This window comes from Phyllobates terribilis, unplaced genomic scaffold, assembly GCF_046119375.1.
Source record: "Phyllobates terribilis strain yellow unplaced genomic scaffold, ASM4611937v1 Scaffold_3__8_contigs__length_932513732, whole genome shotgun sequence".
Classification (NCBI taxonomy): domain Eukaryota; kingdom Metazoa; phylum Chordata; class Amphibia; order Anura; family Dendrobatidae; genus Phyllobates; species Phyllobates terribilis.
In genome coordinates, this window is record NW_027362763.1 from 6,360,444 (window position 1) to 6,432,532 (window position 72,089).

Below are 72,089 nucleotides of genomic sequence, written 5' to 3' on the forward strand. Positions count from 1 at the left end.
TGCCTCATAACAACCATGTGCGGATTATATCTGCCTCATAACGACCATGTGCGGATTATATCTGCCTCATAACGACCATGTGGGAATTATATCTGCCTCATAACGACCATGTGCGGATTATATCTGCCTCATAACGACCATGTGTGGATTATATCTGCCTCATAACAACCATGTGCGGATTATATCTGCCTCATAACAACCATGTGTGGATTATATCTGCCTCATAATGACCATGTGTGGATTATATCTGCCTCATAATGACCATGTGTGGATTATATCTGCTTCATAACGACCATGTTCGGATTATATCTGCTTCATAACGACCATGTGCGGAATATATATGCCTCATAACCACCATGTGCGGATTATATCTGCCTCATAACGACCATGTGTGGATTATATCAGCCTCATAACAACCATGTGCGGATTATATCTGCCTCATAACAACCATGTGTGGATTATATCTGCTTCATAACGACCATGTTCGGATTATTTCTGCTTCATAACGACCATGTGCGGAATATATATGCGTCATAACCACCATGTGCGGATTATATCTGGCTCATAACAACCATTTGCGGATTATATCTGCCTCATAACGACCATGTGTAGATTATATCTGCCTCATTACGACCATGTGTAGATTATATCTGCCTCATTACGACCATGTGTAGATTATATCTGCCTCATTACGACCATGTGTGGATTATATCTGCCTCATAATGACAATGTGTGGATTATATCTGCTTCATAACGACCATGTTCGGATTATATCTGCTTCATAACGACCATGTGCGGAATATATATGCCTCATAACCACCATGTGCGGATTATATCTGCCTCATAACGACCATGTGTGGAATATATCAGCCTCATAACAACCATGTGTGGATTATATCTGCCTCATAACAACCATGTGTGGATTATATCTGCCTCATAACGACCATGTGCGGATTATATCTGCCTCATAACGATCATGTGTGGATTATATCTGCCTCATAACGACCATGTGTGGATTATATCTGCCTCATAACGACCATGTTCGGATTATATCTGCCACATAACGACCATGTGCGGATTATATCTGCCTCATAACGACCATGTGCGGATTATATCTGCATCATAACGACAATGTGCGGATTATATCTGCCTCATAACGACCATGTGTGGATTATATCTGCCTCATAACGACCATGTGTGGATTATATCTGCCTCACAACGACCATGTGTGGATTATATCTGCCTCATAACGACCATGTGCGGATTATATCTGCCTCATAACGACAATGTGCGGATTATATCTGCCTCATAACGATCATGTGTGGATTATATCTGCCTCATAACAACCATGTGCGGATTATATCTGCCTCATAATGACCATGTGCGGATTATATCTGCCTCATAACAACCATGTGCGGATTATATCTGCCTCATAACGACCATGTGTGGATTACATCTGCCTCATAATGACCATGTGTGGAATATATCTGCTTCATAACGACTATGTGCGGATTATATCTGCCTCATAATGACCATGTGTGGATTATATCTGCTTCATAATGACCATGTTCGGATTATATCTGCCTCATAACGACCAAGTGCGGATTATTTCTGCCTCATAACGACCATGTGTAAATTATATCTGCCTCATAATTACCATGTGCGGATTATATCTGCCTCATAACGACCATGTGCGGATTATTTCTGCCCCATAACCACCATGTGTGGATTATATGTGCCTCATAATTACCATGTGTGGATTATATCTGCCTCATAACGACAATGTGTGGATTATATCTGCCTCATAACGACCATGTGCGGATTTTATCTGCCTCATAACGACCATGTGCGGATTATATCTGCCCCATAACCACCATGTGTGGATTATATCTGCCTCATAACGACCATGTGTGGATTATATCTGCCTCATAACGACCATGTGCGGATTATATCTGCCTCATAAGACCATGTGCGGATTATATCTACCTCATAACTACCATGTGCGGATTATATCTGCCTCATAACAACCATGTGCGGATTATATCTGCATCATAACGACCATGTGCGGATTATATCTGCCTCATAACGACCATGTGCGGATTATATCTGCCTCATAACGACCATGTGCCGATTATATCTGCATCATAACGACAATGTTCGGATTATATCTGCCTCATAACGACCATATGTGGATTATATCTGCCTCATAACGACCATGTGTGGATTATATCTGCCTCACAACGACCATGTGTGGATTATATCTGCCTCATAACAACCATGTGGGAATTATATCTGCCTCATAACGACCATGTGCGGATTATATCTGCCTCATAATTACCATGTGCGGATTATATCTGCCTCATAATTACCATGTGCGGATTATATCTGCCTCATAATTACCATGTGCGGATTATATCTGCCTCATAATGACCATGTGCGGATTATATCTGCCTCATAACGACCATGTGTGGTTTATATCTGCCTCATAATGACCATGTGCGGATTATATCTGCCTCATAACGACCATGTGTGGATTATATCTGCCTCATAACGACCATGTGCGGATTATATCTGCCTCATAATGACCATGTGCGGATTATATCTGCCTCACAACGACCATGTGTGGATTATATCTGCCTCATAACAACCATGTGGGAATTATATCTGCCTCATAACGACCATGTGCGGATTATATCTGCCTCATAATTACCATGTGCGGATTATATCTGCCTCATAACGACCATGTGCGGATTATATCTGCCTCATAACGACCATGTGTGGATTATATCTGCCTCATAATGACCATGTGTGGATTATATCTGCCTCATAACGACCATGTATAGATTATATCTGCCTCATAAGAACATGTGAGGATTATATCTGCCTCATAACGACCATGTGTGGATTATATCTGCCTCATAACGACCATGTGCGGATTATATCTGCCTCATAACGATCATGTGTGGATTATATCTGCCTCATAACGATCATGTGTGGATTATATCTGCCTCATAATGACCATGTGCGGATTATATCTGCCTCATAACGACCATGTGCAGATTATATCTGCCTCATAACGATCATGTGTGGATTATATCTGCCTCATAATGACCATGTGCGGATTATATCTGCCTCATAACGACCATGTGCAGATTATATCTGCCTCATAACGATCATGTGTGGATTATATCTGCCTCATAATTACCATGTGCGGATTATATCTGCCTCATAACGACCATGTGTGGTTTATATCTGCCTCATAACGACCATGTGCGGATTATATCTGCCTCATAACGATCATGTGTGGATTATATCTGCCTCATAATGACCATGTGTGGATTATATCTGCCTCATAACGACCATGTGTGGATTATATCTGCCTCATAATGACCAGGTGTGGATTATATCTGCCTCATAACGACCATGTGTGGATTATATCTGCCTCATAACGACCATGTGTGGATTATATCTGCATCATAATGACCAGGTGTGGATTATATCTGCCTCATAACGATCATGTGTGGATTATATCTGCCTCATAACGATCATGTGTGGATTATATCTGCCTCATAATGACCATGTGCGGATTATATCTGCCTCATAACGACCATGTGCGGATTATATCTGCCTCATAACGATCATGTGTGGATTATATCTGCCTCATAATGACCATGTGTGGTTTATATCTGCCTCATAACGACCATGTGTGGATTATATCTGCCTCATAACGACCATGTGTGGATTATATCTGCCTCATAAAACCATGTGCGGATTATATCTGCCTCATAACGACCATGTGTGGATTATATCTGCCTCATAAAACCATGTGTAGATTATATCTGCCTCATAACGTTCATGTGTGGATTATATCTGCCTCATAACCACCATGTGCGGATTATATCTGCCTCAGAACGACCATGTGCGGATTATATCTCCCTCATAACCACCATGTGTGGATTATATCTGCCTCATAATGACCATGTGCGGATTATATCTGCCTCATAACGACCATGTGCGGATTATATCTGCCTCAGAACGACCATGTGCGGATTATATCTGCCTCATAACCACCATGTGTGGATTATATCTGCCTCATAATGACCATGTGCGGATTATATCTGCCTCATAACGACCATATGCGGATTATATCTGCCTCATAACGACCATGTGCGAATTATATCTGCCTCATAACGATCATGTGTGGATTATATCTGCTTCATAACGACCATGTGTGGATTATATCTGCCTCATAACGATCATGTGTGGATTATATCTGCTTCATAATGACCATGTGCGGATTATATCTGCCTCATAACCACCATGTGCAGATTATATCTGCCTCAAAACGACTATGTGTGGATTATATCTGCCTCATAACGATCATGTGTGGATTATATCTGCTTCATAATGAACATGTGCGGATTATATCTGCCTCATAACGACTATGTGTGGATTATATCTGCCTCATAACGACCATGTGCGGATTATATCTGCCTCATAACGACCATGTGCAGATTATATCTGCCTCATAACGACTATGTGCGGATTATATCTGCCTCATAACGACCATGTGCGGATTATATCTGCCTCATAACGACCATGTGCGGATTATATCTGCCTCATAACGACCATGTATGGATAATATCTGCCTCATAACGACCATGTGCGGATTATATCTGCCTCATAACGACCATGTGTGGATTATATCTGCCTCATAACGACCATGTGGGATTATATCTGCCTCATAACGACTATGTGCGGATTATATCTGCCTCATAACGACCATGTGTGGATTATATCTGCCTCATAACGATCATGTGTGGATTATATCTGCCTCATAACGACCATGTGTGGATTATATCTGCCTCAGAACGACCATGTGCGAATTATATCTGCCTCATAACGATCATGTGTCGATTATATCTGCCTCATAACGACCATGTGTGGATTATATCTGCCTCTTAACGACCATGTGCGGATTATATCTGCCTCATAACGACCATGTGTGGATTATATCTGCCTCATAACGATCATGTGTGGATTATATCTGCCTCATAACGATCAAGTGTGGATTATATCTGCCTCATAATGACCATGTGCGGATTATATCTGCCTCATAACGACCATGTGCGGATTATATCTGCCTCATAACGATCATGTGTGGATTATATCTGCCTCATAATGACCATGTGTGGTTTATATCTGCCTCATAACGACCATGTGTGGATTATATCTGCCTCATAAAACCATGTGTAGATTATATCTGCCTCATAACGTTCATGTGTGGATTATATCTGCCTCATAACCACCATGTGCGGATTATATCTGCCTCAGAACGACCATGTGCGGATTATATCTGCCTCATAACCACCATGTGTGGATTATATCTGCCTCATAATGACCATGTGCGGATTATATCTGCCTCATAACGACCATGTGCGGATTATATCTGCCTCATAACGACCATGTGCGGATTATATCTGCCTCATAACGATCATGTGTGGATTATATCTGCTTCATAACGACCATGTGTGGATTATATCTGCCTCATAACGATCATGTGTGGATTATATCTGCTTCATAATGACCATGTGCGGATTATATCTGCCTCATAACCACCATGTGCAGATTATATCTGCCTCATAACGACTATGTGTGGATTATATCTGCCTCATAACGACCATGTGCGGATTATATCTGCCTCATAACGACCATGTGCAGATTATATCTGCCTCATAACGACTATGTGCGGATTATATCTGCCTCATAACGACCATGTGCGGATTATATCTGCCTCATAACGACCATGTGCGGATTATATCTGCCTCATAACGACCATGTATGGATAATATCTGCCTCATAACGACCATGTGCGGATTATATCTGCCTCATAACGACCATGTGTGGATTATATCTGCCTCATAACGACCATGTGGGATTATATCTGCCTCATAACGACTATGTGCGGATTATATCTGCCTCATAACGACCATGTGTGGATTATATCTGCCTGATAACGACCATGTGTGGATTATATCTGCCTCATAACGATCATGTGTGGATTATATCTGCCTCATAACGATCATGTGTGGATTATATCTGCCTCATAATGACCATGTGCGGATTATATCTGCCTCATAACGACCATGTGCGGATTATATCTGCCTCATAACGATCATGTGTGGATTATATCTGCCTCATAATGACCATGTGTGGTTTATATCTGCCTCATAACGACCATGTGTGGATTATATCTGCCTCATAATGACCATGTGTGGATTATATCTGCCTCATAACGACCATGTGCGAATTATATCTGCCTCATAACGACCATGTGCAGATTATATCTGCCTCATAACGACCATGTGTGGATTATATCTGCCTCATAACGACCATGTGCGAATTATATCTGCCTCATAACGACTATGTGCGGATTATATCTGCCTCATAACGACCATGTGTGGATTATATCTGCCTCATAACGATCATGTGCAGATTATATCTGCCTCATAACGACTATGTGCGGATTATATCTGCCTCATAACGACCATATGTGGATTATATCTGCCTCATAACCACCATGTGCAGATTGTATCTGCCTCATAACGACTATGTGCGGATTATATCTGCCTCATAACGACCATGTGCGGATTATATCTGCCTCATAACGACTATGTGCGGATTATATCTGCCTCATAACGACCATGTGCAGATTATATCTGCCTCATAACGACCATGTGTGGATTATATCTGCCTCATAACGACCATGTGCAGATTATATCTGCCTCATAACGACTATGTGCGGATTATATCTGCCTCATAACGACCATGTGTGGATTATATCTGCCTCATAACGATCATGTGTGGATTATATCTGCCTCATAACGACCATGTGTGGATTATATCTGCCTCATAACGACCATGTGCGAATTATATCTGCCTCATAACGATCATGTGTCGATTATATCTGCCTCATAACGACCATGTGTGGATTATATCTGCCTCATAACGACCATGTGCGGATTATATCTGCCTCATAACGACCATGTGTGGATTATATCTGCCTCATAACGACCATGTGCGAATTAAATCTGCCTCATAACGATCATGTGTGGATTATATCTGCCTCATAACCACCATGTGCGGATTATATCTGCCTCATAACGACCATGTGCGGATTATATCTGCCTCATAATGACCATGTGCGAATTATATCTACCTCATAACGACCATGTGTGGATTATATCTGCCTCATAACGAGCATGTGCGGATTATATCTGCCTCATAACAACCATGTGCAGATTATATCAGCCTCATAACGACCATGTGCGGATTATATCTGCCTCATAACGACCATGTGCGGATTATATCTGCCTCATAACGACCATGTGTGGATTATATCTGCCTCATAACCACCATGTGCGGATTATATCTGCTTCATAACGACCATGTGCGGATTATATCTGCCTCAAAACGACCATGTGCGGATTATATCTGCCTCATAACGACCTTATCTGCTTCATAACGACCACGTGCGGATTATATCTGCCTCATAGCGACCATGTGCGGATTATATCTGCCTCATAACGACCTTGTGCAGATTATATCTGCCTCATAACGACCATGTGTAGATTATATCTGCCTCATAACGACCATGTTCGGATTATATCTGCCTCATAGCGACCATGTGCGGATTATATCTGCCTCATAACGACCTTGTGCAGATTATATCTGCCTCATAACGACCTTGTGCAGATTATATCTGCCTCATAACGACCATGTTCGGATTATATCTGCTTCATAACGACCATGTGCGGATTATATCTGCCTCATAACCAGCATGTGTGGATTATATCTGCCTCATAACCACCATGTGCTGATTATATATGCCTCAAAACCACCATGTGTGGATTATATCTGCCTCATAACTACCATGTGCGGATTATATCTGCCTCATAATGACCATGTGCGGATTATATCTGCCTCATAACTACCATGTGTGGATTATATCTGCCTCATAACGATCATGTGTGGATTATATCTGCCTCATAACGACCATGTGCGGATTATATCTGCCTCATAACGACCATGTATGGATAATATTTGCCTCATAACGACCATATGCGGATTATATCTGCCTCATAACGACCATGTGTGGATTATATCTGCCTCATAACGACCATGTGGGATTATATCTGCCTCATAACGACTATGTGCGGATTATATCTGCCTCATAATGACCATGTGTGGATTATATCTGCCTCATAACGACCATGTGTGGATTATATCTGCCTCATAACGATCATGTGTGGATTATATCTGCCTCATAACGATCATGTGTGGATTATATCTGCCTCATAATGACCATGTGCGGATTATATCTGCCTCATAACGACCATGTGCGGATTATATCTGCCTCATAACGATCATGTGTGGATTATATCTGCCTCATAATGACCATGTGTGGTTTATATCTGCCTCATAACGACCATGTGTGGATTATATCTGCCTCATAATGACCATGTGTGGTTTATATCTGCCTCATAACGACCATGTGTGGATTATATCTGCCTCATAACGATCATGTGTGGATTATATCTGCCTCATAATGACCATGTGCGGATTATATCTGCCTCATAACGACCATGTGCGGATTATATCTGCCTCATAACGATCATGTGTGGATTATATCTGCCTCATAATGACCATGTGTGGTTTATATCTGCCTCATAACGACCATGTGTGGATTATATCTGCCTCATAATGACCATGTGCGGATTATATCTGCCTCATAAAACCATGTGCGGATTATATCTGCCTCATAACGACCATGTGTGGATTATATCTGCCTCATAAAACCATGTGTGGATTATATCTGCCTCATAACGATCATGTGTGGATTATATCTGCCTCATAAAACCATGTGTGGATTATATCTGCCTAATAACGATCATGTGCGGATTATATCTGCCTCATAACCACCATGTGCGGATTATATCTGCCTCATAACGACCATGTATGGATTATATCTGCCTCATAAAACCATGTGTGGATTAAATCTGCCTAATAACGATCATGTGCGGATTATATCTGCCTCATAACCACCATGTGTGGATTATATCTGCCTCATAACGACCATATGTGGATTATATCAGCCTCAGAACGACCATGTGCGGATTTTATCTGCCTCATAACGACCATGTGTGGATTATATCTGCCTCATAACGACCATGTGTGGATTATATCTGCCTCATAAAACCATGTGTGGATTATATCTGCCTCATAACGACCATGTGTGGATTATATCTGCCTCATAACGACCATGTGTGGATTATATCTGCCTCATAAAACCATGTGTGGATTATATCTGCCTCATATCGATCATGTGCGGATTATATCTGCCTCATAACCACCATGTGCGGATTATATCTGCCTCAGAACGACCATGTGCGGATTATATCTGCCTCATAACGACCATGTGTGGATTATATCTGCCTCATAACCACCATGTGTGGATTATATCTGCCTCATAATGACCATGTGCGGATTATATCTGCCTCATAAAGACCATGTGCGGATTATATCTGCCTCATAACGACCATGTGCGGATTATATCTGCCTCATAACGATCATGTGTGGATTATATCTGCTTCATAATGACCATGTGTGGATTATATCTGCCTCATAACCACCATGTGCAGATTATATCTGCCTCATAACGACTATGTGTGGATTATATCTGCCTCATAACGATCATGTGTGGATTATATCTGCTTCATAATGAACATGTGCGGATTATATCTGCCTCATAACCACCATGTGCAGATTATATCTGCCTCATAACGACTATGTGTGGATTATATCTGCCTCATAACGACCATGTGTGGATTATATCTGCCTCATAACGACCATGTGCGAATTATATCTGCCTCATAACGACCATGTGCGAATTATATCTGCCTCATAACGACCATGTGCAGATTATATCTGCCTCATAACGACCATGTGTGGATTATATCTGCCTCATAACGACCATGTGCGAATTATATCTGCCTCATAACGATCATGTGTGGATTATATCTGCCTCATAACGACCATGTGCAGATTATATCTGCCTCATAACGACTATGTGCGGATTATATCTGCCTCATAACGACCATGTGTGGATTATATCTGCCTCATAACGACCATGTGCGGATTATATCTGCCTCATAACGACCATGTGTGGATTATATCTGCCTCATAACGACCATGTGCGAATTATATCTGCCTCATAACGATCATGTGTGGATTATATCTGCCTCATAACCACCATGTGCGGATTATATCTGCCTCATAACGACCATGTGCGGATTATATCTGCCTCATAATGACCATGTGCGAATTGTATCTGCCTCATAACGACCATGTGTGGATTATATCTGCCTCATAACGACCATGTGCAGATTATATCTGCCTCATAACGACCATGTGTGGATTATATCTGCCTCATAACGACCATGTGCGAATTATATCTGCCTCATAACGACCATGTGTGGATTATATCTGCCTCATAACGACCATGTGCGAATTATATCTGCCTCATAACGATCATGTGTGGATTATATCTGCCTCATAACCACCATGTGCGGATTATATCTGCCTCATAACGACCATGTGCGGATTATATCTGCCTCATAATAACCATGTGCGAATTGTATCTGCCTCATAACGACCATGTGTGGATTATATCTGCCTCATAACGACCATGTGCAGATTATATCTGCCTCATAACGACCATGTGTGGATTATATCTGCCTCATAACGACCATGTGCGAATTATATCTGCCTCATAACGATCATGTGTGGATTATATCTGCCTCATAACCACCATGTGCGGATTATATCTGCCTCATAACGACCATGTGCGAATTGTATCTGCCTCATAACGACCATGTGTGGATTATATCTGCCTCATAACGACCATGTGCAGATTATATCTGCCTCATAATGACCATGTGCGAATTGTATCTGCCTCATAACGACCATGTGCGGATTATATCTGCCTCATAACAACCATGTGCAGATTATATCAGCCTCATAACGACCATGTGCGGATTATATCTGCCTCATAACGATCATGTGTGGTTTATATCTGCCTCATAACCACCATGTGCGGATTATATCTGCTTCATAACGACCATGTGCGGATTATATCTGCCTCATAACGACCATGTGCAGATTATATCTGCTTCATAACGACCACGTGCGGATTATATCTGCCTCATAGCGACCATGTGCGGATTATATCTGCCTCATAACGACCTTGTTCAGATTATATCTGCCTCATAACGACCATGTTCGGATTATATCTGCTTCATAACGACCATGTGCGGATTATATCTGCCTCATAACCACCATGTGCGGATTATATCTGCCTCATAACGACCATGTGTGGATTATATCTGCCTCATAACTACCATGTGCGGATTATATCTGCCTCATAACGATCATGTGCGGATTATATCTGCCTCAAAACCACCATGTGTGGATTATATCTGCCTCATAACTACCATGTGCGGATTATATCTGCCTCATAACGACCATGTGTGGATTATATCTGCCTCATAACGACCATGTGCGGATTATATCTGCCTCATAACGACCATGTGCGGATTATATCTGCCTCATAACGACCATGTATGGATAATATCTGCCTCATAACGACCATGTGCGGATTATATCTGCCTCATAACGACCATGTGTGGATTATATCTGCCTCATAACGACCATGTGGGATTATATCTGCCTCATAACGACTATGTGCGGATTATATCTGCCTCATAATGACCATGTGTGAATTATATCTGCCTCATAACGACCATGTGTGGATTATATCTGCCTCATAACGATCATGTGTGGATTATATCTGCCTCATAACGATCATGTGTGGATTATATCTGCCTCATAATGACCATGTGCGGATTATATCTGCCTCATAACGACCATGTGCGGATTATATCTGCCTCATAACGATCATGTGTGGATTATATCTGCCTCATAACGACCATGTGTGGATTATATCTGCCTCATAAAACCATGTGCGGATTATATCTGCCTCATAACGACCATGTGTGGATTATATCTGCCTCATAACGATCATGTGTGGATTATATCTGCCTCATAAAACCATGTGTGGATTATATCTGCCTCATAACGATCATGTGTGGATTATATCTGCCTCATAACCACCATGTGCGGATTATATCTGCCTCAGAACGACCATGTGTGGATTATATCTGCCTCATAACCACCATGTGTGGATTATATCTGCCTCATAGTGACCATGTGCGGATTATATCTGCCTCATAACGACCATGTGCGGATTATATCTGCCTCATAACAACCATGTGCGAATTATATCTGCCTCATAACGATCATGTGTGGATTATATCTGCTTCATAATGACCATGTGCGGATTATATCTGCCTCATAACGACCATGTGTGGATTATATCTGCCTCATAACGACTATGTGTGGATTATATCTGCCTCATAACGATCATGTGTGGATTATATCTGCTTCATAATGAACATGTGCGGATTATATCTGCCTCATAACCACCATGTGCAGATTATATCTGCCTCATAACGACTATGTGTGGATTATATCTGCCTCATAACGACCATGTGCGGATTATATCTGCCTCATAACGACCATGTGCGAATTATATCTGCCTCATAACGACCATGTGCAGATTATATCTGCCTCATAACGACCATGTGTGGATTATATCTGCCTCATAACGACCATGTGCGGATTATATCTGCTTCATAACGACCATGTGTGGATTATATCTGCCTCATAACGACCATGTGTGGATTATATCTGCCTCATAACGACCATGTGCGGATTATATCTGCCTCATAACGACCATGTGCGGATTATATCTGCCTCATAACGACCATGTGTGGATTATATCTGCCTCATAACGACCATGTGTGGATTATATCTGCCTCATAACGACCATGTGCGGATTATATCTGCCTCATAACGACCATGTGTGGATTATATCTGTCTCATAACCACCATGTGCGGATTATATCTGCCTCATAACGACCATGTGCGGATTATATCTGCCTCATAACGACCATGTGTGGATTATATCTGCCTCATAACGACCATGTGTGGATTATATCTGCCTCATAACGACCATGTGTGGATTATATCTGTCTCATAACCACCATGTGCGGATTATATCTGCCTCATAACGACCATGTGTGGATTATATCTGCCTCATAACGATCATGTGTGGATTATATCTGCCTCATAACCACCATGTGCGGATTATATCTGCCTCATAACGACCATGTGCGGATTATATCTGCCTCATAATGACCATGTGCGAATTATATCTGCCTCATAACGACCATGTGTGGATTATATCTGCCTCATAACGACCATGTGCGGATTATATCTGCCTCATAACAACCATGTGCAGATTATATCTGCCTCATAATGACCATGTGCGGATTATATCTGCCTCATAACGATCATGTGTGGATTATATCTGCCTCATAACGACCATGTGTGGATTATATCTGCCTCATAACCACCATGTGTGGATTATATCTGCTTCATAACGACCATGTGCGGATTATATCTGCCTCATAACGACCATGTGCGGATTATATCTGCCTCATAACGACCTTATCTGCTTCATAACGACCACGTGCGGATTATATCTGCCTCATAGCGACCATGTGGGGATTATATCTGCCTCATAACGACCTTGTGCAGATTATATCTGCCTCATAACGACCATGTTCGGATTATATCTGCTTCATAACGACCATGTGCGGATTATATCTGCCTCATAACCACCATGTGCTGATTATATCTGCCTCATAACTACCATGTGCGGATTATATCTGCCTCATAACGACCATGTGCGGATTATATCTGCCTCATAACGACCATGTGCGGATTATATCTGCCTCATAACGACTATGTGCGGATTATATCTGCCTCATAACGACCATGTGCGGACTATATCTGCCTCATAACTACCATGTGCGGATTATATCTGCCTCATAACGACCATGTATGGATAATATCTGCCTCATAACGACCATGTGCGGATTATATCTGCCTCATAACGACCATGTGTGGATTATATCTGCCTCATAACGACTATGTGCGGATTATATCTGCCTCATAACGACCATGTGCGGATTATATCTACCTCATAACGACCATGTGTGGATTATATCTGCCTCATAACGACCATGTGTAGATTATATCTGCCTCATAACAACCATGTGCGGATTATATCTACCTCATAACCACCATGTGTGGATTATATCTGCCTCATAACGACCATGTGTAGATTATATCTGCCTCATAACGACCATGTGTAGATTATATCTACCTCATAACCACCATGTGTGGATTATATCTGCCTCATAACGACCACGTGCGGACTATATCTGCCTCATAACGACCATGTGTGGATTATATCTGCCTCATAACGACCATGTGTGGATTATATCTGCTTCATAACGACCATGTACGGATTATATCTGCTTCATAACGACCATGTGTGGATTATATCTGCCTCATAACGACCATGTGTGGATTATATCTGCCTCATAACGACCATGTGTGGATTATATCTGCTTCATAACGACCATGTGTGGATTATATCTGCCTCATAACGACCATGTGTGGATTATATCTGCTTCATAACGACCATGTGTGGATTATATCTGCCTCATAACGACCATGTGTGGATTATATCTGCCTCATAACGACCATGTGTGGATTATATCTGCTTCATAACGACCATGTACGGATTATATCTGCCTCATAACGACCATGTGTGGATTATATCTGCCTCATAACGACCATGTGTGGATTATATCTGCCTCATAACGACCATGTGTGGATTATATCTGTCTCATAACCACCATGTGCGGATTATATCTGCCTCATAACGACCATGTGTGGATTATATCTGCCTCATAACGATCATGTGTGGATTATATCTGCCTCATAACCACCATGTGCGGATTATATCTGCCTCATAACGACCATGTGCGGATTATATCTGCCTCATAACGACAATGTGTGGATTATACAGTGCCTACAAGTAGTATTCAACCCCCTGCAGATTTAGCTGGTTGACACTTGCGGAATTAACTTGGCATTGTGACATTTGTACTGTAGATCAGCCTGGAAGTGGGAAATGCTCTGCAGCAAATTTTTTATTTTTTTTTTTAAAACGTTAAAAGTTAATTCAGAGTGTCATTTATTATTCAACCCCTCAAATCACAAGAATTCTGTTTGGTCCCCCTAAAGTATTAAGAAGTAGTTCAGGCACCAAGAATAATGAGCTTCACATGTGTGGATTAAAGATCTCTTTTGCCAGCCTTTTCTGACTATTTAAGACCCTCCCCAAACTTGTGAACAGCACTCAGACATGGTCAACATGGGAAAGACAAAGGAGCATTCCAAGGCCATCAGAGACAAGATTGTGGAGGGTCACAAGGCTGGCAAGGGGTACAAAACCCTTTCCAAGGAGTTGGGCCTACCTGTCTCCACTGTTGGGAGCATCATCCATAAGTGGAAGGCTTATGGAACTACTGTTAGCCTTCCACGGCCTGGACAGCCTTTGAAAGTGTCCTCCCGTGCCGAGGCCAGGCTTGTCCGAAGAGTCAAGGCTAACCCAAGGACAACAAGGAAGGAGCTCCGGGAAGATCTCATGGCAGTGGGGACATTGGTTTCAGTCAATACCATAAGTAACGTACTCCACCGCAATGGTCTCCGTTCCAGACGAGCCCGTAAGGTACCTTTACTTTCAAAGCGTCATGTCAAGGCTCGTCTACAGTTTGCTCATGATCACTTGGAGGACTCTGAGACAGACTGGTTCAAGGTTCTATGGTCTGATGAGACCAAGATCGAGATCTTTGGTGCCAACCACACACGTGACGTTTGGAGACTGGATGGCACTGCATACGACCCCAAGAATACCATCCCTACAGTCAAGCATGGTGGTGGCAGCATCATGCTGTGGGGCTGTTTCTCAGCCAAGGGGCCTGGCCATCTGGTCCGCATCCATGGGAAGATGGATAGCACGGCATACCTGGAGATTTTGGCCAAGAACCTCCGCTCCTCCATCAAGGATCTTAAGATGGGTCGTAATTTCATCTTCCAACAAGACAACGACCCAAAGCACACAGCCAAGAAAACCAAGGCCTGGTTCAAGAGGGAAAAAGTCAAGGTGTTGGAGTGGCCTAGTCAGTCTCCTGACCTTAAACCAATTGAAAACTTGTGGAAGGAGCTCAAGAATAAAGTCCACATGAGACACCCAAAGAACCTAGATAACTTGGAGAAGATCTGCATGGAGGAGTGGGCCAAGATAACTCCACAGACCTGTGCCGGCCTGATCAGGTCTTATAAAAGACGATTATTAGCTGTAATTGCAAACAAGGGTTATTCCACAAAATATTAAACATAGGGGTTGTATAATAATTGACCCACACTTTTATGTTTAAAATTTAATAAAATTCAACTGAGCAACATAACTTTTTGGTTTGTAAGATTTATGCTTCTGTTCATAAAACCTACTCTCGTTTGCAGTTTGAAGGCTCTAACTTATTTGCATCTTATCAAACCAGCTAAATCTGCAGGGGGTTGAATACTACTTGTAGGCACTGTATCTGCCTAATAACGACCATGTGTGGATTATATCTGCCTCATAACGACCATGTACGGATTATATCTGCCTCATAACGACCATGTGCGGATTATATCTGCCTCATAACGAACATGTGTGGATTATATCGGCCTCATAACGACCATGTACGGATTATATCTGCCTCATAACGACCATGTGCGGATTATATCTGCCTCATAACGAACATGTGTGGATTATATCGGCCTCATAACGACCATGTACGGATTATATCTGCCTCATAACGACCATGTGTGGATTATATCTGCCTCATAACGACCATGTACGGATTATATCTGCCTCATAACGACCATGTGTGGATTATATCTGCCTCATAACGACCATGTGCGGATTATATCTGCCTCATAACGAACATGTACGGATTATATCTGCCTCATAACGACCATGTGCGGATTATATCTGCCTCATAACGAACATGTGTGGATTATATCGGCCTCATAACGACCATGTGCGGATTATATCTGCCTCATAAAACCATGTGCGGATTATATCTGCCTCATAACGACCATGTGCGGATTATATCTGCTTCATAATGACCATGTGCGGATTATATCTGCCCCATAACGACCATGTGTGGATTATATCTGCTTCATAACGACCATGTGTGGATTATATCTGCCTCATAACCACCATGTGTGGATTATATCTACCTCATAACGACCAAGTGCGGATTATATCTGCTTCATAACGACCATGTGTGGATTATATCTGCCCCATAACGACCATGTGTGGATTATATCTGCTTCATAACGACCATGTGTGGATTATATCTGCCCCATAACGACCATGTGCGGATTATATCTGCCTCATAACTACCATGTGCGGTTTATATCTGCCTCATAATGACCATGTGTGGATTATATCTGCCTCATAACGACCATGTGTGGATTATATCTGCCTCATAACGACCATGTGTGGATTATATCTGCCTCATAAAACCATGTGCGGATTATATCTGCCTCATAACGACCATGTGCGGATTATATCTGCCTCATAAAACCATGTGCGGATTATATCTGCCTCACAACGACCATGTGCGGATTATATCTGCCTCATAACGACTATGTGTGGATTATATCTACCTCATAAAACCATGTGCGGATTATATCTGCCTCATAACGACCATGTGCGGATTATATCTGCCTCACAACGACCATGTGCGGATTATATCTGCCTCATAACGACCATGTGTGGATTATATCTGCCTCATAACGACAATGTGCGGATTATATCTGCCTCATAATGACCATGTGTGGATTATATCAGCCTCATAATGACCATGTGTAGATTATATCTGCCTCATAACGACCATGTGTGGATTATATCTGCCTCACAACGACCATGTGTGGATTATATCTGCCTCATAACGACCATGTGGGAATTATATCTGCCTCATAACGATCATGTGCGGATTATATCTGCCTCATAACGACCATGTGCGGATTATATCTGCCTCATAACGACCATGTGCGGATTATATCGGCCTTATAACGACCATGTGTGGATTATATCTGCCTCATAACGACCATGTGCGGATTATATCTGCCTCATAACGACCATGTGCGGATTATATCTGCCTCATAACGACAATGTGTGGATTATATCTGCCTCATAACGACCATGTGTGGATTATATCTGCCTCATAACGACCATGTGCGGATTATATCTGCTTCATAACGACCATGTACGGATTATATCTGCCTCATAATCACCATGTGTGGATTATATCTGCCTCATAACGACCATGTGCGGATTATATCTGCCTCATAACTACCATGTGCGGATTATATCTGCCTCATAACGACCATGTGCGGATTATATCTGCCTCATAAAACCATGTGCGGATTATATCTGCCTCATAACGACCATGTGCGGATTATATCTGCCTCACAACGACCATGTGCGGATTATATCTGCCTCATAACGACCATGTGCGGATTATATCTGCCTCACAACGACCATGTGCGGATTATATCTGCCTCATAACGACCATGTGTTGATTATATCTGCCTCATAACGACAATGTGCGGATTATATCTGCCTCATAATGACCATGTGTGGATTATATCTGCCTCATAATGACCATGTGTAGATTATATCTGCCTCATAACGACCATGTGTGGATTATATCTGCCTCACAACGACCATGTGTGGATTATATCTGCCTCATAACGACCATGTGGGAATTATATCTGCCTCATAACGATCATGTGCGGATTATATCTGCCTCATAACGACCATGTGCGGATTATATCTGCCTCATAACGACCATGTGCGGAATATATCGGCCTTATAACGACCATGTGTGGATTATATCTGCCTCATAACGACCATGTGCGGATTATATCTGCCTCATAACGACCATGTGCGGATTATATCTGTCTCATAACGACAATGTGTGGATTATATCTGCCTCATAACGACCATGTGTGGATTATATCTGCCTCATAACGACCATGTGCGGATTATATCTGCTTCATAACGACCATGTACGGATTATATCTGCCTCATAATCACCATGTGTGGATTATATCTGCCTCATAACGACCATGTGCGGATTATATCTGCCTCATAATCACCATGTGCGGATTATATCTGCCTCATAACGACCATGTACGGATTATATCTGCCTCATAATCACCATGTGCGGATTATATCTGCCTCATAACTACCATGTGCGGATTATATCTGCTTCATAACGACCATGTGGGGATTATATCTGCCTCATAACGACCATGTGCGGATTATATCTGCCTCATAACGACCATGTGTGGATTATATCTGCCTCATAACGACCATGTGCGGATTATATCTGCCTCATAACTACCATGTGTGGATTATATCTGCCTCATAACGACCATGTGTGGATTATATCTGCCTCATAACGACCATGTGTGGATTATATCTGCCTCATAACGACCATGTGCGAATTATATCTGCCTCATAACGACCATGTGTGGATTATATCTGCCTCATAACGACCATGTGCGGAATATATCTGCCTCATAACGACCATGTGCGGATTATATCTGCCTCATAAAACCATGTGCAGATTATATCAGCCTCATAACGACCATGTGCGGATTATATCTGCCTCATAATGACCATGTGTGGATTATATCTGCCTCACAACCACCATGTTCAGATTATATCTGCCTCATAACGACCATGTGCGGATTATATCTGCTTCATAACGACCATGTGCGGATTATATCTGCCTCATAACGACAATGTGCGGATTATATCTGCCTCATAACGACCATGTTCGGATTATATCTGCTTCATATCGACCATGTGCGGATTATATCTGCCTCATAACCACCATGTGTGGATTATATCTGCCTCATAACCACCATGTGCGGAATATATCTGCCTCATGATTACCATGTGCGGATTATATCTGCCTTATAACTACCATGTGCGGATTATATCTGCCTCATAACGACCATGTGCGGATTATATCTGCCTCATAAGACCATGTGCGGATTATATCTGCCTCATAACGACCATGTGTGGATTATATCTGCCTCATAACGACCATGTACGGATTATATCTGCCTCATAACGACCATGTGCGGATTATATCTGCCTCATAACGACCATGTGTGGATTATATCTGCCTCATAACGACCATGTGGGGATTATATCTGCCTCACAACGACCATGTGCGGATTATATCTGCCTCATAACGACCATGTGCGGATTATATCTGCCTCATAACCACCATGTGTGGATTATATCTGCTTCATAACGACCATGTGTAGATTATATCTGCCTCATAACGACCATGTGCGGATTATATCTGCCTCATAACGACCATGTGTGGATTATATCTGCCTCATAACGACCATGTGTGGATTATATCTGCCTCATAACGACCATGTGCGGATTATATCTGCTTCATAACGACCATGTGTGGATTATATCTGCCTCATAACGACCATGTGCGGATTATATCTGCCTCATAACAACCATGTGCGGATTATATCTGCTTCATAACGACCATGTGTGGATTATATCTGCCTCATAACAACCATGTGCGGATTATATCTGCTTCATAACGACCATGTGTAGATTATATCTGCCTCATAACGACCATGTGCGGATTATATCTGCCTCATAACGACCATGTGTGGATTATATCTGCCTCATAACGACCATGTGTGGATTATATCTGCCTCATAACGACCATGTGCGGATTATATCTGCCTCATAACAACCATGTGCGGATTATATCTGCTTCATAACGACCATGTGTGGATTATATCTGCCTCATAACGACCATGTGGGGATTATATCTGCCTCATAACGACCATGTGCGGATTATATCTGCCTCATAACAACCATGTGCGGATTATATCTGCTTCATAACGACCATGTGTGGATTATATCTGCCTCATAACGACCATGTGGGGATTATATCTGCTTCATAACGACCATGTGTGGATTATATCTGCCTCATAACGACCATGTGGGGATTATATCTGCCTCATAACGACCATGTGTGGATTATATCTGCCTCATAACGACCATGTGGGGATTATATCTGCCTCATAACGACCATGTGGGGATTATATCTGCCTCATAACGACCATGTGCGGATTTTATCTGCCTGATAACGACCATGTGGGGATTATATCTTCCTCATAACGACCATGTGCGGATTATATCTGCTTCATAACGACCATGTGTGGATTATATCTGCCTCATAACGACCATGTGGGGATTATATCTGCCTCATAACGACCATGTGCGGATTATATCTGCCTCATAACGACCATGTGGGGATTATATCTGCCTCATAACGACCATGTGCGGATTATATCTGCTTCATAACGACCATGTGTGGATTATATCTGCCTTATAACGACCATGTGGGGATTATATCTGCCTCATAACGACAATGTGTAGATTATATCTGCCTCATAACAACCATGTGTGGATTATATCTGCCTCATAACGACCATGTGTGGATTATATCTGCCTCATAACGACCATGTGCGGATTATATCTGCCTCATAACGACCATGTGCGGATTATATCTGCCTCATAGCGACCATGTGCGGATTATATCTGCTTCATAACGACCATGTGTGGATTATATCTGCCTCATAACGACCATGTGTGGATTATATCTGCCTTATAACGACCATGTGGGGATTATATCTGCCTCATAACGACCATGTGTGGATTATATCTGCCTCATAACGACCATGTGCAGATTATATCTGCCTCATAACGACCATGTGTGGATTATATCTGCTTCATAACGACCATGTGCGGATTATATCTGCCTTATAACGACCATGTGGGGATTATATCTGCCTCATAACGACCATGTGCGGATTATATCTGCTTCATAACGACCATGTGTGGATTATATCTGCCTTATAACGACCATGTGGGGATTATATCTGCCTCATAACGACAATGTGTAGATTATATCTGCCTCATAACAACCATGTGTGGATTATATCTGCCTCATAACGACCATGTGTGGATTATATCTGCCTCATAACGACCATGTGCGGATTATATCTGCCTCATAACGACCATGTGCGGATTATATCTGCCTCATAGCGTCCATGTGCGGATTATATCTGCTTCATAACGACCATGTGTGGATTATATCTGCCTCATAACGACCATGTGTGGATTATATCTGCCTTATAACGACCATGTGGGGATTATATCTGCCTTATAACGACCATGTGTGGATTATATCTGCCTCATAACGACCATGTGTGGATTATATCTGCTTCATAACGACCATGTGCGGATTATATCTGCCTTATAACGACCATGTGGGGATTATATCTGCCTCATAACGACCATGTGTGGATTATCAGCCTCATGATGACCATCGGGTAGGTAAGTGGCATCCTGTGGCACATTTCCAGCGTCTGCGATTTCTTGTACGGCTCGTACTATTACGAATCTTCATGCTGATCTCATGGCTTTGTGCTGGATTTTATATATTTGTGTTTGAAACACCTGAACCCCATAATGAAGAGCAGGGTTCACATACTTTTAGCCATATGGTGCATATTCAGGGATGTAAACCAACAGTAGAACTTGTTTGCCCCTTTACACCCCAATATCTTTGCTTTTCACCCTACACCTTTTGTTTCGCTCTTGGTTGGGGAGGTGCGGCCCCCTGGATATTTTAGGCTTGAGGTCTTCAACAAACTATATAGGACCATAAAACACAGAAGGGCTGATATCTGTTTATTGGCGTCAGTCATTGTGGTGGTGTCCGTGACGATGACAATCAGAGCATGGTGACGTCCTAAGGGCTAACCCAGCACCGGAGAGCAGCATATCCCGTTGGCACAGAAGCCCCTCTGGAACAGCGGTGGAGAGCACGTCCCCTGACAAATCCCTCCTGTTCTCCAACAATGTCCGTCCCGGTCGTCCACATCTACTGGAAGGACAGCAAGAAGTGAGTGAGCACTGGTTACATCGACACCGTCGCCTCAGGGGCCACAGGGGCCTCTCCTTCTTGATTGTGAAGGACGTGTGGAATTATCGGACTGGACCATCTCCAGTGTCATGGCCTCAGATGCCTTAGGGGCGTAGGGGTTACACTCCACTTCTGTGCCATCTGGCTGTGGGTCGGGCTGTTCATCAGCTCCACCATTTCTGACCTGATCCCTGGTCACATCCTCTGGTTCTACACCAGGGCAAGAAGAATTTGGAGAATTGGTTTTATCCAATAAATGGGTCCCTGTAGTGACCGCGGGTAAAGCAGCCAGCCTGGAGTTTGATCATATGGGTCTATACATGGTTACAAAATATACAGTGCCTTCAAAAAGTCTTCATACCCCGTGAACTTTTCCAAATTTTTTCATGTTACACCCACAAATTTACAGTATATGCAGAGGCGTACATAGGAATCATGAGGCCCCATAGCAGAAGTTCTAATTGGGCCCCCCCCCCCAAAAAAAAATGTAAATAATTGTCGTGGTCACACAAGAGCAGATCCCATAACTTTCCATCCGTTACATAGTAATTTTCCCCCTGCTGACGTCCTAGATCTCTCTTTCATTGCCCCATAAAGTGTCATGCCAACAAAAGTGTCCCCCAAACACAGTATGATACCCCCATGGTGAATTCCTCTACATGCGCAGTATAATGTCCCTACTGTGCCCCACCTCAACTCCCAGGGCAAAGTATGGTGACCCCAACACAGTGTGATCCCCCAACTGTGACTCCTTAGAGCTAGAGAGGATGATACGTAATAAGGGAGGGTGTTATACATAAAAAAGGTGAAATTATATAACTAAGGATGGCGCTATAAATAATAAGTGAGTATACTATATACTAAGTATGCTATACATAATACGGCTGCTTTCCTGCATCTGTGTGCCGTGTCAGTCTGCTGCCCTGTTTTACCAGCGCATTGAGCATACCCTATTCTAATCCTCAAAATCGGATCAGAGCAGGACATTCTCTGACCCTCGCAGATCTCATTCTCAGATCCGTGATGTGTTATGGATCTATAAAACTGTACGAGTCCGTGGACCATCCGATAAAAAGATCTGGCAGCACACGGACATTTCACACAAATGTGAGAATGTGGCCTAAGGGATTTTACAGATAACATCATCACTCCAAGTCACACAGTGCAGATACAGAATAATATCTACATCCAGGCACTTACCGCTGACGTCTCATCTGATCAGAGACGGTCTCTGCTGCTTCTTCTCCATCTGGTCAGACCTTCATGTCCACATCTCCCAGCCACGACTCGTCTTGTCACGATGATCTCCAGCCTAGAAAATAACAAGGTCACATATATTGTATATATACTTGTGTCTCCCCCACACTGCACCCCTGAATACAGATATGTAGACCCCCCCCATTAATATACTATTAGCCACTTAGTAATCAAAATACAAAGTGATCAGCAGCACTGTGCCCCCCATTAACTATAATCTGCACCGCCCAATAATATAAATTATTCAGTCTGTGTGACTCTCCCCAATTAACTGTAAGGCTATGTGCACACGGAAAATATACAAGGCTTCACAGTACAAGCAAAGTGAAACTCCCATCATTGCTCTCTCCCAGCACCCCCATCATTGCTCTCTCCTAGCACCCCCATCATTGCTCTCTCCAGCCCCATCATTGCTCTCCCTATTGCCACCATCCTCATCATTGCTCTCCCCAGTCCCACCATCCCCATCATTGCTTTCCCCAGCCCCATCAGCCCCATCATTGCTCTCTCCAGCCCCACCATCCCCATCATTGCTCGCCCCAGACCCATCATTTCTTTCCCTAGCCCCACCATCCCCATCGTTGCTCTCCCCAGCTCCATCAGCCCCATCATTGCTCTCCCCAGCCCCAGCCTCACCATCCCCATAATTGCTCTCCCCATTGCCACCATCCTCACCATTGCTCTCCCCAGTCCCACCATCCCCATCATTGCTTTCCCCAGCCCCATCAGCCTCATCATTGCTCTCCCCAGCCCCACCATCCCCATCATTGCTCTCCCCAGCCCCACCAGCCCCATCATTGCTTTCCCCAGCCCCATCAGCCCCATCATTGCTCTCCCCAGCCCCACCATCCCCATCATTGCTCTCCCCAGCCCCACCATCCACATCATTGCTTTCCCCAGCCCCACATCCCCATCATTGCTCTCCCCAGCCCCATCATCCCCATCATTGCTCCCCCCAGCCCCATCATTGCTCTACCCAGCACCACATCCCCATCATTGCTCTCCCCAGCCCCATCATCCCCATCATTTCTCTCCCCATCCCCCTCATTGCTCTCCCCAGCCCCATCATTGCTCTTCCCCACCTCCCCTCATTCTCCTGTTTCTCTCCCCAGCGTTTTAAGTAAAAAAAAAAAACAACTCACCTCTCAGCACGCTCTCCTGCAGCATCCTCCTAGTTGATGGCAACTTTCTTCCTGACCCAGGCGAGCGCTGCATGATGATGTCATCAAGCTGCGCGCTTCTGTGTCAAGGAGGAAGAAGAGAAGGGATCCCTCCAGCTCCGCTGCCATTTTCCTCCTGTTAGCAGCAGAGCAGTAGGGATCGTTCCATGCCAGCCGCGTGCAGAGAGCAGCTGCACCGGTGGCGGTATGTCCTCCCCTGGACTGCTATGGGGCCCCCTCACGTCACGGGCCCCATAGCAGTCGCGTGGCCTGCCGCCATTGGCGGTACACCACTGAGTATATGTATGTTATTGGGATGTTCTCTGACACCAACACAAAGTAACAGTATGTGACGCCTAATGGAAATGATAAGAGGGTTTCTAGTTATTGTAAAAATATAAATCTGAACATTGTGCGGTGCATTTGTATTCAGCCCCCCCGAGTCAGGACCACCTTTCTCTGCAGTTACTGCTGCAGTCTTTTGGGGTCTGCCTCTCACACCTTTCTCTGCTGCAGTCTTTTGGGGTCTGTATCTCCACCTTTCCCTGCAGTCTTTTGGGGTCTGTCACTCGCATCTCTCACTGCAGTCTTTAGGGGTCTGTCTCTCCACCTTTCTCTGCTGCAGTCTTTTGGGGTCTGTCTCTTCAGCTTTTGTGGCACCCCTGAGGGTTCAGTCGCCACAGAGGTACTGCACCTCACCCAGAGGTGTGGTGTCTCCCTTCTCTCAGGTAAGGAGGGAGTGCTGCCCGGAACCCCAAACACCTGCATCCAACACTACACTCCTCCAGGCCAGCTGGAGGGGCAAGACGCAATGTATGTTTCTGCTGAGCCCTGACCCTGACTGGAGTGGGGGGAACCAAAGGTAGGGGGAACCAGTAGTGGGTGTGGGTGGAGGAAGTAGTTAGAGGGTGCACTTTGGCAGGAGATATAAATAGGGAAGCCATCTTAGGGTGGCAGGTTAGTCAGTAGGGACAGTTCAGAAGAACAGTCTGGGAGCAGAGTCTCTTAAGGAGCTCTGCTCCTCTACTAGGGCCTAGTGATAGAGACCCAGGAGGGGAGCAGGGAGTAGGCTCCGTTCTGAGAAGGGATCCTAGGGGGTACGGCGAGTGCAGGACGGCACCCGTACGCCCCGCATCTGTCAGAAGACAGAGGGATCGGAAGCCGCACTCTAATCCCCTGAGGTCAAGCAAGTCTGTGAACTCCGACGGACAGGAGGGACTTCAGAGCACCCGAGCAGGATTGAGAGTGGGCAGCGCAGTGCAGGAGGGAGAAGACCCAGTGTGAAGACGGTCAAAATAGGAACACGAGAAAGTGGGGTTCTGTCAGGTACTCCTAATCTGCCTGAGGAGGAACTGAGCCCCTGCCTGGTGAACGCAGCGCGACGTGGGAGGCTGACACCTGTACAGTGCACCAGCGGAACTGCCTTAACGACTGTGAGTAAAAACTCGGATGACTGCACTGCACTGCCTCCGTCCATTATTTCATCAGCGCCATCTTTCTCTCTGCACTACAACGCTCAGCGCATCTTACACTAATTACACTGCCCGGGAGCTAAGCTCTACCTGTGGAGAGCCACACCACCCCTGCTGCCGTAACACCAGCTCCAGAGGACTGCTCCGCAGCGGCGGCTCCCTTTTGCCGCAATCCATAGGTGGCGTCACGAACTCTAAAAATCCAATTCAATAACCCCTTTTGCACTGACCGCCCTGGGTCACGGACCGGGCCAGCCACCGTGATATCCCCCAACCGGCATCCAGGGGCCCGGCTGCCGAGTACTCCACGGCCCTGGGGGCGCATCACTTTCTCTGCTGCAGTCTTTTGGGGTCTGTCTCTCCCACCTTTCGCAGCAGTCTTTTGGAGTCTGTCTCTCGCACCTCTCGCTGCAGTCTTTTGGGGTCTGTCTCTCTAGCTTTCTCTGCTGCAGTCTTGTGGGGTCTGTCTCTCCCACCTTTCTCTGCAGTCTTTTGGGGTCTGTGTCACCCAGGGGGAATATAGGGGACTCGGTACCCGGGCCTTTTACCTTGTTTAGGAGGTCACGGCAGTCGGCTCCCGGGCCCGTACTCTGAGTCTCTCTTTAAAAAGGGGTTTTAGTGTACAGTTTGTCTCGTGACGCCACCTGTGGTTTCCGGTAATGGTTACCAGCTCTGCTGCAGACCTCCGGGGGGTGATGGGATGGCGGCTGGGATGTTTCTGCTCCCCACATGCGGAGCGGGCCCCCGGGGCAGTGTAGGTGCAAATAGTGGTGGTTCTGGGGCTTGCAGTGCAGGAGAGATGGCGCAGCAGGAGTAACTGACAGAGACAGGGGATTCACTTCAATACCTTTACTGGTGCGGATGTCAGGTACGGTCCAGGGTACTCAGTAGGATGGGTGCACTTCAGGACTTCTCCCCAGTGAGCGGGTATAAGGCCTCCTGGTCTGTGTCTCCCTCTCTCTAAGCTCCTGGCCAGCCTGGGCCTAGCTTCTGTGTCGTGCTGTTCCTTTGTAGCATCGGCGTCTCTGCCCCCTGCCAGGCAGAGACGCCGTCCCTCTCACCGCCGCGCTCCCCGCCCGGCGTCCTCCAGCGCTTCTCTTCCTGTTGCTGCCGGCGCGCGCAGCTTCCGAGGCCCTAAGGAGTCCCCGGCCAATTGCCGGAGGTCCTCCCATATATAAAAGCGCCTCCTCCAAAATGGAGGTGCCCGAGCAATAGTTGTTGCATAGTGTACTTACCTCTGCTTCAGCCCTCAGGTCCCGCTGCTAGCCTGACTACTAGTCCTGCCCGCCAACCTGACTACTCTCCAGCCCGACAGTCTGTCTTCCATTCAGTCCACCAGTCTGTCTATGGGCACTGCCCGCCTCCTTACCTGGAAGCACCTGCTTGCTACCTACCGTGCCTACCTGGAGGCTCCTGCTTGCTACCTGCTGTGCCTACCTGGAGGCTCCTGCCCGTTACTTGCCATGACCACCTGTCAGCCTACCTAGAGGCTCCTGCCTGTCACTTGCGGTGACCACCTGTCAGCCTATCTGGAGGCTCCTGCCCGTCACTTGCCGTGACCACCTGACAGCCTACCTAGAGGCTCCTGCCTGTCACCTGCCGTGACCACCTGACAGCCTACCTAGAGGCTCCCGCCTGTCGCCTGCCGTGTCTGCCAGTCCATCTACCCGGATCACTCGTCAGCCTGCCTTCTGTGCCCATCTGCAATATCGGTCGGTCCCTGCCATCTGTACCGTAGGAGTCACCTGCTCCCTTACAAGGTCGCTCCCAGAGTAGCACCTGGTCCCTCTGCTCGGACCCTCCCTGGTCATGGAGTCGATTGAGCCGCCGTACGACCTTGGTCGCTCCGAGTTGATACCTAGTTACGCCCCTCTGGGCCCCTCCTTGCACCGCAGCACAGAAGTTCCACCCGGCATTACTGGTGACCTACCCTGCGCAAGGAGGTGGTAGACTTCGTCTCGGCCTGTTCGTCTTGTGCATGCAACAAAGTTCCCAGACATCTTCCAGCCGGTCACCTCCTGCCTCTTCCCGTACCTGCTGCCCCGTGGCAGCACATTGCTATTCACTTTATTACAGATCTCCCTGTTTCTGCCGTTTGTACAGTCATTTGAGTGGTCGCCGACCGCTTTTCTAAAATGGCCCACTTCATCCCTCTGCCTGGTCTCCCATCTGCATCGGAGCTGGCTAAGGACTTCATCCTTCACATCTTCCATCTCCATGGCCTACCCCTCCACATTGTGTCGGATCAAGGGGTTCAGTTCACCTCACGCTTCTGGAGAGCTACGTGTAAGCTGCTGGATGTCACCCTGGATTTCTCCTCCGCTTACCATCCACAGTCCAATGGCCAAGTGGAGCGTATCAACCAGATCCTTACCAGCTACCTCCGGCACTTTGTTAACGCTCACCATACCGATTGGGTGGAGCTCCTACCATGGGCCGAGTTCTCCTACAACAACCATGACAGCGAATCGACTTCCAAGTCCCCGTTCTTTGTAGTCTACGGTCAACATCCCCGGATTCCGTTTCCCATCTCCGCTTCTGTGGACAACCCTGCCGCGGAGTCTCTGGTCAGCGAATTTTCCACCATTTGGGAAAATACTAGGTCTGCACTTCTTCAGTCCTCCGAGCAGATGAAGAGACATGCTGACAAGAGATGTCTGGATCCGCCTCAATTCCGTCCGGGAGACAAGGTTTGGCTCTCCTCCAAACATGTTCGGCTCAAAATACCCTCTTATAAGTTGGGTTCTCGGTTCATTGGTCCATTTGAAGTCCTCAAACTAATCAATCTAGTGGCCTACAAGTTAAAACTCCCGGCCACCTTGCGGATTCCCAACTCCTTCCACGTATCTCTCCTCAAACCAGTTGTGTTTAATCCTTTCTCCAACAATCCAGGTACTCCCCCTGCTCCGGTTTCCGCTGAGGACGTTTTTGAGGTAGAGAACATTCTGGCCACCAAGAGGGTAAGAGGAAAAACTTTTTTTCTGGTGGATTGGAGGGGGTTTGGCCCAGAGGAGAGAACTTGGGAACCCAGGGAGAACATTCATGCCTCGCTTCTCCTTAAAAAATTTCTTTCTGGCCTAAAAAAGAGGGGGCGTAAAGGGGGGGGTACTGTAGCATCGGCGTCTCTGCCCCCTGCCAGGCAGAGACGCCATCCCTCTCACCGCTGCGCTCCCCGCCCGGCGTCCTCCAGCGCTCCTCTTCCTGCTGCTGCCAGCGCGCGCAGCTTCCCGGGCACGGTGCTTAGGGCACGGTGCTTAGGGCGCGCGCTCCCTCCCTCTTAAAGGGGCCGCACGTGCCGCCCTAAGGAGTCCCCAGCCAATTGCCGGAGGTCCTCCCATATATAAAGCACCTCCTCCAAAATGGAGGTGCCCGAGCAATAGTTGTTGCATAGTGTACTTACCTCTGCTTCAGCCCTCAGGTCCCGCTGCTAGCCTGACTACTAGTCCTGCCCGCCAGCCTGACTACCAGTCCAGTCTGCGAGGCTGACTACTCTCCAGGCTGACAGTCTGTCTTCCGTTCAGTCCGCCAGTCTGTCTATGGGCACTGCCCGCCTCCTTACCTGGAAGCATCTGCTTGCTACCTGCCATGCCTACCTGGAGGCTCCTGCTTGCTACCTGCCGTGCCTACCTGGAGGCTCCTGCCCGTCTCTTGCCGTGACCACCTGTCAGCCTACCTAGAGGCTCCTGCCTGTCACTTGCCGTGACCACCTGTCAGCCTACCTGGAAGCTCCTGCCCTTCACTTGCCGTGACCACCTGACAGCCTACCTAGAGGCTCCTGCCTGTCACCTGCCGTGACCACCTGACAGCCTACCTAGAGGCTCCCGCCTGTCGCCTGCCGTGTCTGCCAGTCCATCTTCCCGGATCACTCATCAGCCTGCCCGCTGTGCCCATCTGCGATATCGGTCAGTCCCTGCCATCTGTACCGTAGGAGTCACCTGCTCCCTTACAAGGTCGTCCCCAGAGTAGCACCTGGTCCCTCTGCTCGGACCCTCCCTGGTCACGGAGTCATTGAGGCCCCGTATGACCTTGGTCGCTCTGAGTTGATACCTAGTTATGCCCCTCTGGGTCCCTCCTTGCACCGCAGCACAGAGGTTCCACCACCCGGATCCATAACATCCTTCACCTGTCGCTTGGTAGTAGGACCTTTTTCTGGCAACCACTATCCCTGGACGCCGGGGCCTTCATGGTTCCTAGTGCTGTCAAGGGTTTAGCTTCGGGTCGACCAGGGACTTGTAGTCCTCCTGGTATGCCGGTGATCCCTACCGGGTATAAAGAACCCTGTAGGCGCTGACCCGGTGTCCGGTTTGTGTCTTGGGGTGAGCCTATGATGCTCCTCTGCCCCCTCAACTCCTCTCTCCTCTCCTTCTTGCCTCCGGCCACACTCGGGGCCCTCAATACAGCAGCAGACGTGCTGCGTCTTCACTGCTCTCAGTGGCAGCACACTCTCTGAACAACTTACTAACTGAACTGCCTGGCTCCACTCTCCATATATATATCCCTATCAGGGCTCCCTCTGGTGGTATGAGGTGGAAGGGTAGAGGTGTCTGCATGTAATGAGGGCCTCTTGTGGAGAAGTTTATCCATGCACCCTTTTTGGGTCCTGTGGTACCTGTGAACAGCAGGGTGCCACAGGTCTGTGTCTCCACCTTTCACTGCTGCAGTCTTTTGGCGTCTGTCTCTCCAGCTTTCTCTGCAGTCTTTTGGGGTCTGTCTCTCCAGCTTTCTCTGCAGTCTTTTGGGGTCTGTCTCTCTCACCTTTCTCTGCTGCAGTCTTTTGGGGTCTGTCTCTCCACCTTTCTCTGCTGCGGTCTTTTGGAGTCTGTCTCTCCAACCTTCTCTGCTGCAGTCTTTTGGGGTCTGTCTCTCCAGCTTTCTCTGTTGCAGTCTTTTGGGGTCTATCTCTCCAGCTTTCTCTGCAGTCTTTTGGGGTCTGTCTCTCCCACCTTTCTCTGCAGTCTTTTGGGGTCTGTCTCTCCCACCTTTCTCTGCTGCAGTCTTTTGGAGTCTGTCTCTCCAGCTTTCTCTGCTGCAGTCTTTTGGGGTCTGTCTCTCTCACCTTTCTCTCCTGCAGTCTTTTGGGATCTGTCTCTCCACCTTTCCCTGCAGTCTTTTGGGGTCTTTCTCTTGCACCTCTCGCTGCAGTCTTTTGGGGTCTGTCTCTCCAGCTTTCTCTGCTGCAGTCTTTTGGGGTCTGTCTCTCCCACCTTTCTCTGCAGTCTTTTGGGGTCTGTCTCTCCAGCTTTTTCTGCAGTCTTTTGGGGTCTGTTTCTCCAGCTTTCTCTGCTGCAGTCTTTTGGGGTCTGTCTCTCCACCTCTCTTTGCTGCAGTCTTTTGGGGTCTGTCTCTCCCACCTTAGTCTGCAGTCTTTTGGGGTCTGTCTCTCCCACCTTTCTCTGTTACAGTCTTTTGGGGTCTGTCTCTCCCACCTTGCTCTGCTGCAGTCTTGTGGGGTCTGTCTCTCCAACTTTCTCTGCTGCAGTCTTTTGGGGTCTATCTCTCCAGCTTTCTCTGCAGTCTTTTGGGGTCTGTCTCTCCCACCTTTCTCTGCAGTCTTTTGGGGTCTGTCTCTCCCACCTTTCTCTGTTACAGTCTTTTGGGGTCTGTCTCTCCCACCTTGCTCTGCTGCAGTCTTGTGGGGTCTGTCTCTCCACCTTTCTCTTCTGCAGTCTTTTGGGGTCTGTCTCTCCTGCTTTCTCTGCAGTCTTTTGGGGTCTGTCGCTCCAGCTTTCTCTGCAGTCTTTTGGGGTCTGTCTCTCCCACCTTGCTCTGCTGCAGTCTTTTGGGGTCTGTCTCTCCAGCTTTCTCATCTGCAGTCTTTTGGGGTCTGTCTCTCCACCTTTCTCTGCAGTCTTTTGGGGTCTGTCCCTCCCACCTTTCTCTGCAGTCTTTTCGGGTCTGTCTCTCCACCTTTCTCTGCTGCAGTCTTTTGGGGTCTGTCTCTCCAGCTTTCTCTGCAGTCTTTTGATGTCTGTCTCTCCCAACTTTCTCTGCTGCAGTCTTTTGGGATCTGTCTTTCCAGCTTTCTCTGCAGTCTTTTGGGGTCTGTCTCTCCAGCTTTCTCTGCAGTCTTTTGGGGTCTGTTTCTCCAGCTTTCTCTGCTGCAGTCTTTTAGGGTCTGTCTCTCCACCTTTCTCTGCTGCAGTCTTTTGGGGTCTGTCTTTCCCACCTTTCTCTGCAGTCTTTTGGGGTCTGTCTCTCCACCTTTCTCTGCTGCAGTCTTTTGGGGTCAGTCTCTCCCAACTTTCTCTGCAGTCTTTTGGGGTCTATCTCTCCAGCTTTCTCTGCAGTCTTTTGGGGTCTGTCTCTCCCACCTTTCTCTGCAGTCTTTTGGGGTCTGTCTCTCCCACCTTTCTCTGTTACAGTCTTTTGGGGTATGTCTAGTGAATCCTGCTTTGAGCAGGGGGTTGGACCAGATGACCCAGGAGGTCCCTTCCAACTCTACCATTCTATGATTCTAAGTCTCTCCCACCTTGCTCTGCTGCAGTCTTTTGGGGTCTGTCTCTCCTGCTTTCTCTGCTGCAGTCTTTTGGGGTCTGTCGCTCCAGCTTTCTCTGCAGTCTTTTGGGGTCTGTCTCTCCCACCTTGCTCTGCTGCAGTCTTTTGGGGTCTGTCTCTCCAGCTTTCTCATCTGCAGTCTTTTGGGGTCTGTCTCTCCACCTTTCTCTGCAGTCTTTTGGGGTCTGTCGCTCCAGCTTTCTCTGCAGTCTTTTGGGGTCTGTCCCTCCCACCTTTCTCTGCAGTCTTTTCGGGTCTGTCTCTCCACCTTTCTCTGCTGTAGTCTTTTGGGGTCTGTCTCTCCAGCTTTCTCTGCAGTCTTTTGGGGTCTGTCTCTCCCAACTTTCTCTGCTGCAGTCTTTTGGGATCTGTCTTTCCAGCTTTCTCTGCAGTCTTTTGGGGTCTGTCTCTCCAGCTTTCTCTGCAGTCTTTTGGGGTCTGTTTCTCCAGCTTTCTCTGCTGCAGTCTTTTGGGGTCTGTCTCTCCACCTTTCTCTGCTGCAGTCTTTTGGGGTCTGTCTTTCCCACCTTTCTCTGCAGTCTTTTGGGGTCTGTCTCTCCACCTTTCTCTGCTGCAGTCTTTTGGAGTCTGTCTCCAACTTTCTCTGCTGCAGTCTTTTGGGGTCTGTCTCTCCAGCTTTCTCTGCTGCAGTCTTTTGGGGTCTATCTCTCCAGCTTTCTCTGCAGTCTTTTGGGGTCTGTCTCTCCCACCTTTCTCTGCAGTCTTTTGGGGTCTGTCTCTCCCACCTTTCTCTGTTACAGTCTTTTGGGGTCTGTCTCTCCCACCTTGCTCTGCTGCAGTCTTGTGGGGTCTGTCTCTCCAGCTTTCTCTTCTGCAGTCTTTTGGGGTCTGTCGCTCCCACCTTGCTCTGCTGCAGTCTTTTGGGGTCTGTCTCTCCAGCTTTCTCTTCTGCAGGTTTTGGGGTCTGTCTCTCCACCTTTCTCTGCAGTCTTTTGGGGTATGTCGCTCCAGCTTTCTCTGCAGTCTTTTGGGGTCTGTCTCACCTGCTTTCTCTACTGCAGTCTTTTGGGGTCTGTCACTCCAGCTTTCTCTGCAGTATTTTGGGGTCTGTCTCTCCCACCTTTCTCTGCTGCAGTCTTTTGGGATCTGTCTCTCCAGCTTTCTCTGCTGCAGTCTTTTGGAGTCTGTCGCTCCCACCTTTCTCTGCAGTCTTTTGGGGTCTGTCTCTCCAGCTTTCTCTGCTGCAGTCTTTTGGGGTCTGTCTCTTCAGCTTTCTCTGCTGCAGTCTTTTGGGGTTTGTCTTTCCAGCTTTCTCTGCAGTCTTTTGGGGTCTGTCTCTCCAGCTTTCTCTGCTGCAGTCTTTTGGGGTCTGTCTCTTCAGCTTTCTCTGCTGCAGTCTTTTGGGGTCTGTCTCTTCAGCTTTCTCTGCTGCAGTCTTTTGGGGTCTGTCTCTCCAGCTTTCTCTGCAGTCTTTTGGGGTCTCTCCAGCTTTCTCTGCAGTCCAGTTGCCACAGAGGTACTGCATCTCAGCCAGAGGTGTGGTACCCCACTCTCAGGTAAAGAGGGAGCACTACCCGGGACCCACACACCCACATCCAACACTACACTACTCAAGTAGGGAAGGGCAAGATTGTTCCTGAGGGAGAGCACAGACCCAGTCCCTGTCTGGAGGATGGAACTAAGTAGAGGAGGTGGGTGGAGGAAGTAGTTTAGGGGAGCACTGAAGGAAGGACTGAAGGTAGAGTGACAGTTGGTGACGTGGGTCACATGACAGAGAGTATAAAAGGAAGGGTAAAAAGATCTAGAAGAGCCCAGTGAGTGAGGACCGTTGAGGAGTAAGTTCCAGTCCTGGATCCAGACCCAGTGAGAGAGGACCGGAGCAGTGAGAGGGGCTCCAGAGAGAGAGAGAGGATCTTAGGGGCACGGGAAGTGCGGAGTCCACCCATGCGCACGAGTTCACGCCGACCGTGAAGACATCAGGTCGCAGTAGGGGACCGGCCCCAGATTACTGGAGGACTACAAGACTCAGCTAGTAAACTGGAGGTTGCGGTATCTCAATGTGCGGTAGCCAAAAACCACACACATTCGCTGAAAAGGTGGCTATATAGGACCAAGTGGACAGAGAGGACGTCGCTCGACAAGGCCCCCGGCCACTGGCTCGGGACACTGTGTTTTGAGGCGCAGGGCAGGAGGGCGAGAGCCAGCGCAGAGAGACGACCCGGGAAGGTACATAAGAAGGGCGTCCCGATCAAGTGTACCCAAGTTATCTGAGAGTTGGCTGGATCACTTTCCCCAAGGACACAGGACACGGTGGGCAGTTATAACCTGCTGGCAGTTGTAACCTGGAACATCATAAGAACTGTGAGTAAACACTTGAAGACTGCACCCCGCTGTGTCCTAGACTTAATTGCTGCGTCACCTGCCTTGCCCTACACCACCAACATCCAAAATCTCCTATTTAACTGCCCTGGGGCCTAGTTCTACCCGTGGAGAGCTGAACCAACTCCGCTGCGTCACCAACAGCCCCAGTAGATCTGAACAGCAGCGGCGTCCAACTATAGCCGCCTACCACGGGTGGCGTCACAAAACATTATCCCCAAAACTTTATTCCCCTTTTCTTTAATTATTGACCGCCCTGGGCCACGGACCGGGTCATTGCCACCGTGACTACCCCAAAAGGAACCGACCAGCCCGGCTACCGAGTACCCCATGGCCCCAAGGGGCACGTCAACTTGGCGTCATGAACAGGATGTACCGACCCGTTAACCAGGTCCTGTGAGCCACAAAGACTATGTTTGCGACTGACTAGTGGCGCCCGCCCAGAAAGAACAGGCGCAATGTGTATGTCCAAGAAAGTTAAGCAGCCTCCCATTTTGGGCCGGGCTATAGAATGGCGCGAAGAGCCATGCCCGCCCTTTGCAACAAGGGCCATATCAATAGACTTGTCCATCAGCCATGGGGACCCGCCTTCTGATGTGGCCGACAGGAAAACGAAACTGATCCTCCCACATAAGGGGAGAGGGAGGAAGAAGTCCTGGGAGAAGGACAGATACACTGGCGGTTGCGGAGAAGTCACAATAAACCCGATACGCGTGATGGCGAAAGAAGGTGGAAAGGCTCCGGTGCAAGGAGAGGATATGGAAGACGTCCCCAGCCACCCGGAGGGAGCTTTGGAGCAGATGCCCCAAGGAGTCCCGTAGTTTCTGCAGGCCGAAATACAGGAACTGGGTCAGCAGATGAGGCAGGCCCAGATGGACCCAGTCGAAAGGTGGAAGGACACGCTGCTGGATAAGATCTCCCGGCAATGGATGGAGTTACGCCCTGTTTCTTCAACTCCAGCCCCAGAGGGAGAAGAGAGGGAGACGAGCGGCACCGGAGAGGCAGCTGCAGCAGGTAACACCCATTCCCCGGTGGCTGATGATACACTAATTGGGCCCCTGGATCCCCCAACAGTCCCTACACCCAGCTGGGTGAAATGCAACGTCGAGTGGGACTGGTTGGCGCAAGAAGAGGGTAGGCTGGCGGTTCCCTTAATACATGCACCAACGCCCCGGGCCGTCTGTACAGGCAGAGTAGAGTGCTGATGGGAGAACCCGGGAGGGGACCTGATGGGATTCCCTGGGGAGGCGCAAGTAAGAGAAACCCGGGAGGAAACTCTAAAAAGAGAGGAGTTCTGCCGGCAACAAATCCAGAAGTGAAACGCGGAGGAAAAGGAGCGGCAGACCCGATGGCAGGCCATGGAGGAGCGGAACATGAGAGCCAAGGCCCAGGCTCGCAAGGACAAACCCGCTGACCAGGGTGAGAGAGTGCTGGGCATGGTTGTAAAGTTCAACCTGGACAAGGGCTGGGGTTTCATCTGGGAGCCCAATAGAGCCCAGGACGTATTCGTGACCCAGAGGGATGTGGAGTCGCATCTCCAGCAAGGTAATCCCAACTGCAACCTATATCCTGTTGACCGAGTCACTTACACTCGGCATCGAGGGGAGAGGGGGTGGCACGCTCTTGATGTGCGGAAGGCGAGCGCGGAGGACATGCCCCTGACTTCTGGTGTTGCTGATCTTGGCCGTCCACCAGCAGCTTCTGATCCGGCTGCAGATAAATACCCGGTTCTGCCGTCTAGTGGTAGAGGAACAAATGAACTCCCCGGACAGGGAGAAAGAGCTCACCCTCAGCTTTTGCCATGGAAGCAGTCACAATTTCCACCCCGGAAGCGGCAGGAGCCATAAAGCTGATGAGTCACAGAGCGAACTAATGTAAAATAATTACCCGGTTGGGTGTTATTATAGAAAGTTGTAAGCAAATAACTGTGTAGTATCCGGTTAAGCAAGAAAGGATGCTGTGGTTGTGGACGTTGAACAGCCCAAACTTTTATTGTATCAAGTTGGCACTTCTTAATGTGCTTCTTGTTGGTTTTATAGGCCATTGAACAAAAACCCGTTTGGCATGGTCGAACACGTGGTCCAACGTGTGGATCATCTATGCCCTGCAGCCACACCCAGGGCCTATGTTGGGGGTTTTAGAACGGGTCCCCCATATTCCACTTAAAACAGTGAGATGGACACCCTGAAAGGGATCTCACTGGAGCCTACTGAACTTGTTTGACAAACTGTTATTTAAAGTGATCTTATATTACCATACGATGCAAGAATTTATTGCTACCCTTCCCTTTCCATTTCAATACAGCAGGACACCACATCTCCCAACTGAAGTTTCAGGTCTTAGAGCAGGTACTTGCGCCACGGATGGGTGGCGATCGTATACGCCTTCTGAAGCGTCGAGAGGCGTATTGGATACTTGAACTCCAATCTCTCGCCCCTAAAGGTCTGAATAGAGACTATGACTTGTTTTCCTTTATTTAATCGTGATTTTCCCGCCCTTTACCCCTTTAGTTACTACATTAGAAGCCTGAACTTTCATATTCAAATTTTTCAGTTTACTTGCAGAGTGCCCTTGATTCTGATAATACGCAAGATGTGCTACAATAATATTTGACTGTGTAAATTTTAGAGATTTGCTTGGTCTTGATTACTCATTTTGTGTTGCAGATAACGTGTTAATCTCTACCATGAACTGTGGGACACTCACTATGGATCTGTCACTTTGCCATTACACAAAAAATCCATCTCACAGCCATTGGAACGCACACCCTTGGCGACAGATCGCGCACTTCCGGGACCTTGGAACGCAGACTGTCACATGACATAGATCCACCTCCTTTTAGGCCTGTGGAACTCACACGAGCACGCACTTCCGGGACAATGGAACGCACGCCCAGAACCCCGAGGACTTCCTGGTACGCTCGAGCCACGCGTCACATCCGGTGACGTCACGGCCGGATGGACCTATCCACACCGCATTGCTTCACAATTAACCCACCAATGAGGTACCATTTCCTATGTTAGGACGCCACCCCTACCATCAGGCATCTCACATTATTGGCCCACACGTTCATTAGTCCCACCCTCTTATGCATTTAAACAGTGCAGAGGCATGACACACAATGGGACCATACTGAACCAGCGGTGGATACCGCGTTCTAGAGTCAGGACCCCAACACACGGCATCACAGGTATTTGCTTTCCAGCACTATCTCCTTGACTATTGATTGTCAGACCACCATTATTATCTAATTGGGCTATTCACATATACCCATAGGTTACTGATGTACGTCCTTAGAGGCACACCGCCCATTCTCTGCCTACACACTCAATTCTGAGCAGTCCGGTATGTCTCTTTTATAACCAATATAAAGGTTGTCTCTCTGAAATGAATATGGGATATTTATGTATGACACCAATTTTTGCAATGTAATATACTTTATTTACTTTACCTTTTAATTTTGATTATGTTCTCTTCATTTTATAGACTAACACTGATGAAGGCCATATGTTTAGGCCGAAACGTTTGTTTTTGACTGCAATACATTTTTCATAAATTCATTAATTGATGATTTTGAGTGCCGAGGTTATTCTTTAAAGTATCTGGTTTTGGACCCTACTCGTGCACCTATCCAGTAGTGCGGCATTTTTTTCTTTAGTGAACAGTCAGGGAGACACTATTGCTGTTTTTTTATGTAAAAAAGGCCAAAAGCTGGATAATTCAGAGATTTGAACTGTGGAACTGAAAAAACACAGTTCTATTTCTCTGGCCTACACCAGAATATTTTAAACAGATATATTTGTGTCTGAACAGTCAAGGAGACACTATTACTGTTTTTTTTACGGAAAAAAGGCCAAAAGCTGGATAATACAGAGATTTGACCCATGGAACTGCAAAACCACAGTTCTAGTTATCTGGCCTACACCAGACTATTTTAAACAGATATATTAGTGTCTGAACAGTCACAGACACACTAATTTTTTTTTTTTTTTGGGTGGGGGGGTGGGGGGGATACCAAAAAGTTAATAAGACGCGTAATTGTACAGTCTGACTGAGGAAAAAAAAATACAGGATTTAGATGAAAAAAAAAAGGATTTTTCCTGGCCCCTGAGACCGGGGGATAAGTCTAGTAATTTGACCAGCAGGAGCACACAGGACTGTAATGCAGCATTTGCTGGTAGTCTCCTATACAGCCTGCCTGCCTGCCTGCCTGATATCTGGGATGGATATTATTCCTGAGAAGGACTGTTTGTTTGATTTGGCAGCCTTTACAGACCCTACACTAACTATTTCGCACTATATATCTCTCCCAAACTCAGCAGCGCTGTCCCTACACCGTCTGATCCGGAGCGACTGTGTCCAAGATGGCGGCGCCCGGTTTTAAATATTCGAATTGACGCTGTGCAGCCAGCCAATCACTGTAATGCCCACAAACAACATGGCTGTGGCATTACAGTGACTGGCTGGCAATCCCTGCATGTTCATTGGCTCTGTAAAGAGCGCCAAACATGCAGGGCAGAGACCCGAGCTCCCGCCCGAGTAACCCGGAAATGCTCGGTGCTCGCCGAACATCCCGACTAGTGAGGTGCTCGGGCGAGTACCGAGCAGTGTCAAGCATGCTTGCTCAACACTAGTGGTTAGCACTGAAGCCTTGCTGTGCTGGGATCCTGGGTTCAAATCCCAGCAAGGACTTTGTATGTTCTCCCTGTGTTTGTGTGGGTTTCCTCCTCAGTAAAAAAGCAGCCATAGGGTGTCCAGGAACCTTCCCACACACCTTTCTTAGCTATGACTGCTTTTCGGTAGGGCTGGACGGTCCCACCAGAGAATCCTCTGGTATGCCTTGGCCTCTACATCAGGAGAGTTCATGATAGCGCTAACTTTGCAGCTGCTATGGGGCTCTTGAGCGGGGGAGAAAGGTTATCCCTCAGAATCAAATCCTCCGGTGGGCCCAATGTTTTTCAATCTGAAACTGCTTCTCAGTGGGAGTTATATTGCACCACAGCTATATTATTTAGCTCGGTGAAAGGACTGGCATAGAGAGAAACCGTATCTACTCCGGCTGTCATTTCTCCATCACCAGGTTCCGCCCATTGTCACACACACAACAATGCCTGGCTATATGTTCAGCAGTGAGAGCCACAGATCAGGCTGCTGTGTTACAGCTTTCAACAACTCTGCACTGCTGGGCGGTTTGTCACCTAAGCATTAAGCATATTATCTTCAGCACAGCCTGTTGCCGCTTGGCCAAGGCAGTGCTGCGGTGCTTTCAGCTTGTGACTGATGTGGTCATTTCAGAGATGGAGGAGGAGGTGCAGGAGCTGAACAATGTGATTACATTGAGGTTACATTGGTGACTCTGTATTTTATACTAAAGAAAGATCCTACTGTTTTTTTTTACGTTATTTTTTAAAGACAAATGCATTCACCGGGAAATGTCATTTTAACATTTTACAACCTTATTTGGCAATGTGGTGTGTGACACATCATCAGACACATCCTGCTTCATTTATGATGGAGGGACTCTGAAAGTCACAAAGCCTATTTTTATAGGGCCATCAGACGGCCCTTACTATTCTTAAAAGGCCAGCAGTTGGCCCTCACTATTGTTAGAGAGCCATCAGCCGGCTATGCTTTGTTGTTCCCATTATTAATGAGTGGGTCTCCTATACTGTTATTGAGTATGCAGTGACTGCAAGAACTGCCAAAAATTTGGATGCAACCCAATACCCCTTTGAAGAGACATAGAGGAGAGTCTCAGTAAAAAAAATGTTCCCATTATAATGGAGCGGGTCTCCTATAGTGGTAATGCCCATGCTGTGACTGTAAGGGCTGCCAAAATTTGGGAAAAACCCCACTAACAATTTAAAGACATGTTCCTATTAGAAAGGAGAGGGTCTGCTATACAGTTATTGGGTATGCAGTGAGTCCAACGGCTGACCAAATTTAGGAAAAACCCCACTAAGAATTTAAAGACACATAGAGCAGCCTCATAAAAAAATGTTCCCATTAGAAAGGAGCGGGCCTCCTATACTTGTAATGCCCATGCCCTAAGTGTATGGGCTGACAAACATTTACCCCTGAGGGGTATACATGAACATACTTTATAAAAAAAAAAAAATTATGGGCATAATAAACACCCTTTAAAAAAATTATGTGGGTGTTGCATCACAGACCACGGTCACCCTGATGATATGGTAGTGGAGGATGAGGAGAAGGAGGAGGACAAGAGCAAATAGCCAAAATCAGGAAGCGTATACCAATGTGTGGGTGTGAAAAGGTGTATGAGAATACACCTCCCAAGAAAAGACACTGGATTTGAGTTTATTTTACCCTGCTATCATTCGGTGGGGTTGAGAAGTCTGGCCCAATCCAGCCCTTGTGCATTTTTATAAGAGTCAGCCTGTCAGCATTGTCAGTTGACAGGCGGATGCGATTATCAGTTATAATTCCACCAGAGGCACTAAAAACCCACTCTGATAAAATGCTGGCGGCAGGGCAGGCCAGGACCTCCAAGGCGGAGAGAGCCAGTTCATTCCACGTATCTAGCTTGGATACCCAATAATTATGCGGCACAGAGGAATCATGAAGGACGTTGGTACGGTCAGCAAGGTACTCTCTCAGCATCTTCCCAAACTTTGCACTCCTTGTGAGAGTACCCCGCGCCTCAGGGCCTTTGCGATGGCAGGGTCTGAGAAAACTGTCCCAGAACTTTGACAGTGTTCCCCTGCCTCTGCTGGATTGCATTTGTGTCTCTCTCGCCTGTACTCCTTGGTTGTCCAAGGAAGTGTGCCCTCTGCCGCCAGCATTTTCAGATGGGAATTTTTTTAATAGTACAGCAACAAGGGCCTTCTGGTACTGCCCCATTTTTGTAGACCTGTCCACCTCAGGAATAAGAGATATAAAGTTCTTCTTGTAGCGGGGGTCTAGAAGTGTCATCAACCAGTAATGACTGTCACCCAAAATTTTGATAATGCGAGGGTCATGGGAAAGGCAGCATAACATAAACTCAGCCATTCGTGCCAGACTACTAACAGGCAAGACTTCCGTGTCCTCACCAAGGGGATGACTAACCATGCTCTCCTCTTCCTCCTCCTCCTCTCTGTCCTCTGGCCATCCAGAAAAGACAGTATGACAGTTGTGCAGGTAGTACCATCTATAGCGCATGAAACTAGCTCTTGTTCTTCCTCCTCCTCTTCCTCATTGTCACCCAATCCACTTTGGGATGAGATGAGGCTGGGCTGTGTGTAATCACCCTGTATGGTTCCTTGCTTCATCCCATCATGCTCTTCCTGCAATGCCTCCTCTTTGATTGTGAGCAGAGAGTGTTTCAGAAGACAGAGAAGGGGGATGGTGATGCTAATTATGGCGTCATCGCCGCTCACCATCTTGGTGGAGTCCTCAAAGTTTTGGAGGACGGTACATATGTCTGACATCCATGTCCGCTCCTGAGGTCTTATGTGTGGAGTCTGAACTGAATAGCGATGGCCTTGTTGATGCTGGTACTCAACAACTGCCCTCCTCTGCTCACAAATCCTTCCCAACATCTGCAGTGTAGAGTTCCAACGCGTGGGGACATCACATACCAGTCTGTGAGCCGGAAGCTGCATACGCTGCTGAAACACTACAAGGCCGGCGGAAGCTGTAGGTGACTTTCTAAAATGGATACACAGGCGGCGTACTTTAACAAGCATATCCTGCAGCTCCATGTAGGATTTGAGAAACCGCTGAACAACGAGGTTAAGCACATTGGCCAGGCACGGTACGTGTGTGAGCTGGCTTCGCCTCAGACCTTCCACCAGGTTCCGGCTATTGTCACACACGACCATGCCTGGCTGTAGGTTCAGCGGTGTGAGCCACAGATCTGCCTGCTGTTCACAACTCTTCAGCATTGTGCGGTTTGTCACCTAAGCATATTAGCTTCAGCACAGCCTGTTGCCGCTTAGCCGAGGCAGTGCTGCAGTGCTTCCAGCTTGTGACTGATGTGGTCATTTCGGAGATGGAGGCTGAAGAGGAGGAGGAGGCTGAGGAGGATGAGGTGCAGGAGCTGTAGACTGTGGGGGCAACCCTGATTGATCTAGGGCCCGCAATCCTTGGTGTCAGGAGAACGTGTTCCGTCTCAAGGTCCGACTGGGTCCCGGCTTCCACTATGTTAACCCAGTGTGCCGTCAGCGAGATGTAACGTCCCTGCCCACAAGCACTTGCCCACGTGTCCGTGGTTAGGTGGACTTTCCCGGTAACTGCGTTGTTGAGGGCACGGCTAATGTTTTGGGACACGTGCTTGTGTAATGCGGGGACGGCACACCGGGAGAAATAGAGGCAGCTGGGGACCAAATACCGAGGAATGGCCGCCGCCATCAGGTTGCGGAATGCTTCCGTCTCCACGAGCCTAAAAGGCAACATTTCTAGCGCAAGCAGTCGCGAAATGTGGGAATTTAGTAGTGTGGCCTGTGGGGCGTTGGTTGCGTATTTGCGCTTGCATTCCAAGGACTGGGCTATGGACAACTGAATGCTGCGCTGGGACAAGGACCTGGACGTGCTTCCTGATGCTGCTACTTGAGAGTGTGCAATGACAGGTGCAGGGCAGGAAGCATCTTCGCATGCACCATGGACAGGGGATTGGCTTGCATGCACAACAGCGGAAGAAGTAGTGGTGCCACATGCAGACACTGTTCCTGGACACTGGGGTTTGGCCCACAAAGTCGGGTGCTTTGCTGCCATGTGCCTGATCATGCTGGTGGTGGTCAGGCTGGTCGTTTTGCCACCCTGCTGATGCTGGCCTGGCAGGTGGTGCAAATAGCCTTTTTGGGGTTATTGGCAGAGTCTTTAAAAAACAACCAGACACGGGAAGACCTAACAGTTGTACTGGCAACTTCCTTCGTGTTGGTGTTACAGGGAATGGTTGCCTGCCTTCTTTCTGCGGCTACCACACTGCTTCTTCCAGTCTGTTGGCGTGCTCTGCCTCCCCCCCCCTGTGTTTTGCTGTCCTCACTCTGCATGTCCTCCTGCCAGGTTGGGTCATTTACTATATCATCCACCACCTCGTCTTCCATTTCCGCACACTGGTCCTCCTCCTGACTTTCTGGCAATTGTGTCTCATCATCGTCCACCTCTTGTGACACTTTCCCACCATCGCCTTTGTGTGACCATGGCTGCTCAAATATTTGGGCATCGCTACATGCGATCTCCTCTTCCCCGCTTCAAGTGGACCGGGCGAGAGGCCCAAATCTATAAATGGAAAAGTGAACAGCTCTTCGGAGTGTCCAAGTGTGGGATCAGTTGTCTCTGTGCATTCGGCATGGTGGGAGAAAGGAGGTTCAGGGTGAGGAATATGCAGTCTAGACTCACGGCTACTGAAACTTGACCGTGTGGAAGACAAGGTGGTGGTGGCTAAGTGACTGGAAGCATTATCTGCTATCCAACCAACAACCTTTTGACACTGGTCTGGGTTCAATAGTGGTGTGCTGCGGTCCCCTATTAATTGGGACAGGAAGGTCGAGCGAGAAGATGTGGGTGTTTGTTGTGGCACAATTTCAGCTTGCCCACGGCCTCGGCCTCTGCATGCACAATCATCACCATCATGTCTAGTTCCCCGTCCCTTGCCCATTTTAAATGGAAGGACAGTATCTCCCACGCTCACTAAAAATGACTGAGTTTGGAGCGAATTATATGTGATCCGTGTGGCAGAGAAAATACAGCTTTAAATACCTGGCCTGTAGGTAACTATTTTGAACAGCAAACTGGTGTCAATTGCTTCACTGACACGCTGAATTTTTTTTTAATGGAGGCCAGAAATGGCAGTATTTTCAGCGCAATTATATGTGATCCGTGTGACGGACAAACCACAGTTTTAAATAGATGGATTTTTAGCGCTGTAATATGGAAAGGACCTGGCTGTATTCTGCAGTGCCAACAAGCAAATGGAGCAGAAAAATGTTGTTCTCTGGATTGCTTTTTAAGCAAATAATGAGGATTAAGATCCAAAAAAATTATTCCTGGCCCCTGAGACCTGGGCCTATGTCTAGAAATATCTAACAGCAGCAGCAGACAGAACTGGAATGGAGCCTCTTGTGCTATATACACTGCAGTCTGCTATATACACTGCCTGCCTATATACACTGCCTGCCTGATATCTCTGCAGATGGATTAGTCCTCAGAAGGACTGTTTGTTGAGATGGATATGTGTCTCTAATATAGTCTGTATACCTACACTAACTAGAAACAAGCAATTCTCTCCCTGACACAGCAGCAGCTCTCCCTACACTGTCTGATTCCGGAGTGACTGTGACGAGCATGGTGGCGCCAGGTCTTATATACACCTGATGACGCTGTGCGGCCAGCCAATCACTGTAATGACACAACCAACATGGCTACGGCATTACAGTGAGTGGCAGGCAATCCCTGCATGTTCATTGGCTCTCTAAACAGCGCCAAACATGCAGGGAGAAGACCCGAGCTCCCCCCGTGCAACCCGGAAATACTCAGCGAGTGCCGAGCATCTCGAGCACTGAGATGCTCGGGCAAGCACCGAGCAGTAGCGAACATGCTCGCTTATCACTAATTATTACACATCATTTATGGATATCTATGGTGATGTCTTTCCTTTGTGGATTGGATGGATTGTTACCGACATCTGGTGAGAATTTCATGTCAATAGCAGCTTTACAAATAGATTTACTTAGAGAATTGGTGACGTGTTCAATACTTATTTCACCGCTGTATATAAAAGATGGAGGATAAAAGTCCACAGTATTACAAAAAAATAATTGCTGCCGGACTCCAGCATGAGAGGCTCAATGGAGAACTTGTGTTCCTCTGGACTTTGCAGCGTTGCCTATATTATTTTATATACATACTAGCTATTGAACCCGTTCTACGCCCGGGTGGCGAGCATTTTTATTGGTATATGGTCTCCCATGCTGGTATGTGCTACCCCCCTCCTTGTATTTGTGCTGCCCCCATCCTGTCCCCACCATCCAATCCTGGTATGCGTGGCACCCCTCACCCCCAATCCTGGTATGCGTGGCACCCCTCACCCCCAATCCTGGTATGCGTGGCACCCCTCACCCCCAATCCTGGTATGCGTGGCACCCCTCACCCCCAATCCTGGTAAACGTGGCACCCCTGATCCCTATCCTGGTGTGTATGGTATCCCTCATCCTGGTATGCATGGCACCGTATCCCTCACGCCCAATCCTGGTATGCGTGGCACCCCTCACCCCCAATCCCGGTATGCGTGGCACCTCACCCCCAATCCCGGTATGCGTGGCACCCTTCACCCCCAATCCCGGTATGCGTGGCACCCCTCACCCCCAATCTCGGTATGCGTGGCACCCCTCATCCCTATCCTGGTGTGTATGGTATCCCTCATCCTGGTATGCATGGCACCCCATCCCTCATCCCCAATCCCGGTATGCGTGGCACCCCTCACCCCCAATCCCGGTATGCGTGGCACCCCTTACCCCCAATCCCGGTATGCGTGGCACCCCTCACCCCCAATCCCGGTATGCATGGCACTCCTCACCCCCAATCCCGGTATGCATGACACCCCTCATCCCCAATCCTTGTATGTGTGGCACCCCTCATCCCCAATCCCGGTATGCGTGGCACCCCTCATCTCCAATCCTTGTATGTGTGGCACCCCTCATCCCCAATCCTGGTATGCATGACACCCCTCATCCCCAATCCTTGTATGTGTGGCACCCCTCATCCCCAATCTTGGTATGCATGGCCCCCTCATCCCCAATCCTGGTATGCGTGGCACCCCTCATCCCCAATCCTTGTATGTGTGGCACCCCTCATCCCCAATCCCGGTATGTGTGGCACCCCTCATCCCCAATCCCAGTATGTGTGACACCCCTCATGCCCAATCCCAGTATGCGTGGCACCCCTCACCCTCAATCCTGGTATGCGTGGTACCCCTCACCCCCCAATCCTGGTATGCGTGGTACCCCTCACCCCCCAATCCTGGTATGTGTGGCACCCCTCATCCTGGTATGCGTAGTACCCCTCACCACCCAATCCTGGTATGCGTGGTACCCCTCATCCCCAATCCTGGTATGCGTGGTACCCCTCATCCCCAATCCTGGTATGTGTGGTACCCCTCACCCCCCAATTCTGGTATGTGTGGTACCCCTCACCCCCCAATCCTGGTATGCGTGGAACCCCTCACCCCCAATCCTTGTATGTGTGGCACCCCTCACCCCCCAATCCTGATATATGCATGGTCCCCTCACCCCACAATCCTGTTATGTGTGGCCCCCTCATCCCTTTCACACTGTACACACATACAAAAAAATTAAACAGTTATACTCACCTTTCTTCTCTGTGCTCCAGCGCTGCTGCGTCCACTTCTGCCGGAGGCCGGGGGAGGAGTGCGGCGCTGGAGCACCGCACTGTCCGGCGCCATTTTGCTGAAGACACACTGTAAATGTGTCTTCAGTAAAATGGCGCCGGATAGCGCAATGCGCACGCGTCGATCCGACGCCTTCACTCCGCCCCCGGTCTCCAGCGAAGAGAGGCGCCGCGGCAACACTCCTCCCGGTCAGGTAAGTCTCTAAGTATGGCGCCGGAGATCGCGGTGTGCGTTCAGTGTCTACGCATACCGCGATCTCCAGCGCCATATACTCCTCTTACCTGTAAAGGCTGGATGAGTGCTTCTGTCTGGAGACAGACTGCGCGTGGCACATGCGCAGTCTATTGAGGCTTCAAACAGAGGAACGCATCCCCGGTAATATTATAGATATACCTTAATTAGTCCTTATATTCCTGAAGACCTTACTGTATAAGTGTCCTCCTCCCTACACCCAAGGAACTTAGCATCTGTCATATGTACATGTTCATGGCCGCACACCCTCACCAGCCACTCATTGTATAGCGACATTCCTCATCAACACCAGGTCACATGTGTGCAACAAAGAAAGCTGCAATAATAATGACAAAGCATCTGGAAAGGAGGCAACATGTATGGACGCTATGTGCACATCTGCAGTTCTTTGTTTTATAAATAGAATATTACATGAATTTCTGCGTGTGTATGCTATATACATACACACATACTGTATATACTTACATACACACATACTGTACATACACACATACTGTACATACTTACATACACACATACTGTACATACACACATACTGTATATACTTACATACACACATACTGTACATACACACATACTGTACATACTTACATACACACATACTGTACATACTTACATACACACATACTGTACATACACACATACTGTACATACTTACATACACACATACTGTACATACTTACATACACACATACTGTACATACACACATACTGTATATACTTACATACACACATACTGTACATACACACATACTGTACATACTTACATACACACATACTGTACATACACACATACTGTACATACTTACATACACACATACTGTACATACACACATACTGTACATACTTACATACACACATACTGTACATACTTACATACACACATACTGTACATACACACATACTGTACATACTTACATACTGTACATACAAACATACTGTACATACTTACATACACACATACTGTACATACTTACATACACACATACTGTACATACACACATACTGTACATACTTACATACACACATACTGTACATACACACATACTGTACATACTTACATACTGTACATACACACATACTGTACATACTTACATACTGTACATACACACATACTGTACATACTTACATACACACATACTGTACATACACACATACTGTACATACTTACATACACACATACTGTACATACTTACATACACACATACTGTACATACACACATACTGTACATACTTACATACTGTACATACACACATACTGTACATACTTACATACACACATACTGTACATACTTACATACACACATACTGTACATGCACACATACTGTACATACTTACATACACACATACTGTACATACACACATACTGTACATACTTACATACACACATACTGTACATACACACATACTGTACATACTTACATACACACATACTGTACATACACACATACTGTATATACTTACATACACACATACACACATACTGTACATACTTACATACACACATACTGTACATACTTACATACACACATACTGTACATACACACATACTGTACATACTTACATACACACATACTGTACATACACACATACTGTATATACTTACATACACACATACTGTACATACACACATACTGTACATACTTACATACACACATACTGTACATACTTACATACACACATACTGTACATACACACATACTGTACATACTTACATACTGTACATACAAACATACTGTACATACTTACATACACACATACTGTACATACTTACATACACACATACTGTACATACACACATACTGTACATACTTACATACACACATACTGTACATACACACATACTGTACATACTTACATACTGTACATACACACATACTGTACATACACACATACTGTACATACACACATACTGTACATACTTACATACACACATACTGTACATACACACATACTGTACATACTTACATACACACATACTGTACATACTTACATACACACATACTGTACATACACACATACTGTACATACTTACATACTGTACATACACACATACTGTACATACTTACATACACACATACTGTACATACTTACATACACACATACTGTACATGCACACATACTGTACATACTTACATACACACATACTGTACATACACACATACTGTACATACTTACATACACACATACTGTACATACACACATACTGTACATACTTACATACACACATACTGTACATACACACATACTGTATATACTTACATACACACATACTGTACATACACACATACTGTACATACTTACATACACACATACTGTACATACTTACATACACACATACTGTACATACACACATACTGTACATACTTACATACTGTACATACACACATACTGTACATACTTACATACACACATACTGTACATACACACATACTGTACATACTTACATACTGTACATACACACATACTGTACATACTTACATACACACATACTGTACATACACACATACTGTACATACTTACATACACACATACTGTACATACTTACATACACACATACTGTACATACACACATACTGTACATACTTACATACTGTACATACACACATACTGTACATACTTACATACACACATACTGTACATACTTACATACACACATACTGTACATACACACATACTGTACATACTTACATACACACATACTGTACATACTTACATGCACACATACTGTACATGCACACATACTGTACATACTTACATACACACATACTGTACATACACACATACTGTACATACTTACATACACACATACTGTACATACACACATACTGTACATACTTACATACACACATACTGTACATACTTACATACACACATACTGTACATACACACATACTGTACATACTTACATACACACATACTGTACATACACACATACTGTACATACTTACATACTTACATACACACATACTGTACATACTTACATACACACATACTGTACATACACACATACTGTACATACTTACATACTGTACATACACACATACTGTACATACTTACATACACACATACTGTACATACTTACATACACACATACTGTACATACACACATACTGTACATACTTACATACTGTACATACACACATACTGTGCATACTTACATACACACATACTGTACATACTTACATACACACATACTGTACATACACACATACTGTACATACTTACATACTTACATACACACATACTGTACATACTTACATACACACATACTGTACATACACACATACATACAGTATATACAGAAAAACAAAGAAAAATAGCAGCGCCTCTGTTGGGTGCAATACTCCTAAGAAAACCAACTTGTGTCCAATAATGTATACATCAAGGAATCCAGGGAAGAAGATGAGAAAAGTGAAATATATTCACCAAAACCGATGCACTCCTCAATATTGATGGGCTCAGCTCAGCCAGTGGTTAGTGATGATGATGTCGGGGGACATAACCTCGCAGACATCCATGTTGGATTTCAAGCTGTGAATATTTTGTTCTAGGAGTAATAAGACGCCAGAGGAGTCAGGTAGAGTCTCTCTGATAGAGGACACAGGAGCTCTCAGCGGAGCAAGCGTCCCATGTATGTGAAAGTTGGGAGACATAACTGTCAGTCAAACTATCGTTTGTACAATAACTCCCTGTGTGTATTGGGGCTTAATGTTCACAAAAAGAAGTCTTCTTGGCTCATTTTATTACTCTTGTAATGAGATGTTAGCCTGACCACAGGTAGAGGAGCTATTAAGTGATAGACATCAGCAACAGCACTAAGAGCAAATCAGAGTCAGCAAAAAACATTCTGTGATACAGTATTATCACTAATAGTGAATGACTACATGGCCCCCACCTAGAGGTACAGATGAATGCGATGGTGGAACAGGGTGCTGTCGGCTGTGAGCGTCCTTTTACTGTGTGTGAGGGCCATCATATTGTGCAAGGGCCATCATACTGTGCAAGGGCCATCACACTGTGCAAGGGCCATCATACTGTATGAGGGCCATCATACTGTGCAAGGGCCATCATACTGTGTGAGGGCCATCATACTGTGCAAGGGCCATCATACTGTGGGAGTGCCATCATATTGTGCAAGGGCCATCATAATGTGCAAGGGCCATCATAATGTGCAAGGGCCATCATATTGTGCAAGGGCCATCACACTGTGTGAGGGCCATCATACTATGCAAGGGACATCATACTATGAGAGTGCCATCATATTGTGCCAGGGCCATCATACTGTGCAAGGGCCATCATACTGTGCAAGGGCCATCATACTGTATGAGGGCCATCATACTGTGCAAGGGCCATCATACTGTGTGAGGGCCATCATACTGTGCAAGGGCCATCATACTGTGGGAGTGCCATCATATTGTGCAAGGGCCATCATAATGTGCAAGGGCCATCACACTGTGTGAGGGCCATCATACTATGCAAGGGACATCATACTATGAGAGTGCCATCATATTGTGCAAGGGCCATCATACTGTGGGAGTGCCATCATATTGTGCGAGGGCCATCATATTGTGCGAGGGCCATCATACTGTGCGAGGGCCATCATACTGTATGAGGGCCAGCATACTGTGCGAGGGCCATTATACTGTGTGAGGGCCATCATACTATGCAAGGGCAATCATATTGTGTGAGGGCCATCATACTGTGTGAGGGACTCATACTATGTGGGGGCCATCATACTATATGAGGGCCATAATACTATACGAGGACCAACATACTTTGAGAGGGCCATCATATTATGCGAGGGCCAACATACTATGTGAGGGCCATCATACTATGCGAGGGCCACCATACTGTGTGAGGGCCATCATACTATGTAAGGACCATCATACTGTGTGAGGGCCATCATACTATATGAGGGCCATAATACTATATGAGTACCACCATACTGTGTGAGGGCCATCATACTATGCAAGGGCCACCATACTGTGTGAGGGCCATCATACTATGCAATAGCCATCATACTGTATGAGGGCCACAATACTCTATGAGGGCCATAATACTATGCGAGGGCCAACATACTGTGTGAGGGCCATCATACTATGCAATGGCTATCATACTGTATGAGGGCCATAATACTATATGAGGGCCATAATACTTTATGAGGACCACCATACTGTGTGAGGGCCATCATATTTTGCGAGGGCCACCATACTTTGTGAGGGCCATCATACTATGCAATGGCCATCATACTGTATGAGGGCCACAATACTATATGAGGACCAACATACTATGCAAGGGCCACCATACTGTGTGAGGGCCATCATACTATGCAAGGGCCACCATACTGTGTGAGGGCCATCATATTATGCAAGGGCCATCATACTGTATGAGGGCCACAATACTATATGAGGACCAACATACTATGCAAGGGCCACCATACTGTGTGAGGGCCATCATACTATGCAAGGGCCATCATACTGTATGAGGGCCAGCGTACTGTGCGAGGGCCATAATACTATGCAAGGGCCACCATACTGTGTGAGGGCCAGCATACTGTGTGAGGGCCATCATACTATGCAATAGCCATCATACTGTATGAGGGCCACAATACTCTATGAGGGCCATAATACTATACGAGGGCCAACATACTGTGCGAGGGTCAACATACTGTGTGAGGGCCATCATACTATGCAAGGGCCATCATACTGTGTGAGGGCCATCATACTATGCAAGGGCCATTATACTGTGTGAGGGCCATCATACTATGCAAGGGCCATCATACTGTGTGAGGGCCATCATACTATGCAAGGGCCATTATACTGTGTGAGGGCCATCATACTATGCAAGGGCCACCATACTGTGTGAGGGCCAGCATACTGTGCAAGGGCCATCATACTATGCGAGGGCCAACATACTGTGTGAGGGCCATCATACTATGCAAGGACCATCATACTGTGTGAGGGCCATCATACTATGCAAGGGCCATCATACTGTGTGAGGGCCATCATACTATGCAAGGGCCAGCATACTGTGTGAGGGCCATAATACTATGCAAGGGCCATCATACTGTGTGAGGGCCATCATACTATGCAATAGCCATCATACTGTATGAGGGCAACAATACTCTATGAGGGCCATAATACTATACGAGGGCCAACATACTGTGCGAGGGTTAACATACTGTGTGAGGGCCATTATACTGTGTGAGGGCCATCATACTATGCAAGGGCCATTATACTGTGTGAGGGCCATCATACTATGCAAGGGCCACCATACTGTGTGAGGGCCAGCATACTGTGCAAGGGCCATCATACTAGGCGAGGGCCAACATACTGTGTGAGGGCCATCATACTATGCAAGGGCCATCATACTGTGTGAGGGCCATCATACTATGCAAGGGCCATCATACTGTGTGAGGGCCATTATACTATGCAAGGGCCAGCATACTGTGTGAGGGCAACAATACTCTATGAGGGCCATAATACTATACGAGGGCCAACATACTGTGCGAGGGCCATCATACTGTGTGAGGGCCATCATATAATGCAAGGGCCATTATACTGTGTGAGGGCCGTCATACTATGCAAGGGCCACCATACTGTGTGAGGGCCAGCATACTGTACAAGGGCCATCATACTATGCGAGGGCCATCATACTATGCAAGGGCCATCATACTGTGTGAGGGCCATCATACTATGCAAGGGCCACCATACTGTGTGAGGGCCACCATACTATGCAAGGGCCATCATACTGTGTGAGGGCCATCATACTATGCAAGGGCCACCATACTGTGTGAGGGCCACCATACTATGCAATAGCCATCATACTGTATGAGGGCCACAATACTCTATGAGGGCCATAATACTATACGAGGGCCAACATACTGTGTGAGGGCCATCATACTATGCAAGGGCCAACATACTGTGTGCGTTACATGCATTTTTATCTAGTTTTTGACGCTGCGTGTTTTGTCTCTTGTTCGTATGTCATGTTTTAAATAAAGATGCTTTGTTTTTGATACTTCCTGGTGTTTGACTTTGCGGATTACTTGGGTTTTTATGAGTTCCGCAGCAGGTGTGTCTTTTACCTGCGGATTTTCAGCATCTAATGAAATTCTATGGAGAAAATCTGCACAGAAAACTCAGCGTACCCGCAAGAGAAGACGACATGTTGTGGATTTGAATCGCGCACTGCAGGTCAGTTTACACTGAGTAAAAAAAGAAACTCATAGGGCGCAAGATTTCTATAAATCCCATCTGCTTTGCTGGAACTGTAAGACGCTACGTTTATGACAGCAAAAATACACAGCGTCTAAAACTTATTATGGGCGCACAGCCTAAAAGTTAGGAGGTACACTGTTCTGTGATTGCACATATATGCCGTGACACATTAAATACTGCGATATATATCTTCTTATATTCTATAACCTATCCTCGCTTTACTCTTCTCCCCTTCTTTATTCATGACTTGTCTGGTAAGCTCCTTGGTTTTCAGCTTTATCCCTGACCTGTCTGGTGGGCTCCTTGGTTTTCATCTTTATCCCTGACATGTCTGGTGGGTTCCTTGGTTTTCATCTTTATCCCTGACCTGTCTGGTGGGCTCCTTGGTTTTCATCTTTATCCCTGACCTGTCTGGTGGGCTCCTTGGTTTTCATGATGCTGTTTTATCCCTAATGTCTTCACACAAACCTCTGATGACTTCACAGAACATCTGTAGTTATCCTGAGAAGAAATCACACCCAGGTGGACGCAATGTACTAATTATGTGACTTCTGGTGGCGATTGGTCACTCAGGATTTTATATAGCGGTATCAGACTACAGGGGGCTTAATAAAAATGCACCTCACAATTATCAGATTTATATTTTCACAATAATTAGAAAACCCTGTATAATTTCCTTTACACTTCACACATACTTGCTACTTTGTGTTATTATCACATATAATCCCAATAAAATACATTTCAATTTGTGGGTGGTACAAGAAAAAATTAATAAAAATTCATGGGGTATGAAGACTTTTTCAAGACACTGTAATAAGAGTGTGTGTATGTGTATATATGACACCGCTGCTGTGTGTAATGTAGAGGAGTCAGATGCTGAGTCCTGGAGTATCAGACGCTCTCAGGATGTCCGCGCCTCATTAAACATACAAGCTGGGCCCGGGACACAGCGCAGGAGGTGACACCAGACTCCGGTTGTGTCACTGACAGGTTCTGTGTCTTTTATTACTCACAGACACAAAGAAAAGAAATGTTTACAATCCCCCCTCCTCCCGGCTGAGGACAGAGACAATGCAATATATCAGCTGTATGGTAGCATCCTAACCCATACTCACCCCAACTGTGCCCATAACATGGACCCCATAACCTGTATCAAACCATCCTAACCCATAATAATCCCAGCTGTTCCCATACCTGAACCCCATAACTTGCATAGTCCAACCTAACCCCTAACAGTTCCAACTGTCCCCATAACCTGGACCCCATAACCTATGTTGTCCAACCAAACCCATAATGACCCCAACTGTACCCATAACCTGGACCAAATAACTTGCATCATCCAACCTAATTATCTCAACTGGTCCCATAACCTGGACTCCATAACCTGCATCGTCCAACCTATCCCATAATAACCCCAAATGTTCCCATAACCCAGACCCCATAACCTGTATCGTACCATCCTAACACATAATAATCCAAACCGTACTCATAACCCAGACCTCATAACGTATATCATACCATCCTAACCCATAATATCCTATGACTACATGGAAAGTAGTATCCCTACCCCAACTATCATCATCACCATCTATGAAACCTCAACCAATTACCCTGGGCTCACGGCTCTCCTAATGCTGTAACCTGACTTCTCCTGATCCTGGACCTTCAGCTATATTGATTATCGACCCTCTTATCATCTGAAAACTTTCCTAATCCTGAATCCATCCTCTGCAGATCCTGGATCATTTCCTTTCCTGATCTCAGACCTTCTCCTGATTGTGAAGCTTCTACTCTACTGATCCTGCTGAACTCTGTCCTCTCCTCTCTTAGACCCTCACACCCTTGAGCTTCTCCTCTTCTGATCTGGGATCTTCACCTGATCCTAGATTTAATCTTGAACCTCAACCCTTTCTCCTCCTGATCCTGGACCCTTTTCTTTTCTGATTCTAGACTCATCCCAACCAGGCCCTCAGGACGGTGCCCACCCTGTGATCTCAAAGCTCAGGGACACCTACCTACAATGACGGCTCCAAAACTTCCCGAAGAGAAGAAGATAAGTCCCAGAAGCAGAAGAGGAGAGGAGCAGAACATCCTGAGCTGTGAGTCTGGGGAACAGAGAACAAAGCAGAGTTTGTAGAGCGAGAGCTGAGGACTCCAAAGAGTGAAGTGAAGCCAAGAGGGAAGCAGCTTCCTCCGGCCAGATCCACGGACAGGCCTCACCCCGGAGTCTAATGTTTCACACTGACGCTGATAAGTAGTGTATCCGGGGTATGTTTCGTCAAACTCAATCTGACAGGTGCCACGCCCCCATCAAAGAGTATCAAAGAGTTCTCCTCCTCCTCCTCCTCCTCACCGCCCCGTCCCCTTCCTCATCAGCTCTTCTGTTGTATCTTGTTCAGCATTTTATATGAGTTTCGATGTTGCTATCAGATTATTTACTCTTATTTGATGGTGTGATTCTCATTTTATATGAGTTTTATATCCAAAAACAGTTTATTTATTCTTGTTTGACAGTGTGATTCTTATTGCTCGGGCATATATTTTATTATTTTATAGGTTTGTAAAAAAAAAAAAAAAAGCAAAGACATGTTAAAAGATTTTATCGTTCTAAAGATAATTGCAGCTCAGAATGATTCAGTCGCAGATCTTATGTAGACACAAGACACTTCAGAGAGGAAGTTCGAGACAAATGGCCGGACACTTGAATTAGTCAAGTTAGTCTAAATGTACAATACAAAGTCACATTGTGGCACCATGTTAGCCGGAAAAATCACTGTAAATACTTTTATGCCCAAAAATGACAAAAGTATTCTTGGAAACAAATATGTATATGATCGATATATATATATATATTTTTTTTTTTTATTTTTTTTCTTGTTAGCCAATAAAGGAATCACTCCGAGAATACTTTTGTCATTTTTGGGCATCAAAGTATTTACATCAAGTTAGTCTCGTATATTACACTGAGGAAATATAACAAATAGAGCTAAGGAAAACCACGGCCGGTAACTATTAAAAAGTTAGCTGTGATCAGAAAGTCGCATACAGCGTGGTCTATAAAGAGTCTGAATGTGCAGATAAGAGAGAAGATACAAATCCAGATACCACGGCATCATTTCTTTGTAAATCGTTACTAAAGCGGAGTATCACCTTACTGAAAGGCCAAACCTTGTATCTAGATGATATAAAACATAGATACAATAATGGCCACAATCACTGCTGAATGTATCCTGGAATTGAGAGTTTTGGTAACGATAAGACTCGCGATTCTTGTTCAAGAATGTCACAAAATCGCGAGGAAAGAGAATATTATCCAGACAAAAGCCATAGCTATCAAAGAATATGGCCTTCCTATCATCGCCGAGTAGGATCAATATCCAGTGCCGACCGCTGTGGCCTGATGTGTCGGTGTTCACAATCCATGCAGACGGTCTGTGATTCACTCTGTGCGACGGTAGAAAATCACTCGGAAACAACCCCTGCGATTATGCGTTGTGTATAGCGATCGGCCTTCATCAGTGGTGTGAGTTGTAGATTATCCATCATCAGTTAAAATCATACAAGATCTCTCTCCTGTTAATAATTTCCAGAATGCTGGGATTGATTGCAAAAACAAGCGTGTTTATCGTGTGGGGGGGGTCGGTAGAGCAAACCGAACTTCAGCGCGTAGGTTACCTGTTTTAATGAGCGAGAAATGTCCTTCTGGTTCTTGATCAGCCGATAAATCAAACGCAAAGAAGGTGAAACCGTCCATAAATTCTTCACCATCTATTGCCATATCTTGCTTCCCAGATACATGGGCAAGCGACATATTCTCTCTGATGGCTAAATCAACATTAAAATTAGGTTGAAAGGGTCTTAGAGGAATCTGCTGGCCGTCCAGGTATAGAGCCGCGTGGTTCACATCTGGACGCCAACATTAAAGTGTTGTGCTACAGTCATGGTGATTGGCGTTACTGTCAAGCTAGTGGTAAAACCATTTTCCTGTTGCGTCATGATGACCACTACTACGGCATCAACAATATGAAGGATTTTATCGGAGCGTCTTGTGAGAGTTGCAATTCGGTGTTTCATCACAAGTACAATCATTCTTGATAGTATTTTTGTAGACTTTGTCAAAGAGAGAGTTATGTGGAAAGCCTTGGCGCCCAACAATCCCGATGTCCAACCTGTCGGGTGTATTGTCGCTCGAGCAAGTGCTTTGATTGTCACACGCAAATCCAACATTGTGCAGGCGTAAAACATTCTGTGATGGTTGTCACCGTTTTGTGGCCCGAAATAGTGAGTCCGAACATAAATGTAATGGTCTGCGCTGCACTGTTTGTCGAAATAAATTCGATGACCATCTTTGTTACATGCGGAGAGATGGACCAATGGAGGAGTCAGATCCTTATATCTTTTACTCCTTTGAATGCAGGAGACGGGCGCGCACATCCCGAATTACATTAACGCCACAAAGGTTGTATGGCCGCCCCTTCCTGAAGGTAACACTTGCACTCATGACTTTGTTCAGTTCTTTACCAGCGGCACATTTTCATCCTATAGGTTTATAGCCCTCAACGCCGGCCGATACGACGCTTCCTTTATTATTAAGGAGCTGATTTCTGCAAAACTAAAACCGCAGCTGATAACCCAAGGTGGTCGTCTCTCGTGACGCTGCCCGATTTGGAAATGAGGTTCATAGATTCGTTAATTTCAATTTCCCATGAAGCTTAGTAAACTACCACAAGCTATCGGTTTCTCAGCCTCAAAGGATCAGTTTTCGCACTTTTTTTTAACGCAGAAGAAAATCAAAACTATGTTGGGCCCACTACCTGCTGTAAAAATATTAACGGGGTGGAGGACATGTCAGCTAGCAAGAAAGACGAGTACATGGAGAGGTGTGACGGCCATACACATTCAACTTTTGGCTTTAAGGCCGAGCAAAAGTCTTATTGTCGGCAAGATGTTGAGATTTTGTGAACTTTACAGAGAGCGTATTATGGAAATGACGAGGAAAAATGTTAAAATATACTGTAAGCTGCAGAGGAAAAAAATTGTAGTGTACCCGATGCGTTGACCCTTTTCAGCTCATCACCCTGTCCTCTGCATGGATGGCAATGTACAGATTTACATTTCTACCAAAAAACACTATCGCCATTTTACATTTGCCATTTGACATGTGTGTCACCCTGGCCTGGATGCCACAAGTGTAAATAAAGCTGTGTCTGAGAGCAAGGGGGAGGTTCTCTGGTTAGGGGAACATTAGCATGCAATGCCTCCTGTCTCAGGCCAGTAGGGGGAGCTGGCTGCCCCTATAAAAGCTGGTGCTGGGGGCAGGGTTAGGGAGAACTTGAAGGCCTGTCTCAGGACTGAGACTTGTCCCAGAACAGAGCAGGGATAGACAGTTTTGTATTGCACCTAAGAGGAAGTGTGGCAGGGAGAAGAGCCACAAGCAAGAGACAAGAGGCGAAGTGAGCCTGTCTTGGCAGACAAAGAAGACTTAATCTTACCAGACTTTGGTGTCTGAGGCTGGGAGGATTCCACATTCCCCAGCAGATAACCAGTCCGCAGGGGACTGTTTATTCCCTGGCCTAAGAAGCCTGGAGGCCCTGCCACAACCGAAGGGACCAGCAAAGCCGTACAAGGCTGGGAGCAGAAAGGAACCCACGTCGCAGGTCATACAGGCGAGAATACACGGAGAGCTCGGAAGCGTGGGCTATTACCCTATCAGAAGGAGGTAGCCAGAAGGAGCACAGAAAGCACGGTAGGCCTGCACCCTCACCCTAACCAGGGCCAATCTCCCAATTGCTCTCAGACATCCAGTTCCCCTCCTAGCCGGGACTGTTTGTGGGTCAGTTTACCTGTACTAGTAAAGACCCTGGACTGCAACCTGTTGTCTGTGTGCTCCTTGCTCCTCCAGCACTATCAGCACTGGGACTCTCACCACCATCACTCCCACCATCCATTATACTGCCCTGGGGCCCGCACTCTTCCCGTGGGGAGTCACACCATCCCAGCTGCATATATCATCAGCCCCAGCGGTCTGCCTCGCAGCGGCGGTTCCTAATAACCGCAATCCACGGGTGGCGTAGTCGGACATTAATCAGTAACACATAACGGACTACCATTGGCCTGACCACCCTGAGCCACGGAACCGGGTCGCCACTACTACTCCCACCGTGCCCCCTATTGCCCGGATCCGAGTGCCCCACGGCCCAGGGGGCGAATCAGCTTTTGGCGTAGTCGGCAGGATTTCGTGCCCGCAACCACTGGGTACTGCGTGCCTGAAAAAAGACTTTTGCACTTACCTGAAAAGAGGTTTCCCGCCGACAGGAGCCGTTTCCCACCATTTCCAGTCGTTTCCCGCCATCGGACGCCATCTTGGGTCGTTTCCCGCCGTCTTCTGCCGTCTTCCCGCCATCCGCTGCTGCTTCCCGCCATCGGACGCCATCTTCAGGACACCGCGCAGGAAGAAGAGGGGCGTGGACGCCGAAAGCGCGCGAGACCCGAAGCTCCGCCCCACGCACCGACGCTGCGCAAGGTCCTGGAAGGGAGAGAGAGCGACGCTGACGTCATCAGGACGCGACGCCAGGTCCTCGTCCAGAGCAGCAGCAGCGGAGCCGCGGCCTACAGAAGAGGATCGTCGGAAGGTAGGCCACGCTTCACTAGGGGGGGGGGGGGAAGATGTCGGATACAGAGGCGCCCACTACCACCAACGCAGCTGCAGCAGCGGTGATGCCCTTTTCCCTGCCCTACATCCCTGGAGCGGCCTGGCTGCCCAAGTACTCAGGGGAGCCCCATGCCCTAACTGACTTCAAGGAAAGGCTGTATAGTTTGTTCCAGGTTTACCCCCTGACAGAGGAACAGAAGGTCAGCATACTAACAGGGCAGTTAACTGGTGCAGCCCAAAGGGAGGTGAAGTCATGGCCCACTGAGGAGAAAAGGACCGTGAAGGGTATTCTGGCCCGGCTGCGGGGTACCTTTGACACACGTACCTCCGCTAAAATCAAAATGAGGTTCTATGGGTGTAAGCAGCGGGCACAGGACAGCATCAGAGACTATGCCTTAAATCTGCAGGAGGCCTTGAGGGCTATTCAACAAGCTGACGCTGGCAGTGTGCAGGAAACGGATAAGTTACTAACAGAACAATTCATAGAAGGTCTGCTGTCTAACGCCCACAGGGCCCAACTGCGCCTCTTGTTCTTCCAGAACCCTGACCTGACTTTTGCCCAATTTAAGGACAGGGCAATAAGGGTGCTCCGTGAATCTGCAACCAGTGGCGCTATAAACCCCCGGCGCCCTGCTATCACCTATCACCAGGAGGCGGCGCCCTCCTCTATGGACCCCGTGGGGGCTGATGCACAGGCCCTGAACCAAGCCCCGTCGAAAGACCTGCACCACCAAGTCCAGGAGCTGACCAGGAGCGTCGCGGCATTGACCAGGACTGTCCAGGCGTTGCAAGTGGACCCGTCAAGACCCATCGAGCTGGCTTCAAGTCCGGAGGATGTCCCGTGGCGTCGACAGAGGAGGATCCCGTCGTTCCGAGGGAGGCCCACAGACCGCTACGCAGAGGATGGACAGCCCTTTTGCCGTCGATGCAACCAGCCCGGACACATTTCCAGGTACTGTAATTTAAACGGGTCCAACCTGGGGCAGAGGGCCAACCCCCAGCCATAAGATCACCAGGCCCTTATAATTGGCGTGATAAGTACGTTGGGGGGCGCCCGGTTTTACCCGTGGTGCTGGACGGTATCCCCATGAGCGCCTTGCAGGATACTGGGTCACAAGTAACCACTATCCCTTATGTACTTTTTAAGCAGTATTGGACTGATGCTGATATCATACGGTATCCAGACAGTGACTTGAGCATCATCGCCAGTAATGGCTTACCCGTGCCGCAGATGGGGTTCAAGGAGATGACCATTAAAATTGGTAAAGTTGAACTACCGGCACAGGGAGTGATTATTGTGGACATTGACCGTCGTGAAAGTCACCCTAAAATAACTGTGGGTACTAACATAATTGAAAATTGTCTTTCAGAGGTAATTGTAATTCTACAACAGGTGGCGGTGAATGCTAGTTCCAGCCAACAGAGAGTCCTCAGCAAGGAGATAAAAGCCCTGATGAGACGGCAGCAGGTAGAACTGTCTGGTGGTGAGATCGGTAGCGTAAGACTGAGTGACCCATTCCCCATTTCCATGCCTCCCAAAAGTGAAATGATGATCTGGTGTCGGACTGCAATCGGGTTGATAGGTAGAGACTACCAAGCCATGGTAGAACCCGTGTACTCAGACAGCAGGCCCACCATTTTGACAGCCCGGGGGGTGGTTGATGTCCGTCATGGGAGGGTGCCCGTCCGCATCCTCAACATTGGGGAGAGGGAAGTACACTTACCCAGGTACGCTACCCTCGCCAAACTGTTTGTTGTCGAACACAAAGCTATCAGGGCCGTGGAACCCTTGCCTCCATCTCCACAGGCGGAGGGTAATGGCTCCCAGAAACAAAAGGAGGACTGGTGCCAGAAACTCCATGTGGGTACTGACTCCACTCCCCTGCACCAAAAACAAGGAGTCTACCGGGTGGTACAGGAGTACGAGAGAGTCTTTAGTAAGCACCCGCTAGACTTCGGCAGAGTAAAAGGGATAGAATACCACATCCCCACAGGGAGCCACCCACCAATAAAAGAGAGGCACAGACCTGTACCTCCTGCACATTATCAGAACGCAAAGGGCATGCTAAGAGAGATGAAAGAAGCTGGGGTCATTAGAGACAGCTGTAGCCCCTGGGCAGCCCCCTTGGTTCTGGTCAGAAAGAAAGATGGCACCATGAGAATGTGCGTAGACTATAGACAAATCAACCGTATCACCCACAAAGACGCATACCCGCTGCCTAGAATAGAGGAGTCTTTAGCCGCACTAAAATCAGCTAACTTCTTTTCTACTTTGGACTTTACTAGCGGGTACTGGCAGTTTCCTGCGGCAGAGGATGACAAGGAGAAGACCGCCTTCACCACCCCGATGGGACTGAGTGAGTTCAACTGTATGCCCTTCGGGCTCTGCAACGCACCAGGGACCTTCCAGAGGCTGATGGAATGCTGTCTAGGGCACCGAAACTTCGAGACGGTCCTCCTTTACCTGGATGACGTAATCGTCTATTCGAAGACCTACGAGGACCATCTGAAGCACCTGGCCGAGGTGTTCGAAGCCCTGGCAGGCTACGGCATGAAGGTGAAACCATCGAAGTGTCACCTGCTGAAACCAAAGGTCCAGTACCTAGGGCACGTGGTAAGCGCGGAAGGAGTGGCCCCCGACCCTGACAAGGTCACGGCAATCAAGAGCTGGCCAAGCCCCTCGAATATCAAAGAGGTGAGACAGTTTCTTGGGTTGGTAGGCTACTACCGAAGGTTCATCCCCGGGTTCACTAAGATGTCAGCTCCTATGCAGGACCTCCTAATCGGACAGTCTAAGTCCAGGAGCCAAAAGCCGCCCTTCAAGTGGGATAAACTGGAAGAAGAGTCCTTCCGCCAGTTGAAGATGGCCCTCACGGGGGATGAGATCCTGGCCTACCCTGATTATGGCCAGCCTTTTATCCTTCACACAGATGCCAGTAATGTGGGACTGGGAGCCGTGCTGTCCCAAAACCAACAGGGCAGAGAAAGGGTGATTGCATACGCCAGCCGGAAGCTGAGGCCCACCGAGAGGAACCCGGAGAATTACAGCTCCTTCAAGCTAGAATTCTTGGCGGTGGTGTGGGCCGTGACGGAGCGCTTCAAGCATTACCTGGCCTCCGCAAAGTTCACCGTGTACACGGACAACAACCCGTTGACACACCTGGACAATGCAAGACTGGGTGCCCTAGAACAGCGGTGGATGGCCCGTCTCTCCAACTATGACTTCGTGATCAAGTACCGGGCAGGCAAAACCAATGCCAACGCTGACGCTCTGTCAAGGATGCCTCACTTACCCGACGGAGGCGAAGACCCAGAAGAGCAGGAGGAGGTAGAACTCCCTGCGTTTCACCGGTATGGAGCCGCTCAACACTCCCACCGTGTGAAGGAGGAAGATCTAACAACCGTGATGATCAATCCCCTACCTCACCACAGCTGGGCCGAGACCCAAGATAGTGACCCTGCCATCCGCTTGGTGAAAGATCTGCTGACCCAGGAAGATGCCCGCATGGATTCGGATGCTCCAGAGGAAGCTAGACAGCTATGGAAGGAGAAGAGTAAGCTGTTTCTCTACGAAGGCAAGTTGTGCAGAAGGATTGTCAACCACCGGACGCACGAGCTGACCTGGCAAGTCGTGGTCCCAAGGCGGGATGCAGCTATGGTCCTGGGGGCTTACCATGACAGAGCGGGACACTTCGGTTGGAAGAAACTGGAGTTCCTGCTAAGAGGAAGGTTCTTTTGGGTCGGCATGAGAGGAGCTGTAGAAAAGTGGTGCAGAGACTGTGGCTCATGTCACCTGAGGAGGAAGGGCCGCACCAGCCAGAAGACACCCTTGAGGCCCATCGTCACCACGCAGCCTCTTGAGCTGGTAGCTCTGGACCACGTCAAATTGGCTCCAAGCCGGTCTGGATACATCTATGCCCTGACAATCGTGGACCACTATTCCCGTTTTCTAGTGGTGGTCCCGGTAAAGGACTTGACAGCCCAAACAGCAGCCAGAGCCTTCAACAATACTTCTGCCGTCCTCACGGGTATCCGGACCAGGTCCTGACAGACCAGGGTCCAGCGTTCGAAGCTGAAATCTTCCAGGAGTTCTGCAACCTTTATGGCTGTAAGAAGATTCGGACAACGCCTTACCACCCCCAAACCAACGGGATGTGTGAGAAGATGAACAATATAGTCATTGATCTCCTGAAGACGTTGCCCCTGGAAGAACGCAGCCTGTGGCCAGAAAAATTGCCGGACCTGGTAGACATGTACAACAATATCCTGGTGAATGCTACAAACTGCACCCCGGCTTACCTGATGCGAGCTAGACCAGGTAAGCTGCCGTAGACCTGGAGATGGGAGTCCTAATACCTGAGGACACCTCCCCGGATGCGGACTGGGATACGGAAAGGCAACTGCAGTACAAGAAGGTACAGGAGAGTGTGGAGAAGAGCCTGGCCCAGGTGAGAGAGAAGCAAGAAAGACTCTTCAACCAACACGCCCCTGCTGGTCCCCTAGAACCTGGTGAGCAGGTCCAAAAGCGAAAAAGAAGGCTACATAAGTTGGACGACCAGTGGGAAAGGGAACCCTACACCATACTGCAGTCTGACCACGACAACCCAAAGGTGTGCGTAATCACCCAGGACGGAGGAGAAACCACTAGTGTCGTCTCCAGAGACCACCTCAAAAGGTGCCCCGAGCAACTCCGTAGTGCAGAAGAAGATCAGAGTGACCTTGAACCCGCAGAGGACAAGGAAGAAATGATCAGCACCGTTCTCGGAGAGTTCCCTCAGTCCTGGACTCGCATAAATGATGCCATAGTGGTACCCGTCCTGCATTTCCTGCAACCGGCACAGCAACAACCAACACCAGAGCCAGAAGGTGAAGAGGAGCAAGCAGTTCCAGAGGCAGAAGAGCCTGTTCCAGCAGCCCAGGAGGATCAACCCTCTGCTGACAGTGAGCCTGCCATGCCTGCGGTAAGCCAAAGGACCCGCAGACAGCTGCCTGCCCTACCTGTACACCCAACTGACAGCTGTACCCCTAACGATAGTGGGGAAAGCCAGGTTGGTCCACCACCAGACAGTGGGCTACGTAGGTCAACCAGGAGCACAAAGGGGCAGATACCCGCTCGCTGGAAAGTATAGAGTGTACTAAAATTGTAAATAACCTTGTTACCAACTGTTGAATTGTTTGCCAAGTTACCTGCGTGATTAGTAATTGTGTGTTTCAGTTCCTTACAGTGCCGTACAGACTCGAAGGTTATGGACTTTTTATAACCGGAACCTTGTATGGACTGCGCTCGGAGCCTAACCCAGGAATGAACTAAGACTGTGAAGGACTTGGGGTAGGACAGACTCCCACCTGGTTAAGGCTCCCGGTTGTGCTGGTGATATGGACACCCGGTCACAGGCCACACTGTGACCTAAGAACTCAATTTGTGCGTCATCTGTCTGTTAATGTTTTATATTCTTGTATATGATCTTTGTCTATTGTTTAGTCCCGGAGTACTAAATTTCACTAGGGGGGAATGTGTCACCCTGGCTTGGATGCCACAAGTGTAAATAAAGCTGTGTCTGAGAGCAAGGGGGAGGTTCTCTGGTTAGGGGAACATTAGCATGCAATGCCTCCTGTCTCAGGCCAGTAGGGGGAGCTGGCTGCCCCTATAAAAGCTGGTACTGGGGGCAGGGTTAGTGAGAACTTGAAGGCCTGTCTCAGGACTGAGACTTGTCCCAGAACAGAGCAGGGATAGACAGTTTTGTATTGCACCTAAGAGGAAGTGTGGCAGGAGGAGAGCCACAAGCCAGAGACAAGAGGCGAAGAGAGCCTGTCTTGGCAGACAAAGAAGACTTAATCTTACCAGACTTTGGTGTCTGAGGCTGGGAGGATTCCACATTCTCCAGCAGAGAACCAGTCCGCAGGGGACTGTATATTCCCTGGCCTAAGAAGCCTGGAGGCCCTGCCACAACCGAAGGGACCAGCAAAGCCGTACAAGGCTGGGAGCAAAAAGGAACCCACGTCGCAAGCCATACAGGCAAGAGTACACGGAGAGCTCGGAAGCGTGGGCTATTACCCTCTAAGAAGGAGATAGCCAGAAGGAGCACAGAAAGCACGGTAGGCCTACACCCTCACCCTAACCAGGGCCAATCTCCCAATTGCTCTCAGACATCCAGGTCCCCTCCTAGCCGGGACTGTTTGTGGGTCAGTTTACCTGTACTAGTAAAGACCCTGGACTGCAACCTGTTGTCTGTGTGCTCCTTGCTCCTCCAGCACTAACAGCACTGGGACTCTCACCACCATCACTCCCACCATCCACTGCACTGCCCTGGGGTTACACTCTTCCCGTGGGGAGTCACACCATCCCAGCTGCATATATCATCAGCCCCAGCGGTCTGCCTCGCAGCGGCGGTTCCTAATAACCGCAATCCACGGGTGGCGTAGTCGGACATTAATCAGTAACACATAACGGACTACCATTGGCCTGACCACCCTGAGCCACGGAACCGGGTCGCCACTACTACTCCCACCGTGCCCCCTACTGCCCGGATCCGAGTGCCCCACGGCCCAGAGGGCGAGTCACATGAACACGCCTGGAGGGAAATGGCTGAAAAAGATTCTAACTGTCAATCATTTCTTCTCCAATTGGAACCTTTACACCCCCCCGCGATGCTCTTTATGGCGGGCCGAACTAACGCCATTAATCACAGTCTGAGAGATGGGGAGACTTTAAGTTACTAAGATTTCAGCGGTCTGTATACCTTTGTAAACAAAACTAAGACGTACCCCGTCGGTCATGCAGATATCATCTATAACAATTTTGGTTTCATTTAAAAAAATACTTTGGTATCGCTAAAGTCGAGGTCTATCCTCCGAGAGATCTATTCTTTCCAAAACTCAAGAAAAAAATTAATGTTTGTGCACATAGCGCTGATGAGCGTTCCCTGACAGGCACATGGTGCACTATAGAACTGAGATGGCGGTAGAGAAAGGGTCTAGGATCGCGCACATCTACGAAATATGGCATTTTCCCAACACCACTGATGATCTCTTTTTTACCCCCTACATGAAATTACATCTTCGGTACAAGAGACAGATCTCCAAACTTTTCTTTAATTCTTTATGGGGAAAGTTTGCACAGAGCTCTTACCGTGTACCAGCATTGCTAGCGACCCCGATCAGCTTTTTCGGCATGCGTTTCCACCTTACTACGACATTTCGATGTTACATTTCATTGATGATGAAACTGCGACCATTAACTAGAAATATACAAAAGACCATCACACCGTCAACAAAAGCAGAAACATATTTATTGCATGTTTTCTGCCCGGCTAGAGCGCTATTCTCTGCTGGACCGGCGGCAGGAGCGGGGCCGCCATCACCACACAGATTCAGGGGGAAGGTGAGTGGACCCGACTTCAGGCGATTACCTGGGGGAACTGGCCAGTGAGATACCCAATGACACTCACATCATAGAGTTTGTATCTGCGGGTCCCAAAACTTACGGATACAAACTCAACACTGGTAAAACGATAAAGGGATAACACTAAATATCGGTAACACACGGTCTACTCATTATAACCGTCTCAAAGATTTAGTTCTGGACAACCAGCGTAATTCTGACACAGAAACATAGACGGGTATTGTTGTACAACAGACGGGCATTGTGAGAAATAAAAAGTACTGGGGACATTGAAACAAGACGCTGCGCAAAACACAAAAGTGCGTTTACACAAAGCGGCGGCTGTTAGACGATCGCACCACCCTGCTATGTGGCTATTAGTTGGGGATTGTGATGGACCCTCGACTACAACACCCATTCTCCTGCATTCTAGCCGGCCCGTCTCATTCTGGGAAAAGTTATTTTGTAAAGCAGCTGTGACATAATATTGATACACATTTTTCTCACAAACCCAATAATATTGTTTGGTTTTATTTGTGCTGGTAACAACTATATGATGGGTCTGCTGCATACACTGGAGGGTCTGCCGCATACAATGGAGGGTCTGCGCATACAGTGGAGGGTCTGCCGCATACAGTGGAGGGTCTGCCGTATACAATGGAGGGTCTGCCGCATACAATGGAGGGTCTGCCGCATACAGTGGAAGGTCTGCGCATACAGTGGAGGGTCTGACGCATACACTGGAGGGTCTGCCGCATACAGTGGAGGGTCTGCCGCATACAGTGGAGAGTCTGCCGCATACAGTGGAGGGTCTGCCGCATACAGTTGAGGGTCTGCCGCTTACAATGGAGGGTCTGCCTTATACAGTGGAGGGTCTGCCGCATACAATGGAGGGTCTGCCGCATACAGTGGAGGATCTGCCGTATACAGTGGAGGGTCTGCCGCATACAGTGGAGGGTCTGCCGCATACAGTGGAGGGTCTGCCGCATACAATGGAGAGTCTGCCTTATACAGTGGAGGGTCTGCCGCATACAATGGAGGGTCTGCCGCATACAGTGGAGGGTCTGCCACATATAATGGAGGGTCTGCCGCATACAGTGTAGGGTCTGCCGCATACAATGGAGGGTCTACCGCATAAAATGGAGGGTCTGCCGCATACAGTGGAGGGTCTGCCGCGTACAGTGAAGGGTCTGCCGCATACAATGGAGGGTCTGCCACATACAGTTGAGGGTCTGCCGCATACAGTGGAGGGTCTGCCACATACAGTTGAGGGTCTGCCGCATACAGTGGAGGGTCTGCCGCATACAATGGAGAGTCTGCCGCATACAGTGGAGGGTCTGCCACATACAGTGGAGGGTCTGCCGCATACAGTGGAGAGTCTGCCGCATACAGTGGAGAGTCTGCCGCATGCAGTGGAGGGTTTGCCGCATACAGTGGAGGGTCTGCCGCATACAGTGGAGGGTTTGCCGCATACAGTGGAGAGTCTGCCGCATACAGTGGAGGGTCTGCCGCATACAGTGGAGAGTCTGCCGCATACAGTGTAGGGTCTGCCGCATACAGTGGAGAGTCTGCTGCATACAGTGGAGGGTCTGCCGCATACAGTGGATGGTCTGCAGCATACAGTGGAGGGTCTGCAGCATACAGTGGAGGGTCTGCCGCATACAGTGGAGGGTCTGCCGCATACAATGGAGGGTCTGCCGCATACAGTGGAGGGTCTGCCGCATACAGTGGAGGGTCTGCCACATACAGTGGAGGGTCTGCAGCATACAGTGGAGGGTCTGCCGCATACAGTGGAGGGTCTGCCGCATACAATGGAGAGTCTGCCGCATACAGTGTAGGGTCTGCCGCATACAGTGGAGGGTCTGCCGCATACAATGGAGGGTCTGCCGCATACAGTGGAGGGTCTGCCGCATACAGTGGAGGGTCTGCCGCATACATGCGTAGATGATGATTTATTCCCCCCTGACGAGGTAGATTTGACTATTGTTGATGATCTCATGGAGACTGCTGGTGATAACTGCGAGATAGAAGAAGCCTTTACCAAGTTTGTGCACCACAGAAATCTCAGCATTTTCTACCTGGTACAAAACATATTTTGTCAGGATAAGAAAAGCCGCACGATAACGTTAAACACAAAGGACATCGGACTTTTTAATAATCCACGAGATAAATCACAAACCATAAAGAAAAAGAAGCCCCTACTAAACCAGACCGGCGAGTTTATGGGGCCGCCGCTTATAGGTTGTGCAATACCGATAATAACAAGTCTGCTCACAGGCAAATAATGGAGCATACAGAGAAAATGT

The 72,089-nt window shown here is 47.3% G+C and overlaps 1 long non-coding RNA gene across 1 annotated transcript; it reads right to left on the reverse strand.

Moving 5' to 3' along the window:
• Positions 1–22,950: 22,950 nt before the first annotated feature.
• On the reverse strand, positions 22,951–58,063 carry LOC141257890 (uncharacterized). Its single transcript, XR_012318114.1, has 2 exons — positions 57,766–58,063; positions 22,951–23,156 (listed from the first exon to the last, which is right to left on the reverse strand). It is a non-coding gene; the product is annotated as an uncharacterized lncRNA (long non-coding RNA).
• Positions 58,064–72,089: the final 14,026 nt, after the last annotated feature.